Raw genomic sequence first — 71,840 nt, forward strand, 5'->3', positions numbered from 1 at the left:
TGTTCTTGATGCTTTCTGTTGTGCGTTTTCTAGATCAACTGGATGACTCTTCCGGCAGCTATGTTATCAAGGATGACACCAAGCCCCACATTCGATTGTGAGTTTGAACAGACTTAGAACCTGGGCGTCCAACCAAAGTGTGGATATTTTTACCCTCCTTGTGTTCCCCCATAGCTCCTTCCTCACAGGGGCATTAGCTCCACTCTGGGGGAGAAGTGGTAGATTTCTCTGGGTGTATGTGGGATGCTTTTCCAATATTCCTTCTATCTGGACATCCCATAGATGGTCCCATGGGGACAAATTCCCAGGACCCTGGGGTAATAGGTAAAGTGAGAGAGATAGAAAGACAGGGAGATTAATGTCTCCTTTGAGAGAAAGAGAGAGAGAGAGATGTTAGGCTCCTTTGAAAGAGGGAGAGTGTGATGCTAGGATTCTTAGGGAGAGAGAGAAAGGGTGAGATGTTAGAATCCTTGGAGAGAGAGAGAGAGATATGCTAGGCTTCTTTGAGAGAGAGAGGGGGGAGAGAGATGCTAGTCTACTTTGAGAGAGAGAGGGGTGGGATGGTAGGCTCCTTTGAGAGAGATAGTGAGAGAGAGAGAGATTCTAGTCTCCTTTGAGAAAAGATAGATATCCGAGACAGAGAGATGATACGCTCCTTTGAGAGAGAGAGAGAGAAGGAGAGAGATTCTAGGCTCCTTTAAGAGAAAGAGAGATATACAGAGACAGAGAGATGCTATGCTTCGAGAGAGAGAGGGATGCTATTCTCTTTTGAAAAGAGAGAGTTACATGCTAGTCTCCTTTCACAGAGAGAGAAACAGAGAGAGATGGACAGAGAGAGAGATGATAGGCTCTTTTGAGAGAGAGAGAGAGAGGGATAATAGGCCACTCTGAGAGAGAGAGGGGGGGCTTGAGAAATTCTAGGCTCCTTAGAGAGAAAGAGAGATATACAGAGACAGAAAGATGCTGGGCTCCTTTGAGTGTGATGCTAGGCTCATTACAGAGAGAGACAGAGGGACAGTGAAGAGAGAGTATCTAGACTAATTTGAGAGAGAGAGAGAGATGCTAGGCTAATTAGAGGGAGAGAGACAGAGATGCTATGCAACTCTTAGAGAGAGATTCTAGAATACTGTGAGAAAGAGAGAGAGATGCTAGGCACCTTTGAGAGAAAGAGATAGATGCTAGGATCATTTGAGAAAGAGAGAGAGATTCTAGACTCATTTGAGAGAGAGAGAGGGTGATACATGCTAGACTCATTAGAGAGAGACAGACAGAGAGAGACTGAGAGATGATAGGCCCCTTTTTGAGAAGGAAAGAGAGAAAGACAGGGAGTTGCTAGGCTTCTTTGGGAGAGACAGAGAGAGAGATGCTTGGCTTCTTTGAGAGAGAGAGGGAGAGATATTCTAGGCTACTTTGAGAGAAAGAGAGATATACAGTAACAGAGATATGCTAGGCTCCTTCGAGAGAGAGAGACATGCTCGGCTCCTTTGAATGAGAGAGATAAAGATATACATGCAAGGCTCTGTTGAGAGACACAGAGAGAGAGAGTGAGGGATCCTAGGCTCCTTTGAGAGAAAGAGAGAAAAAAGACGGAGATGCTAGTCTGCTTTGAGAAAAAGAGAGGTAGTTAGAGAGATGGTAAGCTCTTTTGAAAGAGAGAGAGTGTGATGCTAGGCTTCTTAGTGAGAGAGAGAAAGAGAGAGATGCTAGAATCCTTTGAGAGATAGACAGAGATGCTAGTCTCCTTTGAAAGAGAGCGAGTGTGATGGTAGGTTTCTTAGCGAGAGGGAGAAAGATAGAGATCCTAGAATCCCTTTAGAGAGAGAGAGATAGGCATGCCTGTACACTTTGAGAGGGAGGGAGGGAGAGGGAGAGATGATTTGCTCCTTGGAGAGAGAGAGAGTGAGATGGTTGACACTGTTGAGAGCGAGAGAGAGAGAGGGAGAGAAATGCTAAGCTGCTTCGAGACAAAGAGAGAGGGAGAGATAGAGATATGCTAGGCTACTGTGAGAGAGAGGGAGTGAGAGATATGCTAGGATCCTTAGAGAGAGAAAGAGGAATAGATATGCTAGGCTTCTTTGAGAGAGAGAGAGAGAGAGACCGAGAGAGACAGAGAGAGAGAGATGCTAGGCTCCTTTTAGAGAAAGAAAGATATACAGAGACAGAGAGACTCCAGGCTACTTTGATAGAAAGAGTGATGCTAGACTCCTTTGAATGAGAGACAGAGAGAGATACATGCTAGGTTCCGTTGGGAGAGAGAGAGACATAAAGAGAGAGATGAAAGGCTCGTTAGAGAGAGGGAGAGAGAGTGAGGGATGCTCGGCTCTTTTGAGAGAAAGAGGGAGATAGAAAGACAGGGAGATTGTAGGCTCCTTTGAGACAGAGAGTGAGAGAGAGAGATGCAAAGCTTCTTGAGAGAGAGGGAGAGAGAGAGATGCTTGGCTCCATTGAGAGAGAGATGCTAAGCTCCTTTGAGAGACAGAGAGAGAGAGATGCTACTCTACTTTGAGAGTGAGAGACATAGGGATGCTAGACTCCTTTCAAAGAGAGAGAGTTATATATGCAAGGATACTTTGAGAGAGGCAGAGTGAGGGAGAGTGATGCTAGTCTCCTTTGAGAGAAAGAGAGAGAGGTAGAAAGAGAGATGCTAGGCAGATTTGAAAGAGAAAGTGTGTGATGCAAGGTCTCTTACGGAGACAGAGAAAGTGAGATGCTAATATCCTTTGATATATATATATGTATATATATATATATGAGCTATACTTCTTTGAGAGAGACAGAGAGAGAGGGAGAGAGATGCTATTCTACTTTAAGAGAGAGAGAGAGAGAGGGCTGGTAGGCTCCTTTGAGATAGAGATAGAGAGAGATGGTAGGCTTCTTTGAGAGAGAGAGAGTCAGAGTGAGACAGAGAGATAGAGATTCTAGGTTCCTTTGAGAGAGTGAGAGCAATACACGCTGGCTCCTTGAGAGAGAGATAAGCAGAGAGAGAGAGAGAGAGAAGATAGTCTCCTTTGAGAGAGAGAGAGGTTGAGGGATGCTAGGCTCCTTTGAGTGAAAGAGAGTGAGATAGAAAGACGGAGATTCTAGTCTATTTGAGAGAAAGAGGGAGAGATAGAAAGATGTTAGGCTCCTTTGAAAGAGGGAGAGTGTGATGCTAGGCTTCTTAGGGAGAGAGAGAATTTGAGAGATGCTAGAATCCTTAGAGGGAGAGAGAGACAGAGAGAGAGATGCTAGGCTTCTCTGAGAGAGAGAAACAGACTGAGAGAGAGAGATAGTGATTCAGGGTTCCTTTAAGAGAGAGAGACAGCAATACACGCTGGCTCTTTGAGAGAGAGATAAACAGAGAGAGACAGAGAGGATATAGGCTCCTTTGAGAGAGAGATGCTAGGATTCTTTGAGAGAATTAAGTAAAGAGAAAAAGTATGCAATTATACTGACTTTTATAATTACCTATAGAAGTGAATTTACCAGTGTTTTCTGTTTGTTTGGATTCAGATAGCTGTCTCATTTAATTTAATTTGTCAGTCTGAAGAAATTCCTGTAGCATTTATTTTCCTTGTGTAGGTGTAATTCACATGTCATACAATTCATCCCCTTAAAATACACAATAGAGTGGTTGCTGGTATATTCACATAGCTGTGCCACCATTGCTACCATCAATTTTCAGACATTTTCATTATGACACAAGGGAGAACTGTCCCTAGCCGTAGGTAATCACGAATCTACTTTCTGTCCTGTAGGCTCGGCTCTTCTGGACATTTCCTATAAGTGAGAATCATACAATGTGTGATTCTTTGTGTTTTCCTCCAGTTAGCATGAAAACTTAGGGTTTCACCCATGTTGTGTATCAGAACTTCATATTTCTCATGGCTGAATAATTCTCTCCCTTTAATGTTCCTTGTAAGACATGTCAGCTAGCAACAAGTTTCCTCAGTTTTTATTTACCTAAGGGTGTCTTTTTTCACCTTCATCTGTGAAAGGTAATTTGCTGGATATAAGATTCTTGTTTGAGTTTTTACTTCCAGCAATGAGAACATGTTGTCCCCACTGCCTTCCAACTGCTATCATGTCTGATGAGAAGTCAGCTGTTAATCTTACTGGAGTGTACATGTATATCACGTTATTTTTCTCTTTTTGCCTTCAAGATCTTTATCTTTGGCTTTCGGTATTTTGCCTATGATGTGCCCAGATGGAGAGCTCTTTGTGTTTATGCCCCTTGGAATTTATAGAGTTTCTTGGATGTATGTATTGTTTTTTGGTCACATTTTGGGAATTTTCTGCCATTAAATACTTTAAATATTTTTCTGTTCCTTTCTCCAATCCTGCTTGTATTCGCATTGCACGTGTGGCTACTCTTATTGATGCCCCACATTTCTCTGTGGCTCTTCGTTTTCCTTCATTCACTAATTTTTCTCTCTGTTCTGCAAAATCCATAATCTCCATGGATCTCGCTTTAAGTTGGCTGCTGGTTACTTCTGCCAGCTCAAATCTACATTTTCGTTATGGTTCTTAACTCCAAGATTTCCATTTGGTTCTAAAAAAATACACTTTCTACCTCTAAATAGTATTCTCTCCTTGATGAGCTTTTTTTCACTGTACCTTCCTTTAGCTCTTTACGTATGAGAGCTGTGAGGAAAGGTACCCACTTTGTCCCTGCCTGCACCTCCCAGGAGTAGAGCATTCCAAGTAGAGCTTCTGATACACAGTGCATGGGTTTGGTAGGTAAGGTTACAAATCATGACTCAGATGCCACAAACTCGCTATTGTTACCCACAAATACTCAGTTGTCCTGAATGAATATTTCTTAAAATGCTGTATACCTTTAGGATAAATTCTAGAGACTTTAACTGCTTTAAAAATAATTTTTACCTGTTACTTTGTTGATTTTCAATTTGTCTTTCTAGAAGTCCCAGTCCTCTTCCACATGATTTTAACAATATTTGTTGTGGCTAGAAGAGTTAACATAAGATCTACCGTCTACCAGATGTGGTTTTTAGTGTTTAATGTAGTATTGTTGGCAGTGCCGTACATCACATCTCCAGAGTTTATTCATCTTCCTTAACTGAGACTTTACACTCTTTGTTAAGTAACTCCGCATTACCCATGACCCTAACCCTGGCCAACACAATTCCACCATTTGGTTATATGGATTTGACTTCTTTAGATACTACATGTTAAGTGTATTCATGCAGTATTTCTCTTTCTGTGACTGGCTTGTTTCATTTAATGTTCTCAAGGGGTTCATCCATGGTGTTGCATATTGCAAAATTTCCTTTTTTCAAGGCTAAATTGGATTCCATTGTATGTATAAACCACATATTCTTTCCCCATTCATATGTCGATGGTCATCTTGGTTGTTACCACCTCTTAGCTATTCAGAATCACGTTACAGTGAACAATGGAGTGCAGGTGTCTCGTTGAGAGCCCGATTTTAGTCCTTTTGGGTCAATACCCACAAGTGTGGTTGCTGGATCATACGGTAGTTCTGCTGTTGGTGTTCTGAGGAGCTCCCGTCCTTGCAAGCTTGGAAACCCTGCTTTCAGCTGCTCTACAAAAGCAGGTAAAAGGGGATCCTGCATCACTTCCAGTCAGTGTTCTTGATGCTTTCTGTTGTGCGTTTTCTAGATCAACTGGATGACTCTTCCGGCAGCTATGTTATCAAGGATGACACCAAGCCCCACATTCGATTGTGAGTTTGAACAGACTTAGAACCTGGGCATCCAACCAAAGTGTGGATATTTTTACCCTCCTTGTGTTCCCCCATAGCTCCTTCCTCACAGGGGCATTAGCTCCACTCTGGGGGAGAAGTGGTAGATTTCTCTGGGTGTATGTGGGATGCTTTTCCAATATTCCTTCTATCTGGACATCCCATAGATGGTCCCATGGGGACAAATTCCCAGGACCCTGGGGTAATAGGTAAAGTGAGAGAGATATAAAGACAGGGAGATTATAGTCTCCTTTGAGAGAAAGAGAGAGAGAGAGATGTTACGATCCTTTGAAAGAGGGAGAGTGTGATGCTAGGCTTCTTAGGGAGAGAGAGAAAGTTTGAGATGTTAGAATCCTTGGAGAGAGAGAGAGTGAGATATGCTTCTTTGAGAGAGAGAGGGGGGAGAGAGATGCTAGTCTACTTTGAGAGAGAGAGGGGTGTGATGGTAGGCTCCTTTGAGAGAGAGAGTGAGAGAGAGAGAGATTCTAGGCTCCTTTGAGAAAAGAGAGATATACAGAGACAGAGAGATGCTATGCTCCTTTGAGAGAGAGAGAGAGAAGGAGAGAGATCCAAGTTCCTTTAAGAGAAAGAGAGATATACAGAGACAGAGAGATGCTATGCTTCGAGAGAGAGAGGGATGCTATTCTCTTTTGAAAAGAGAGAGTTACATGCTAGTCTCCTTTCACAGAGGGAAACAGAGAGAGATGGACAGAGAGAGAGATGATAGGCTCTTTTGTGAGAGAGAGAGAGAGGGATAATAGGCCACTCTGAGAGAGAGAGAGGGGGGTTGAGAAATTCTAGGCTCCTTAGAGAGAAAGAGAGATATACAGAGACAGAAAGATGCTGGGCTCCTTTGAGTGTGATGCTAGGCTCATTACAGAGAGAGACAGAGGGACAGTGAAGAGAGAGTATCTAGACTAATTTGAGAGAGAGAGAGATGCTAGGCTAATTAGAGGGAGAGAGACAGAGATGCTATGCAACTCTTAGAGAGAGATTCTAGAATAATGTGAGAGAGAGAGAGATGCTAGGCACCTTTGAGAGAAAGAGATAGATGCTAGGATCATTTGAGAAAGAGAGAGAGATTCTAGACTCATTTGAGAGAGAGAGAGGGTGATACATGCTAGACTCATTAGAGAGAGACAGACAGAGAGAGACTGAGAGATGATAGGCCCCTTTGTGAGAAGGAAAGAGAGAAAGACAGGGAGTTGCTAGGCTCCTTTGGGAGAGACAGAGACAGAGATGCTTGGCTTCTTTGAGAGAGAGAGGGAGAGATATTCTAGGCTACTTTGAGAGAAAGAGAGATATACAGTAACAGAGATATGCTAGGCTCCTTCGAGAGAGAGAGACATGCTCGGCTCCTTTGAATGAGAGAGATAAAGATATACATGCAAGGCTCTGTTGAGAGACACAGAGAGAGAGTGATGAATCCTAGGCTCCTTTGAGAGAAAGAGATTAAAAAGACGGAGATGCTAGTCTGCTTTGAGAAAAAGAGAGGTAGTTAGAGAGATGGTAAGCTCTTTTGAAAGAGAGAGAGTGTGATGCTAGGCTTCTTAGTGAGAGAGAGAAAGAGAGAGATGCTAGATTCCTTTGAGAGATAGACAGAGATGCTAGTCTCCTTTGAAAGAGAGCGAGTGTGATGGTAGGTTTCTTAGCGAGAGGGAGAAAGATAGAGATCCTAGAATCCCTTTAGAGAGAGAGAGAGATAGGCATGCCTGTACACTTTGAGAGGGAGGGAGGGAGAGGGAGAGATGATTTGCTCCTTGGAGAGAGAGAGAGTGAGATGGTTGACACTGTTGAGAGCGAGAGAGAGAGAGGGAGAGAAATGCTAAGCTGCTTCGAGACAAAGAGGGAGGGAGAGATAGAGATATGCTAGGCTACTTTGAGAGAGAGGGAGTGAGAGATATGCTAGGATCCTTAGAGAGAGAAAGAGGGATAGATATGCTAGGCTTCTTTGAGAGAGAGAGAGAGAGAGACCGGGAGAGACAGAGAGAGAGAGATGCTAGGCTCCTTTTAGAGAAAGAAAGATATACAGAGACAGAGAGACTCCAGGCTACTTTGATAGAAACAGTGATGCTAGACTCCTTTGAATGAGAGACAGAGAAAGATACATGCTTGGTTCCGTTGGGAGAGAGAGAGACATAAAGAGAGAGATGAAAGGCTCGTTAGAGAGAGGGAGAGAGAGTGAGGGATGCTCGGCTCTTTTGAGAGAAAGAGGGAGATAGAAAGACAGGGAGATTGTAGGCTCCTTTGAGACAGAGAGTGAGAGAGAGAGATGCAAAGCTTCTTGAGAGAGAGGGAGAGAGAGAGATGCTTGGCTCCATTGAGAGAGAGAGATGCTAAGCTCCTTTGAGAGACAGAGAGAGAGAGATGCTACTCTACTTTGAGAGTGAGAGACATAGGGATGCTAGACTCCTTTCAAAGAGAGAGAGTTATATATGCAAGGATTCTTTGAGAGAGGCAGAGTGAGGGAGAGTGATGCTAGTCTCCTTTGAGAGAAAGAGAGAGAGGTAGAAAGAGAGTTGCTAGGCAAATTTGAAAGAGAAAGTGTGTGATGCAAGGTCTCTTACGGAGACAGAGAAAGTGAGATGCTAATATCCTTTGATATATATATATGTATATATATATATATGAGCTATAATTCTTTGAGAGAGACAGAGAGAGAGGGAGAGAGATGCTATTCTACTTTAAGAGAGAGAGAGAGAGAGGGCTGGTAGGCTCCTTTGAGATAGAGATAGAGAGAGATGGTAGGCTTCTTTGAGAGAGAGAGAGTCAGAGTGAGACAGAGAGATAGAGATTCTAGGTTCCTTTGAGAGAGTGAGAGCAATACACGCTGGCTCCTTGAGAGAGAGATAAACAGAGAGAGAGAGTGAGAGAAGATAGTCTCCTTTGAGAGAGAGAGAGGTTGAGGGATGCTAGGCTCCTTTGAGTGAAAGAGAGTGAGATAGAAAGACGGAGATTCTAGTCTATTTGAGAGAAAGAGGGAGAGATAGAAAGATGTTAGGCTCCTTTGAAAGAGGGAGAGTGTGATGCTAGGCTTCTTAGGGAGAGAGAGAATTTGAGAGATGCTAGAATCCTTAGAGGGAGAGAGAGACAGAGAGAGAGATGCTAGGCTTCTCTGAGAGAGAGAGACAGAGTGAGACAGAGAGATAGAGATTCTGGGTTCCTTTGAGAGAGAGACAGCAATACACGCTGGCTCTTTGAGAGAGAGATAAACAGAGAGAGACAGAGAGGATATAGGCTCCTTTGAGAGAGAGATGCTAGGATTCTTTGAGAGAATTAAGTAAAGAGAAAAAGTATGCAATTATACTGACTTTTATAATTACCAATAGAAGTACATTTACCAGTGTTTTCTGTTTGTTTGGATTCAGATAGCTGTCTCATTTAATTTAATTTGTCAGTCTGAAGAAATTCCTGTAGCATTTATTTTCCTTGTGTAGGTGTAAATCACATGTCATACAATTCATCCCCTTAAAATACACAATAGAGTGGTTGCTGGTATATTCACATAGCTGTGCCACCATTGCTACCATCAATTTTCAGACATTTTCATTATGACACAAGGGAGAACTGTCCCTAGCCGTAGGTAATCACGAATCTACTTTCTGTCCTGTAGGCTCGGCTCTTCTGGACATTTCCTATAAGTGAGAATCATACAATGTGTGATTCTTTGTGTTTTCCTCCAGTTAGCATGAAAACTCAGGGTTTCACCCATGTTGTGTATCAGAACTTCATATTTCTCATGGCTGAATAATTCTCTCCCTTTAATGTTCCTTGTAAGACATGTCAGCTAGCAACAAGTTTCCTCAGTTTTTATTTACCTAAGGGTGTCTTTTTTCACCTTCATCTGTGAAAGGTAATTTGCTGGATATAAGATTCTTGTTTGAGTTTTTACTTCCAGCAATGAGAACATGTTGTCCCCACTGCCTTCCAACTGCTATCATGTCTGATGAGAAGTCAGCTGTTAAGCTTACTGGAGTGTACATGTATATCACGTTATTTTTCTCTTTTTGCCTTCAAGATCTTTATCTTTGGCTTTCGGTATTTTGCCTATGATGTGCCCAGATGGAGAGCTCTTTGTGTTTATGCTCCTTGGAATTTATAGAGTTTCTTGGATGTATGTATTGTTTTTTGGTCACATTTTGGGAATTTTCTGCCATTAAATACTTTAAATATATTTCTGTTCCTTTCTCCAATCCTGCTTGTATTCGCATTGCACGTGTGGCTGCACTTATTGATGCCCCACATTTCTCTGTGGCTCTTCGTTTTCCTTCATTCATTAATTTTTCTCTCTGTTCTGCAAAATCCATAATCTCCATGGATCTCGCTTTAAGTTGGCTGCTGGTTACTTCTGCCAGCTCAAATCTACATTTTGGTTATGGTACTTAACTCCAAGATTTCCATTTGGTTCTAAAAAAATACACTTTCTACCTCTCAATAGTATTCTCTCTTTGATGAGCTTTTTTTCACTGTACCTTCCTTTAGCTCTTTACGTATGAGAGCTGTGAGGAAAGGTACCCACTTTGTCCCTGCCTGCACCTCCCAGGAGTAGAGCACTCCAAGTAGAGCTTCTGATACACAGTGCATGGGTTTGGTAGGTAAGGTTACAAATCATGACTCAGATGCCACAATCTCGCTATTGTTACCCACATATACTCAGTTGTCCTGAATGAATATTTCTTAAAATGCTGTATACCTTTAGGATAACTTCTAGAGACTTTAACTGCTTTAAAAATAATTTTTACCTGTTACTTTGTTGATTTTCAATTTGTCTTTCTAGAAGTCCCAGTCCTCTTCCACATGATTTTTAACAATATTTGTTGTGGCTAGAAGAGTTAACATAAGACCTACCGTCTACCAGATGTGGTTTTTAGTGTTTAATGTAGTATTGTTGGCAGTGCCGTACATCACATCTCCAGAGTTTATTCATCTTCCTTAACTGAGACTTTAACTCCTTGTTTAGTAACTCCGCATTTCCCATGACCCTAACCCTGGCCAACACCATTCCACCATTTGGTTATATGGATTTGACTTCTTTAGATACTACATGTTAAGTGTATTCATGCAGTATTTCTCTTTCTGTGACTGGCTTGTTTCATTTAATGTTCTCAAGGGGTTCATCCATGGTGTTGCATATTGCAAAATTTCCTTTTTTCAAGGCTAAATTGGATTCCATTGTATGTATAAACCACATATTCATTCCCCATTCATATGTCGATGGGCATCTTGGTTGTTAACACCTCTTCGCTATTCAGAATCACGTTGCAGTGAACAATGGAGTGCAGGTGTCTCGTTGAGAGCCCGGTTTTAGTCCTTTTGGGTCAATACCCACAAGAGTGGTTGCTGGATCATACGGTAGTTCTGCTGTTAGTGTTCTGAGGAGCTCCCGTCCTTGCAAGCTTGGAAACCCTGCTTTCAGCTGCTCTACAAAAGCAGGTAAAAGGGGATCCTGCATCACTTCCAGTCAGTGTTCTTGATGCTTTCTGTTGTGCGTTTTCTAGATCAACTGGATGACTCTTCCGGCAGCTATGTTATCAAGGATGACACCAAGCCCCACATTCGATTGTGAGTTTGAACAGACTTAGAACCTGGGCGTCCAACCAAAGTGTGGATATTTTTACCCTCCTTGTGTTCCCCCATAGCTCCTTCCTCACAGGGGCATTAGCTCCACTCTGGGGGAGAAGTGGTAGATTTCTCTGGGTGTATGTGGGATGCTTTTCCAATATTCCTTCTATTTGGACATCCCATAGATGGTCCCATGGGGACAAATTCCCAGGACCCTGGGGTAATAGGTAAAGTGAGAGAGATATAAAGACAGGGAGATTATAGTCTCCTTTGAGAGAAAGAGAGAGAGAGAGATGTTAGGCTCCTTTGATAGAGGGAAAGTGGGATGCTAGGCTTCTTAGGGAGAGAGAGAAAGGGTGAGATGTTAGAATCCTTGGAGAGAGAGAGAGAGATATGCTAGGCTTCTTTGAGAGAGAGAGGGGGGAGAGAGATGCTAGTCTACTTTGAGAGAGAGAGGGGTGGGATGGTAGGCTCCTTTGAGTGAGAGAGTGAGAGAGAGAGAGATTCTAGTCTCCTTTGAGAAAAGAGAGATATCCGAGACAGAGAGATGATACGCTCCTTTGAGAGAGAGAGAGAGAAGGAGAGAGATTCTAGGCTCCTTTAAGAGAAAGAGAGATATACAGAGACAGAGAGATGCTATGCTTCGAGAGAGAGAGGGATGCTATTCTCTTTTGAAAAGAGAGAGTTACATGCTAGTCTCCTTTCACAGAGAGAGAAACAGAGAGAGATGGACAGAGAGAGAGATGATAGGCTCTTTTGTGAGAGAGAGAGAGAGGGATAATAGGCCACTCTGAGAGAGAGAGAGGGTCTTGAGAAATTCTAGGCTCCTTAGAGAGAAAGAGAGATATACAGAGACAGAAAGATGCTGGGCTCCTTTGAGTGTGATGCTAGGCTCATTACAGAGAGAGACAGAGGGACAGTGAAGAGAGAGTATCTAGACTAATTTGAGAGAGAGAGGGAGATGCTAGGCTAATTAGAGGGAGAGAGACAGAGATGCTATGCAACTCTTAGAGAGAGATTCTAGAATAATGTGAGAAAGAGAGAGAGATGCTCGGCACCTTTGAGGGAAAGAGATAGATGCTAGGATCATTTGAGAAAGAGAGAGAGATTCTAGACTCATTTGAGAGAGAGAGAGGGTGATACATGCTAGACTCATTAGAGAGAGACAGACAGAGAGAGACTGAGAGATGATAGGCCCCTTTTTGAGAAGGAAAGAGAGAAAGACAGGGAGTTGCTAGGCTCCTTTGGGAGAGACAGAGAGAGAGATGCTTGGCTTCTTTGAGAGAGAGAGGGAGAGATATTCTAGGCTACTTTGAGAGAAAGAGAGATATACAGTAACAGAGATATGCTAGGCTCCTTCGAGAGAGAGAGACATGCTCGGCTCCTTTGAATGAGAGAGATAAAGATATACATGCAAGGCTCTGTTGAGAGACACAGAGAGAGAGTGAGGGATCCTAGGCTCCTTTGAGAGAAAGAGAGAAAAAAGACGGAGATGCTAGTCTGCTTTGAGAAAAAGAGAGGTAGTTAGAGAGATGGTAAGCTCTTTTGAAAGAGAGAGAGTGTGATGCTAGGCTTCTTAGTGAGAGAGAGAAAGAGAGAGATGCTAGAATCCTTTGAGAGATAGACAGAGATGCTAGTCTCCTTTGAAAGAGAGCGAGTGTGATGGTAGGTTTCTTAGCGAGAGGGAGAAAGATAGAGATCCTAGAATCCCTTTAGAGAGAGAGAGATAGGCATGCCTGTACAGTTTGAGAGGGAGGGAGGGAGAGGGAGAGATGATTTGCTCCTTGGAGAGAGAGAGAGTGAGATGGTTGACACTGTTGAGAGCGAGAGAGAGAGAGAGGGAGAGAAATGCTAAGCTGCTTCGAGACAAAGAGAGAGGGAGAGATAGAGATATGCTAGGCTACTGTGAGAGAGAGGGAGTGAGAGATATGCTAGGATCCTTAGAGAGAGAAAGAGGGATAGATATGCTAGGCTTCTTTGAGAGAGAGAGAGAGAGACCGGGAGAGACAGAGAGAGAGAGATGCTAGGCTCCTTTTAGAGAAATAAAGATATACAGAGACAGAGAGACTCCAGGCTACTTTGATAGAAAGAGTGATGCTAGACTCCTTTGAATGAGAGACAGAGAGAGATACATGCTAGGTTCCGTTGGGAGAGAGAGAGACATAAAGAGAGAGATGAAAGGCTCGTTAGAGAGAGGGAGAGAGAGTGAGGGATGCTCGGCTCTTTTGAGAGAAAGAGGGAGATAGAAAGACAGGGAGATTGTAGGCTCCTTTGAGACAGAGAGTGAGAGAGAGATGCAAAGCTTCTTGAGAGAGAGGGAGAGAGAGAGATGCTTGGCTCCATTGAGAGAGAGATGCTACGCTCCTTTGAGAGACAGAGAGAGAGAGATGCTACTCTACTTTGAGAGTGAGAGACATAGGGATGCTAGACTCCTTCCAAAGAGAGAGAGTTATATATGCAAGGATTCTTTGAGAGAGGCAGAGTGAGGGAGAGTGATGCTAGTTTCCTTTGAGAGAAAGAGAGAGAGGTAGAAAGAGAGATGCTAGGCAGATTTGAAAGAGAAAGTGTGTGATGCAAGGTCTCTTACGGAGACAGAGAAAGTGAGATGCTAATATCCTTTGATATATATATATGTATATATATATACATGAGCTATACTTCTTTGAGAGAGACAGAGAGAGAGGGAGAGAGATGCTATTCTACTTTAAGAGAGAGAGAGAGAGAGGGCTGGTAGGCTCCTTTGAGATAGAGATAGAGAGAGATGGTAGGCTTCTTTGAGAGAGAGAGAGTCAGAGTGAGACAGAGAGATAGAGATTCTAGGTTCCTTTGAGAGAGTGAGAGCAATACACGCTGGCTCCTTGAGAGAGAGATAAACAGAGAGAGAGAGAGAGAAGATAGTCTCCTTTGAGAGAGAGAGAGGTTGAGGGATGCTAGGCTCCTCTGAGTGAAAGAGATTGAGATAGAAAGACGGAGATTCTAGTCTATTTGAGAGAAAGAGGGAGAGATAGAGAGATGTTAGGCTCATTTGAAAGAGGGAGAGAGTGGTGCTGGCTTCTTAGGGAGAGATAGAATTTGAGCGATGCTAGAATCCTTAGAGAGAGAGAGAGAGAGATGCTAGGCTTCTCTGAGAGAGTGACAGAGTGAGACAGAGAGATAGAGATTCTGGGTTCCTTTGAGAGAGAGAGAGAAATACACGCTGGCTCTTTGAGAGAGAGATAAACAGAGAGAGACAGAGAGGATATAGGCTCCTTTGAGAGAGAGATGCTAGGATTCTTTGAGAGAATTAAGTAAAGAGAAAAAGTATGCAATTATACTGACTTTTATAATTACCTATAGAAGTGAATTTACCAGTGTTTTCTGTTTGTTTGGATTCAGATAGCTGTCTCATTTAATTTAATTTGTCAGTCTGAAGAAATTCCTGTAGCATTTATTTTCCTTGTGTAGGTGTAATTCACATGTCATACAATTCATCCCCTTAAAATACACAATAGAGTGGTTGCTGGTATATTCACATAGCTGTGCCACCATTGCTACCATCAATTTTCAGACATTTTCATTATGACACAAGGGAGAACTGTCCCTAGCCGTAGGTAATCACGAATCTACTTTCTGTCCTGTAGGCTCGGCTCTTCTGGACATTTCCTATAAGTGAGAATCATACAATGTGTGATTCTTTGTGTTTTCCTCCAGTTAGCATGAAAACTTAGGGTTTCACCCATGTTGTGTATCAGAACTTCATATTTCTCATGGCTGAATAATTCTCTCCCTTTAATGTTCCTTGTAAGACATGTCAGCTAGCAACAAGTTTCCTCAGTTTTTATTTACCTAAGGGTGTCTTTTTTCACCTTCATCTGTGAAAGGTAATTTGCTGGATATAAGATTCTTGTTTGAGTTTTTACTTCCAGCAATGAGAACATGTTGTCCCCACTGCCTTCCAACTGCTATCATGTCTGATGAGAAGTCAGCTGTTAATCTTACTGGAGTGTACATGTATATCACGTTATTTTTCTCTTTTTGCCTTCAAGATCTTTATCTTTGGCTTTCGGTATTTTGCCTATGATGTGCCCAGATGGAGAGCTCTTTGTGTTTATGCCCCTTGGAATTTATAGAGTTTCTTGGATGTATGTATTGTTTTTTGGTCACATTTTGGGAATTTTATGCCATTAAATACTTTAAATATTTTTCTGTTCCTTTCTCCAATCCTGCTTGTATTCGCATTGCACGTGTGGCTACTCTTATTGATGCCCCACATTTCTCTGTGGCTCTTCGTTTTCCTTCATTCACTAATTTTTCTCTCTGTTCTGCAAAATCCATAATCTCCATGGATCTCGCTTTAAGTTGGCTGCTGGTTACTTCTGCCAGCTCAAATCTACATTTTCGTTATGGTTCTTAACTCCAAGATTTCCATTTGGTTCTAAAAAAATACACTTTCTACCTCTAAATAGTATTCTCTCTTTGATGAGCTTTTTTTCACTGTACCTTCCTTTAGCTCTTTACGTATGAGAGGTGTGAGGAAAGGTACCGACTTTGTCCCTGCCTGCACCTCCCAGGAGTAGAGCATTCCAAGTAGAGCTTCTGATACACAGTGCATGGGTTTGGTAGGTAAGGTTACAAATCATGACTCAGATGCCACAAACTCGCTATTGTTACCCACAAATACTCAGTTGTCCTGAATGAATATTTCTTAAAATGCTGTATACCTTTAGGATAAATTCTAGAGACTTTAACTGCTTTAAAAATAATTTTTACCTGTTACTTTGTTGATTTTCAATTTGTCTTTCTAGAAGTCCCAGTCCTCTTCCACATGATTTTAACAATATTTGTTGTGGCTAGAAGAGTTAACATAAGATCTACCGTCTACCAGATGTGGTTTTTAGTGTTTAATGTAGTATTGTTGGCAGTGCCGTACATCACATCTCCAGAGTTTATTCATCTTCCTTAACTGAGACTTTACACTCTTTGTTAAGTAACTCCGCATTACCCATGACCCTAACCCTGGCCAACACAATTCCACCATTTGGTTATATGGATTTGACTTCTTTAGATACTACATGTTAAGTGTATTCATGCAGTATTTCTCTTTCTGTGACTGGCTTGTTTCATTTAATGTTCTCAAGGGGTTCATCCATGGTGTTGCATATTGCAAAATTTCCTTTTTTCAAGGCTAAATTGGATTCCATTGTATGTATAAACCACATATTCTTTCCCCATTCATATGTCGATGGTCATCTTGGTTGTTACCACCTCTTAGCTATTCAGAATCACGTTACAGTGAACAATGGAGTGCAGGTGTCTCGTTGAGAGCCCGATTTTAGTCCTTTTGGGTCAATACCCACAAGTGTGGTTGCTGGATCATACGGTAGTTCTGCTGTTGGTGTTCTGAGGAGCTCCCGTCCTTGCAAGCTTGGAAACCCTGCTTTCAGCTGCTCTACAAAAGCAGGTAAAAGGGGATCCTGCATCACTTCCAGTCAGTGTTCTTGATGCTTTCTGTTGTGCGTTTTCTAGATCAACTGGATGACTCTTCCGGCAGCTATGTTATCAAGGATGACACCAAGCCCCACATTCGATTGTGAGTTTGAACAGACTTAGAACCTGGGCATCCAACCAAAGTGTGGATATTTTTACCCTCCTTGTGTTCCCCCATAGCTCCTTCCTCACAGGGGCATTAGCTCCACTCTGGGGGAGAAGTGGTAGATTTCTCTGGGTGTATGTGGGATGCTTTTCCAATATTCCTTCTATCTGGACATCCCATAGATGGTCCCATGGGGACAAATTCCCAGGACCCTGGGGTAATAGGTAAAGTGAGAGAGATATAAAGACAGGGAGATTATAGTCTCCTTTGAGAGAAAGAGAGAGAGAGAGATGTTACGATCCTTTGAAAGAGGGAGAGTGTGATGCTAGGCTTCTTAGGGAGAGAGAGAAAGTTTGAGATGTTAGAATCCTTGGAGAGAGAGAGAGTGAGATATGCTTCTTTGAGAGAGAGAGGGGGGAGAGAGATGCTAGTCTACTTTGAGAGAGAGAGGGGTGTGATGGTAGGCTCCTTTGAGAGAGAGAGTGAGAGAGAGAGAGATTCTAGGCTCCTTTGAGAAAAGAGAGATATACAGAGACAGAGAGATGCTATGCTCCTTTGAGAGAGAGAGAGAGAAGGAGAGAGATCCAAGTTCCTTTAAGAGAAAGAGAGATATACAGAGACAGAGAGATGCTATGCTTCGAGAGAGAGAGGGATGCTATTCTCTTTTGAAAAGAGAGAGTTACATGCTAGTCTCCTTTCACAGAGGGAAACAGAGAGAGATGGACAGAGAGAGAGATGATAGGCTCTTTTGTGAGAGAGAGAGAGAGGGATAATAGGCCACTCTGAGAGAGAGAGAGGGGGGTTGAGAAATTCTAGGCTCCTTAGAGAGAAAGAGAGATATACAGAGACAGAAAGATGCTGGGCTCCTTTGAGTGTGATGCTAGGCTCATTACAGAGAGAGACAGAGGGACAGTGAAGAGAGAGTATCTAGACTAATTTGAGAGAGAGAGAGATGCTAGGCTAATTAGAGGGAGAGAGACAGAGATGCTATGCAACTCTTAGAGAGAGATTCTAGAATAATGTGAGAGAGAGAGAGATGCTAGGCACCTTTGAGAGAAAGAGATAGATGCTAGGATCATTTGAGAAAGAGAGAGAGATTCTAGACTCATTTGAGAGAGAGAGGGTGATACATGCTAGACTCATTAGAGAGAGACAGACAGAGAGAGACTGAGAGATGATAGGCCCCTTTGTGAGAAGGAAAGAGAGAAAGACAGGGAGTTGCTAGGCTCCTTTGGGAGAGACAGAGACAGAGATGCTTGGCTTCTTTGAGAGAGAGAGGGAGAGATATTCTAGGCTACTTTGAGAGAAAGAGAGATATACAGTAACAGAGATATGCTAGGCTCCTTCGAGAGAGAGAGACATGCTCGGCTCCTTTGAATGAGAGAGATAAAGATATACATGCAAGGCTCTGTTGAGAGAGACAGAGAGAGAGTGATGAATCCTAGGCTCCTTTGAGAGAAAGAGATTAAAAAGACGGAGATGCTAGTCTGCTTTGAGAAAAAGAGAGGTAGTTAGAGAGATGGTAAGCTCTTTTGAAAGAGAGAGAGTGTGATGCTAGGCTTCTTAGTGAGAGAGAGAAAGAGACAGATGCTAGATTCCTTTGAGAGATAGACAGAGATGCTAGTCTCCTTTGAAAGAGAGCGAGTGTGATGGTAGGTTTCTTAGCGAGAGGGAGAAAGATAGAGATCCTAGAATCCCTTTAGAGAGAGAGAGAGATAGGCATGCCTGTACACTTTGAGAGGGAGGGAGGGAGAGGGAGAGATGATTTGCTCCTTGGAGAGAGAGAGAGTGAGATGGTTGACACTGTTGAGAGCGAGAGAGAGAGAGGGAGAGAAATGCTAAGCTGCTTCGAGACAAAGAGAGAGGGAGAGATAGAGATATGCTAGGCTACTTTGAGAGAGAGGGAGTGAGAGATATGCTAGGATCCTTAGAGAGAGAAAGAGGGATAGATATGCTAGGCTTCTTTGAGAGAGAGAGAGAGAGAGACCGAGAGAGACAGAGAGAGAGAGATGCTAGGCTCCTTTTAGAGAAAGAAAGATATACAGAGACAGAGAGACTCCAGGCTACTTTGATAGAAACAGTGATGCTAGACTCCTTTGAATGAGAGACAGAGAAAGATACATGCTTGGTTCCGTTGGGAGAGAGAGAGACATAAAGAGAGAGATGAAAGGCTCGTTAGAGAGAGGGAGAGAGAGTGAGGGATGCTCGGCTCTTTTGAGAGAAAGAGGGAGATAGAAAGACAGGGAGATTGTAGGCTCCTTTGAGACAGAGAGTGAGAGAGAGAGATGCAAAGCTTCTTGAGAGAGAGGGAGAGAGAGAGATGCTTGGCTCCATTGAGAGAGAGAGATGCTAAGCTCCTTTGAGAGACAGAGAGAGAGAGATGCTACTCTACTTTGAGAGTGAGAGACATAGGGATGCTAGACTCCTTTCAAAGAGAGAGAGTTATATATGCAAGGATTCTTTGAGAGAGGCAGAGTGAGGGAGAGTGATGCTAGTCTCCTTTGAGAGAAAGAGAGAGAGGTAGAAAGAGAGTTGCTAGGCAGATTTGAAAGAGAAAGTGTGTGATGCAAGGTCTCTTACGGAGACAGAGAAAGTGAGATGCTAATATCCTTTGATATATATATATGTATATATATATATATATGAGCTATAATTCTTTGAGAGAGACAGAGAGAGAGGGAGAGAGATGCTATTCTACTTTAAGAGAGAGAGAGAGAGAGGGCTGGTAGGCTCCTTTGAGATAGAGATAGAGAGAGATGGTAGGCTTCTTTGAGAGAGAGAGAGTCAGAGTGAGACAGAGAGATAGAGATTCTAGGTTCCTTTGAGAGAGTGAGAGCAATACACGCTGGCTCCTTGAGAGAGAGATAAACAGAGAGAGAGAGTGAGAGAAGATAGTCTCCTTTGAGAGAGAGAGAGGTTGAGGGATGCTAGGCTCCTTTGAGTGAAAGAGAGTGAGATAGAAAGACGGAGATTCTAGTCTATTTGAGAGAAAGAGGGAGAGATAGAAAGATGTTAGGCTCCTTTGAAAGAGGGAGAGTGTGATGCTAGGCTTCTTAGGGAGAGAGAGAATTTGAGAGATGCTAGAATCCTTAGAGGGAGAGAGAGACAGAGAGAGAGATGCTAGGCTTCTCTGAGAGAGAGAGACAGAGTGAGACAGAGAGATAGAGATTCTGGGTTCCTTTGAGAGAGAGACAGCAATACACGCTGGCTCTTTGAGAGAGAGATAAACAGAGAGAGACAGAGAGGATATAGGCTCCTTTGAGAGAGAGATGCTAGGATTCTTTGAGAGAATTAAGTAAAGAGAAAAAGTATGCAATTATACTGACTTTTATAATTACCAATAGAAGTACATTTACCAGTGTTTTCTGTTTGTTTGGATTCAGATAGCTGTCTCATTTAATTTAATTTTTCAGTCTGAAGAAATTCCTGTAGCATTTATTTTCCTTGTGTAGGTGTAAATCACATGTCATACAATTCATCCCCTTAAAATACACAATAGAGTGGTTGCTGGTATATTCACATAGCTGTGCCACCATTGCTACCATCAATTTTCAGACATTTTCATTATGACACAAGGGAGAACTGTCCCTAGCCGTAGGTAATCACGAATCTACTTTCTGTCCTGTAGGCTCGGCTCTTCTGGACATTTCCTATAAGTGAGAATCATACAATGTGTGATTCTTTGTGTTTTCCTCCAGTTAGCATGAAAACTCAGGGTTTCACCCATGTTGTGTATCAGAACTTCATATTTCTCATGGCTGAATAATTCTCTCCCTTTAATGTTCCTTGTAAGACATGTCAGCTAGCAACAAGTTTCCTCAGTTTTTATTTACCTAAGGGTGTCTTTTTTCACCTTCATCTGTGAAAGGTAATTTGCTGGATATAAGATTCTTGTTTGAGTTTTTACTTCCAGCAATGAGAACATGTTGTCCCCACTGCCTTCCAACTGCTATCATGTCTGATGAGAAGTCAGCTGTTAAGCTTACTGGAGTGTACATGTATATCACGTTATTTTTCTCTTTTTGCCTTCAAGATCTTTATCTTTGGCTTTCGGTATTTTGCCTATGATGTGCCCAGATGGAGAGCTCTTTGTGTTTATGCTCCTTGGAATTTATAGAGTTTCTTGGATGTATGTATTGTTTTTTGGTCACATTTTGGGAATTTTCTGCCATTAAATACTTTAAATATATTTCTGTTCCTTTCTCCAATCCTGCTTGTATTCGCATTGCACGTGTGGCTGCACTTATTGATGCCCCACATTTCTCTGTGGCTCTTCGTTTTCCTTCATTCATTAATTTTTCTCTCTGTTCTGCAAAATCCATAATCTCCATGGATCTCGCTTTAAGTTGGCTGCTGGTTACTTCTGCCAGCTCAAATCTACATTTTGGTTATGGTACTTAACTCCAAGATTTCCATTTGGTTCTAAAAAAATACACTTTCTACCTCTCAATAGTATTCTCTCTTTGATGAGCTTTTTTTCACTGTACCTTCCTTTAGCTCTTTACGTATGAGAGCTGTGAGGAAAGGTACCCACTTTGTCCCTGCCTGCACCTCCCAGGAGTAGAGCACTCCAAGTAGAGCTTCTGATACACAGTGCATGGGTTTGGTAGGTAAGGTTACAAATCATGACTCAGATGCCACAATCTCGATATTGTTACCCACATATACTCAGTTGTCCTGAATGAATATTTCTTAAAATGCTGTATACCTTTAGGATAACTTCTAGAGACTTTAACTGCTTTAAAAATAATTTTTACCTGTTACTTTGTTGATTTTCAATTTGTCTTTCTAGAAGTCCCAGTCCTCTTCCACATGATTTTTAACAATATTTGTTGTGGCTAGAAGAGTTAACATAAGACCTACCGTCTACCAGATGTGGTTTTTAGTGTTTAATGTAGTATTGTTGGCAGTGCCGTACATCACATCTCCAGAGTTTATTCATCTTCCTTAACTGAGACTTTAACTCCTTGTTTAGTAACTCCGCATTTCCCATGACCCTAACCCTGGCCAACACCATTCCACCATTTGGTTATATGGATTTGACTTCTTTAGATACTACATGTTAAGTGTATTCATGCAGTATTTCTCTTTCTGTGACTGGCTTGTTTCATTTAATGTTCTCAAGGGGTTCATCCATGGTGTTGCATATTGCAAAATTTCCTTTTTTCAAGGCTAAATTGGATTCCATTGTATGTATAAACCACATATTCATTCCCCATTCATATGTCGATGGGCATCTTGGTTGTTACCACCTCTTCGCTATTCAGAATCACGTTGCAGTGAACAATGGAGTGCAGGTGTCTCGTTGAGAGCCCGGTTTTAGTCCTTTTGGGTCAATACCCACAAGAGTGGTTGCTGGATCATACGGTAGTTCTGCTGTTAGTGTTCTGAGGAGCTCCCGTCCTTGCAAGCTTGGAAACCCTGCTTTCAGCTGCTCTACAAAAGCAGGTAAAAGGGGATCCTGCATCACTTCCAGTCAGTGTTCTTGATGCTTTCTGTTGTGCGTTTTCTAGATCAACTGGATGACTCTTCCGGCAGCTATGTTATCAAGGATGACACCAAGCCCCACATTCGATTGTGAGTTTGAACAGACTTAGAACCTGGGCGTCCAACCAAAGTGTGGATATTTTTACCCTCCTTGTGTTCCCCCATAGCTCCTTCCTCACAGGGGCATTAGCTCCACTCTGGGGGAGAAGTGGTAGATTTCTCTGGGTGTATGTGGGATGCTTTTCCAATATTCCTTCTATCTGGACATCCCATAGATGGTCCCATGGGGACAAATTCCCAGGACCCTGGGGTAATAGGTAAAGTGAGAGAGATATAAAGACAGGGAGATTATAGTCTCCTTTGAGAGAAAGAGAGAGAGAGAGATGTTAGGCTCCTTTGATAGAGGGAAAGTGGGATGCTAGGCTTCTTAGGGAGAGAGAGAGAAAGGGTGAGATGTTAGAATCCTTGGAGAGAGAGAGAGAGATATGCTAGGCTTCTTTGAGAGAGAGAGGGGGGAGAGAGATGCTAGTCTACTTTGAGAGAGAGAGGGGTGGGATGGTAGGCTCCTTTGAGAGAGAGAGTGAGAGAGAGAGAGATTCTAGTCTCCTTTGAGAAAAGAGAGATATCCGAGACAGAGAGATGATACGCTCCTTTGAGAGAGAGAGAGAGAAGGAGAGAGATTCTAGGCTCCTTTAAGAGAAAGAGAGATATACAGAGACAGAGAGATGCTATGCTTCGAGAGAGAGAGGGATGCTATTCTCTTTTGAAAAGAGAGAGTTACATGCTAGTCTCCTTTCACAGAGAGAGAAACAGAGAGAGATGGACAGAGAGAGAGATGATAGGCTCTTTTGTGAGAGAGAGAGAGAGGGATAATAGGCCACTCTGAGAGAGAGAGAGGGTTTTGAGAAATTCTAGGCTCCTTAGAGAGAAAGAGAGATATACAGAGACAGAAAGATGCTGGGCTCCTTTGAGTGTGATGCTAGGCTCATTACAGAGAGAGACAGAGGGACAGTGAAGAGAGAGTATCTAGACTAATTTGAGAGAGAGAGGGAGATGCTAGGCTAATTAGAGGGAGAGAGACAGAGATGCTATGCAACTCTTAGAGAGAGATTCTAGAATACTGTGAGAAAGAGAGAGAGATGCTCGGCACCTTTGAGGGAAAGAGATAGATGCTAGGATCATTTGAGAAAGAGAGAGAGATTCTAGACTCATTTGAGAGAGAGAGAGGGTGATACATGCTAGACTCATTAGAGAGAGACAGACAGAGAGAGACTGAGAGATGATAGGCCCCTTTGTGAGAAGGAAAGAGAGAAAGACAGGGAGTTGCTAGGCTCCTTTGGGAGAGACAGAGACAGAGATGCTTGGCTTCTTTGAGAGAGAGAGGGAGAGATATTCTAGGCTACTTTGAGAGAAAGAGAGATATACAGTAACAGAGATATGCTAGGCTCCTTCGAGAGAGAGAGACATGCTCGGCTCCTTTGAATGAGAGAGATAAAGATATACATGCAAGGCTCTGTTGAGAGACACAGAGAGAGAGTGAGGGATCCTAGGCTCCTTTGAGAGAAAGAGAGAAAAAAGACGGAGATGCTAGTCTGCTTTGAGAAAAAGAGAGGTAGTTAGAGAGATGGTAAGCTCTTTTGAAAGAGAGAGAGTGTGATGCTAGGCTTCTTAGTGAGAGAGAGAAAGAGAGAGATGCTAGAATCCTTTGAGAGATAGACAGAGATGCTAGTCTCCTTTGAAAGAGAGCGAGTGTGATGGTAGGTTTCTTAGCGAGAGGGAGAAAGATAGAGATCCTAGAATCCCTTTAGAGAGAGAGATATAGGCATGCCTGTACACTTTGAGAGGGAGGGAGGGAGAGGGAGAGATGATTTGCTCCTTGGAGAGAGAGAGAGTGAGATGGTTGACACTGTTGAGAGCGAGAGAGAGAGAGGGAGAGAAATGCTAAGCTGCTTCGAGACAAAGAGAGAGGGAGAGATAGAGATATGCTAGGCTACTGTGAGAGAGAGGGAGTGAGAGATATGCTAGGATCCTTAGAGAGAGAAAGAGGGATAGATATGCTAGGCTTCTTTGAGAGAGAGAGAGAGAGAGACCGGGAGAGACAGAGAGAGAGAGATGCTAGGCTCCTTTTAGAGAAATAAAGATATACAGAGACAGAGAGACTCCAGGCTACTTTGATAGAAAGAGTGATGCTAGACTCCTTTGAATGAGAGACAGAGAGAGATACATGCTAGGTTCCGTTGGGAGAGAGAGAGACATAAAGAGAGAGATGAAAGGCTCGTTAGAGAGAGGGAGAGAGAGTGAGGGATGCTCGGCTCTTTTGAGAGAAAGAGGGAGATAGAAAGACAGGGAGATTGTAGGCTCCTTTGAGACAGAGAGTGAGAGAGAGATTCAAAGCTTCTTGAGAGAGAGGGAGAGAGAGAGATGCTTGGCTCCATTGAGAGAGAGATGCTAAGCTCCTTTGAGAGACAGAGAGAGAGAGATGCTACTCTACTTTGAGAGTGAGAGACATAGGGATGCTAGACTCCTTCCAAAGAGAGAGAGTTATATATGCAAGGATTCTTTGAGAGAGGCAGAGTGAGGGAGAGTGATGCTAGTCTCCTTTGAGAGAAAGAGAGAGAGGTAGAAAGAGAGATGCTAGGCAGATTTGAAAGAGAAAGTGTGTGATGCAAGGTCTCTTACGGAGACAGAGAAAGTGAGATGCTAATATCCTTTGATATATATATATGTATATATATATACATGAGCTATACTTCTTTGAGAGAGACAGAGAGAGAGGGAGAGAGATGCTATTCTACTTTAAGAGAGAGAGAGAGAGAGGGCTGGTAGGCTCCTTTGAGATAGAGATAGAGAGAGATGGTAGGCTTCTTTGAGAGAGAGAGAGTCAGAGTGAGACAGAGAGATAGAGATTCTAGGTTCCTTTGAGAGAGTGAGAGCAATACACGCTGGCTCCTTGAGAGAGAGATAAACAGAGAGAGAGAGAGAGAGAAGATAGTCTCCTTTGAGAGAGAGAGAGGTTGAGGGATGCTAGGCTCCTTTGAGTGAAAGAGAGTGAGATAGAAAGACGGAGATTCTTGTCTATTTGAGAGAAAGAGGGAGAGATAGAGAGATGTTAGGCTCATTTGAAAGAGGGAGAGAGTGGTGCTGGCTTCTTAGGGAGAGATAGAATTTGAGCGATGCTAGAATCCTTAGAGAGAGAGAGAGAGATGCTAGGCTTCTCTGAGAGAGTGACAGAGTGAGACAGAGAGATAGAGATTCTGGGTTCCTTTGAGAGAGAGAGAGAAATACACGCTGGCTCTTTGAGAGAGAGATAAACAGAGAGAGACAGAGAGGATATAGGCTCCTTTGAGAGAGAGATGCTAGGATTCTTTGAGAGAATTAAGTAAAGTGAAAAAGTATGCAATTATACTGACTTTTATAATTACCTATAGAAGTGAATTTACCAGTGTTTTCTGTTTGTTTGGATTCAGATAGCTGTCTCATTTAATTTAATTTGTCAGTCTGAAGAAATTCCTGTAGCATTTATTTTCCTTGTGTAGGTGTAATTCACATGTCATACAATTCATCCCCTTAAAATACACAATAGAGTGGTTGCTGGTATATTCACATAGCTGTGCCACCATTGCTACCATCAATTTTCAGACATTTTCATTATGACACAAGGGAGAACTGTCCCTAGCCGTAGGTAATCACGAATCTACTTTCTGTCCTGTAGGCTCGGCTCTTCTGGACATTTCCTATAAGTGAGAATCATACAATGTGTGATTCTTTGTGTTTTCCTCCAGTTAGCATGAAAACTTAGGGTTTCACCCATGTTGTGTATCAGAACTTCATATTTCTCATGGCTGAATAATTCTCTCCCTTTAATGTTCCTTGTAAGACATGTCAGCTAGCAACAAGTTTCCTCAGTTTTTATTTACCTAAGGGTGTCTTTTTTCACCTTCATCTGTGAAAGGTAATTTGCTGGATATAAGATTCTTGTTTGAGTTTTTACTTCCAGCAATGAGAACATGTTGTCCCCACTGCCTTCCAACTGCTATCATGTCTGATGAGAAGTCAGCTGTTAATCTTACTGGAGTGTACATGTATATCACGTTATTTTTCTCTTTTTGCCTTCAAGATCTTTATCTTTGGCTTTCGGTATTTTGCCTATGATGTGCCCAGATGGAGAGCTCTTTGTGTTTATGCCCCTTGGAAGTTATAGAGTTTCTTGGATGTATATATTGTTTTTTGGTCACATTTTGGGAATTTTCTGCCATTAAATACTTTAAATATTTTTCTGTTCCTTTCTCCAATCCTGCTTGTATTCGCATTGCACGTGTGGCTACTCTTATTGATGCCCCACATTTCTCTGTGGCTCTTCGTTTTCCTTCATTCACTAATTTTTCTCTCTGTTCTGCAAAATCCATAATCTCCATGGATCTCGCTTTAAGTTGGCTGCTGGTTACTTCTGCCAGCTCAAATCTACATTTTCGTTATGGTTCTTAACTCCAAGATTTCCATTTGGTTCTAAAAAAATACACTTTCTACCTCTAAATAGTATTCTCTCTTTGATGAGCTTTTTTTCACTGTACCTTCCTTTAGCTCTTTACGTATGAGAGCTGTGAGGAAAGGTACCCACTTTGTCCCTGCCTGCACCTCCCAGGAGTAGAGCATTCCAAGTAGAGCTTCTGATACACAGTGCATGGGTTTGGTAGGTAAGGTTACAAATCATGACTCAGATGCCACAAACTCGCTATTGTTACCCACAAATACTCAGTTGTCCTGAATGAATATTTCTTAAAATGCTGTATACCTTTAGGATAAATTCTAGAGACTTTAACTGCTTTAAAAATAATTTTTACCTGTTACTTTGTTGATTTTCAATTTGTCTTTCTAGAAGTCCCAGTCCTCTTCCACATGATTTTAACAATATTTGTTGTGGCTAGAAGAGTTAACATAAGATCTACCGTCTACCAGATGTGGTTTTTAGTGTTTAATGTAGTATTGTTGGCAGTGCCGTACATCACATCTCCAGAGTTTATTCATCTTCCTTAACTGAGACTTTACACTCTTTGTTAAGTAACTCCGCATTACCCATGACCCTAACCCTGGCCAACACAATTCCACCATTTGGTTATATGGATTTGACTTCTTTAGATACTACATGTTAAGTGTATTCATGCAGTATTTCTCTTTCTGTGACTGGCTTGTTTCATTTAATGTTCTCAAGGGGTTCATCCATGGTGTTGCATATTGCAAAATTTCCTTTTTTCAAGGCTAAATTGGATTCCATTGTATGTATAAACCACATATTCTTTCCCCATTCATATGTCGATGGTCATCTTGGTTGTTACCACCTCTTAGCTATTCAGAATCACGTTACAGTGAACAATGGAGTGCAGGTGTCTCGTTGAGAGCCCGATTTTAGTCCTTTTGGGTCAATACCCACAAGTGTGGTTGCTGGATCATACGGTAGTTCTGCTGTTGGTGTTCTGAGGAGCTCCCGTCCTTGCAAGCTTGGAAACCCTGCTTTCAGCTGCTCTACAAAAGCAGGTAAAAGGGGATCCTGCATCACTTCCAGTCAGTGTTCTTGATGCTTTCTGTTGTGCGTTTTCTAGATCAACTGGATGACTCTTCCGGCAGCTATGTTATCAAGGATGACACCAAGCCCCACATTCGATTGTGAGTTTGAACAGACTTAGAACCTGGGCATCCAACCAAAGTGTGGATATTTTTACCCTCCTTGTGTTCCCCCATAGCTCCTTCCTCACAGGGGCATTAGCTCCACTCTGGGGGAGAAGTGGTAGATTTCTCTGGGTGTATGTGGGATGCTTTTCCAATATTCCTTCTATCTGGACATCCCATAGATGGTCCCATGGGGACAAATTCCCAGGACCCTGGGGTAATAGGTAAAGTGAGAGAGATATAAAGACAGGGAGATTATAGTCTCCTTTGAGAGAAAGAGAGAGAGAGAGATGTTAGGCTCCTTTGATAGATGGAAAGTGGGATGCTAGGCTTCTTAGGGAGAGAGAGAGAAAGGGTGAGATGTTAGAATCCTTGGAGAGAGAGAGAGAGATATGCTAGGCTTCTTTGAGAGAGAGAGGGGGGAGAGAGATGCTAGTCTACTTTGAGAGAGAGAGGGGTGGGATGGTAGGCTCCTTTGAGAGAGAGAGTGAGAGAGAGAGAGATTCTAGTCTCCTTTGAGAAAAGAGAGATATCCGAGACAGAGAGATGATAAGCTCCTTTGAGAGAGAGAGAGAGAGAAGGAGAGAGATTCTAGGCTCCTTTAAGAGAAAGAGAGATATACAGAGACAGAGAGATGCTATGCTTCGAGAGAGAGAGGGATGCTATTCTCTTTTGAAAAGAGAGAGTTACATGCTAGTCTCCTTTCACAGAGAGAGAAACAGAGAGAGATGGACAGAGAGAGAGATGATAGGCTCTTTTGTGAGAGAGAGAGAGAGAGAGGGATAATAGGCCACTCTGAGAGAGAGAGAGGGTCTTGAGAAATTCTAGGCTCCTTAGAGAGAAAGAGAGATATACAGAGACAGAAAGATGCTGGGCTCCTTTGAGTGTGATGCTAGGCTCATTACAGAGAGAGACAGAGGGACAGTGAAGAGAGAGTATCTAGACTAATTTGAGAGAGAGAGGGAGATGCTAGGCTAATTAGAGGGAGAGAGACAGAGATGCTATGCAACTCTTAGAGAGAGATTCTAGAATAATGTGAGAAAGAGAGAGAGATGCTCGGCACCTTTGAGGGAAAGAGATAGATGCTAGGATCATTTGAGAAAGAGAGAGAGATTCTAGACTCATTTGAGAGAGAGAGAGGGTGATACATGCTAGACTCATTAGAGAGAGACAGACAGAGAGAGACTGAGAGATGATAGGCCCCTTTTTGAGAAGGAAAGAGAGAAAGACAGGGAGTTGCTAGGCTCCTTTGGGAGAGACAGAGACAGAGATGCTTGGCTTCTTTGAGAGAGAGAGGGAGAGATATTCTAGGCTACTTTGAGAGAAAGAGAGATATACAGTAACAGAGATATGCTAGGCTCCTTCGAGAGAGAGAGACATGCTCGGCTCCTTTGAATGAGAGAGATAAAGATATACATGCAAGGCTCTGTTGAGAGACACAGAGAGAGAGTTAGGGATCCTAGGCTCCTTTGAGAGAAAGAGAGAAAAAAGACGGAGATGCTAGTCTGCTTTGAGAAAAAGAGAGGTAGTTAGAGAGATGGTAAGCTCTTTTGAAAGAGAGAGAGTGTGATGCTAGGCTTCTTAGTGAGAGAGAGAAAGAGAGAGATGCTAGAATCCTTTGAGAGATAGACAGAGATGCTAGTCTCCTTTGAAAGAGAGCGAGTGTGATGGTAGGTTTCTTAGCGAGAGGGAGAAAGATAGAGATCCTAGAATCCCTTTAGAGAGAGAGAGATAGGCATGCCTGTACACTTTGAGAGGGAGGGAGGGAGAGGGAGAGATGATTTGCTCCTTGGAGAGAGAGAGAGTGAGATGGTTGACACTGTTGAGAGCGAGAGAGAGAGAGGGAGAGAAATGCTAAGCTGCTTCGAGACAAAGAGAGAGGGAGAGATAGAGATATGCTAGGCTACTGTGAGAGAGAGGGAGTGAGAGATATGCTAGGATCCTTAGAGAGAGAAAGAGGGATAGATATGCTAGGCTTCTTTGAGAGAGAGAGAGAGAGACCGGGAGAGACAGAGAGAGAGAGATGCTAGGCTCCTTTTAGAGAAATAAAGATATACAGAGACAGAGAGACTCCAGGCTACTTTGATAGAAAGAGTGATGCTAGACTCCTTTGAATGAGAGACAGAGAGAGATACATGCTAGGTTCCATTGGGAGAGAGAGAGACATAAAGAGAGAGATGAAAGGCTCGTTAGAGAGAGGGAGAGAGAGTGAGGGATGCTCGGCTCTTTTGAGAGAAAGAGGGAGATAGAAAGACAGGGAGATTGTAGGCTCCTTTGAGACAGAGAGTGAGAGAGAGATGCAAAGCTTCTTGAGAGAGAGGGAGAGAGAGAGATGCTTGGCTCCATTGAGAGAGAGATGCTAAGCTCCTTTGAGAGACAGAGAGAGAGAGATGCTACTCTACTTTGAGAGTGAGAGACATAGGGATGCTAGACTCCTTCCAAAGAGAGAGAGTTATATATGCAAGGATTCTTTGAGAGAGGCAGAGTGAGGGAGAGTGATGCTAGTCTCCTTTGAGAGAAAGAGAGAGAGGTAGAAAGAGAGATGCTAGGCAGATTTGAAAGAGAAAGTGTGTGATGCAAGGTCTCTTACGGAGACAGAGAAAGTGAGATGCTAATATCCTTTGATATATATATATGTATATATATATACATGAGCTATACTTCTTTGAGAGAGACAGAGAGAGAGGGAGAGAGATGCTATTCTACTTTAAGAGAGAGAGAGAGAGAGGGCTGGTAGGCTCAATTGAGATAGAGATAGAGAGAGATGGTAGGCTTCTTTGAGAGAGAGAGAGTCAGAGTGAGACAGAGAGATAGAGATTCTAGGTTCCTTTGAGAGAGTGAGAGCAATACACGCTGGCTCCTTGAGAGAGAGATAAACAGAGAGAGAGAGAGAGAGAAGATAGTCTCCTTTGAGAGAGAGAGAGGTTGAGGGATGCTAGGCTCCTTTGAGTGAAAGAGAGTGAGATAGAAAGACGGAGATTCTAGTCTATTTGAGAGAAAGAGGGAGAGATAGAGAGATGTTAGGCTCATTTGAAAGAGGGAGAGAGTGGTGCTGGCTTCTTAGGGAGAGATAGAATTTGAGCGATGCTAGAATCCTTAGAGAGAGAGAGAGAGATGCTAGGCTTCTCTGAGAGAGTGACAGAGTGAGACAGAGAGATAGAGATTCTGGGTTCCTTTGAGAGAGAGAGAGAAATACACGCTGGCTCTTTGAGAGAGAGATAAACAGAGAGAGACAGAGAGGATATAGGCTCCTTTGAGAGAGAGATGCTAGGATTCTTTGAGAGAATTAAGTAAAGTGAAAAAGTATGCAATTATACTGACTTTTATAATTACCTATAGAAGTGAATTTACCAGTGTTTTCTGTTTGTTTGGATTCAGATAGCTGTCTCATTTAATTTAATTTGTCAGTCTGAAGAAATTCCTGTAGCATTTATTTTCCTTGTGTAGGTGTAATTCACATGTCATACAATTCATCCCCTTAAAATACACAATAGAGTGGTTGCTGGTATATTCACATAGCTGTGCCACCATTGCTACCATCAATTTTCAGACATTTTCATTATGACACAAGGGAGAACTGTCCCTAGCCGTAGGTAATCACGAATCTACTTTCTGTCCTGTAGGCTCGGCTCTTCTGGACATTTCCTATAAGTGAGAATCATACAATGTGTGATTCTTTGTGTTTTCCTCCAGTTAGCATGAAAACTTAGGGTTTCACCCATGTTGTGTATCAGAACTTCATATTTCTCATGGCTGAATAATTCTCTCCCTTTAATGTTCCTTGTAAGACATGTCAGCTAGCAACAAGTTTCCTCAGTTTTTATTTACCTAAGGGTGTCTTTTTTCACCTTCATCTGTGAAAGGTAATTTGCTGGATATAAGATTCTTGTTTGAGTTTTTACTTCCAGCAATGAGAACATGTTGTCCCCACTGCCTTCCAACTGCTACCATGTCTGATGAGAAGTCAGCTGTTAATCTTACTGGAGTGTACATGTATATCACGTTATTTTTCTCTTTTTGCCTTCAAGATCTTTATCTTTGGCTTTCGGTATTTTGCCTATGATGTGCCCAGATGGAGAGCTCTTTGTGTTTATGCCCCTTGGAATTTATAGAGTTTCTTGGATGTATGTATTGTTTTTTGGTCACATTTTGGGAATTTTCTGCCATTAAATACTTTAAATATTTTTCTGTTCCTTTCTCCAATCCTGCTTGTATTCGCATTGCACGTGTGGCTACTCTTATTGATGCCCCACATTTCTCTGTGGCTCTTCGTTTTCCTTCATTCACTAATTTTTCTCTCTGTTCTGCAAAATCCATAATCTCCATGGATCTCGCTTTAAGTTGGCTGCTGGTTACTTCTGCCAGCTCAAATCTACATTTTCGTTATGGTTCTTAACTCCAAGATTTCCATTTGGTTCTAAAAAAATACACTTTCTACCTCTAAATAGTATTCTCTCCTTGATGAGCTTTTTTTCACTGTACCTTCCTTTAGCTCTTTACGTATGAGAGCTGTGAGGAAAGGTACCCACTTTGTCCCTGCCTGCACCTCCCAGGAGTAGAGCATTCCAAGTAGAGCTTCTGATACACAGTGCATGGGTTTGGTAGGTAAGGTTACAAATCATGACTCAGATGCCACAAACTCGCTATTGTTACCCACAAATACTCAGTTGTCCTGAATGAATATTTCTTAAAATGCTGTATACCTTTAGGATAAATTCTAGAGACTTTAACTGCTTTAAAAATAATTTTTACCTGTTACTTTGTTGATTTTCAATTTGTCTTTCTAGAAGTCCCAGTCCTCTTCCACATGATTTTAACAATATTTGTTGTGGCTAGAAGAGTTAACATAAGATCTACCGTCTACCAGATGTGGTTTTTAGTGTTTAATGTAGTATTGTTGGCAGTGCCGTACATCACATCTCCAGAGTTTATTCATCTTCCTTAACTGAGACTTTACACTCTTTGTTAAGTAACTCCGCATTACCCATGACCCTAACCCTGGCCAACACAATTCCACCATTTGGTTATATGGATTTGACTTCTTTAGATACTACATGTTAAGTGTATTCATGCAGTATTTCTCTTTCTGTGACTGGCTTGTTTCATTTAATGTTCTCAAGGGGTTCATCCATGGTGTTGCATATTGCAAAATTTCCTTTTTTCAAGGCTAAATTGGATTCCATTGTATGTATAAACCACATATTCTTTCCCCATTCATATGTCGATGGTCATCTTGGTTGTTACCACCTCTTAGCTATTCAGAATCACGTTACAGTGAACAATGGAGTGCAGGTGTCTCGTTGAGAGCCCGATTTTAGTCCTTTTGGGTCAATACCCACAAGTGTGGTTGCTGGATCATACGGTAGTTCTGCTGTTGGTGTTCTGAGGAGCTCCCGTCCTTGCAAGCTTGGAAACCCTGCTTTCAGCTGCTCTACAAAAGCAGGTAAAAGGGGATCCTGCATCACTTCCAGTCAGTGTTCTTGATGCTTTCTGTTGTGCGTTTTCTAGATCAACTGGATGACTCTTCCGGCAGCTATGTTATCAAGGATGACACCAAGCCCCACATTCGATTGTGAGTTTGAACAGACTTAGAACCTGGGCATCCAACCAAAGTGTGGATATTTTTACCCTCCTTGTGTTCCCCCATAGCTCCTTCCTCACAGGGGCATTAGCTCCACTCTGGGGGAGAAGTGGTAGATTTCTCTGGGTGTATGTGGGATGCTTTTCCAATATTCCTTCTATCTGGACATCCCATAGATGGTCCCATGGGGACAAATTCCCAGGACCCTGGGGTAATAGGTAAAGTGAGAGAGATATAAAGACAGGGAGATTATAGTCTCCTTTGAGAGAAAGAGAGAGAGAGAGATGTTACGATCCTTTGAAAGAGGGAGAGTGTGATGCTAGGCTTCTTAGGGAGAGAGAGAAAGTTTGAGATGTTAGAATCCTTGGAGAGAGAGAGAGTGAGATATGCTTCTTTGAGAGAGAGAGGGGGGAGAGAGATGCTAGTCTACTTTGAGAGAGAGAGGGGTGGGATGGTAGGCTCCTTTGAGAGAGAGAGTGAGAGAGAGAGAGATTCTAGGCTCCTTTGAGAAAAGAGAGATATACAGAGACAGAGAGATGCTATGCTCCTTTGAGAGAGAGAGAGAGAAGGAGAGAGATCCAAGTTCCTTTAAGAGAAAGAGAGATATACAGAGACAGAGAGATGCTATGCTTCGAGAGAGAGAGGGATGCTATTCTCTTTTGAAAAGAGAGAGTTACATGCTAGTCTCCTTTCACAGAGGGAAACAGAGAGAGATGGACAGAGAGAGAGATGATAGGCTCTTTTGTGAGAGAGAGAGAGAGGGATAATAGGCCACTCTGAGAGAGAGAGAGGGGGGTTGAGAAATTCTAGGCTCCTTAGAGAGAAAGAGAGATATACAGAGACAGAAAGATGCTGGGCTCCTTTGAGTGTGATGCTAGGCTCATTACAGAGAGAGACAGAGGGACAGTGAAGAGAGAGTATCTAGACTAATTTGAGAGAGAGAGAGATGCTAGGCTAATTAGAGGGAGAGAGACAGAGATGCTATGCAACTCTTAGAGAGAGATTCTAGAATAATGTGAGAGAGAGAGAGATGCTAGGCACCTTTGAGAGAAAGAGATAGATGCTAGGATCATTTGAGAAAGAGAGAGAGATTCTAGACTCATTTGAGAGAGAGAGAGGGTGATACATGCTAGACTCATTAGAGAGAGACAGACAGAGAGAGACTGAGAGATGATAGGCCCCTTTGTGAGAAGGAAAGAGAGAAAGACAGGGAGTTGCTAGGCTCCTTTGGGAGAGACAGAGACAGAGATGCTTGGCTTCTTTGAGAGAGAGAGGGAGAGATATTCTAGGCTACTTTGAGAGAAAGAGAGATATACAGTAACAGAGATATGCTAGGCTCCTTCGAGAGAGAGAGACATGCTCGGCTCCTTTGAATGAGAGAGATAAAGATATACATGCAAGGCTCTGTTGAGAGACACAGAGAGAGAGTGATGAATCCTAGGCTCCTTTGAGAGAAAGAGATTAAAAAGACGGAGATGCTAGTCTGCTTTGAGAAAAAGAGAGGTAGTTAGAGAGATGGTAAGCTCTTTTGAAAGAGAGAGAGTGTGATGCTAGGCTTCTTAGTGAGAGAGAGAAAGAGAGAGATGCTAGATTCCTTTGAGAGATAGACAGAGATGCTAGTCTCCTTTGAAAGAGAGCGAGTGTGATGGTAGGTTTCTTAGCGAGAGGGAGAAAGATAGAGATCCTAGAATCCCTTTAGAGAGAGAGAGAGATAGGCATGCCTGTACACTTTGAGAGGGAGGGAGGGAGAGGGAGAGATGATTTGCTCCTTGGAGAGAGAGAGAGTGAGATGGTTGACACTGTTGAGAGCGAGAGAGAGAGAGGGAGAGAAATGCTAAGCTGCTTCGAGACAAAGAGAGAGGGAGAGATAGAGATATGCTAGGCTACTTTGAGAGAGAGGGAGTGAGAGATATGCTAGGATCCTTAGAGAGAGAAAGAGGGATAGATATGCTAGGCTTCTTTGAGAGAGAGAGAGAGAGAGACCGGGAGAGACAGAGAGAGAGAGATGCTAGGCTCCTTTTAGAGAAAGAAAGATATACAGAGACAGAGAGACTCCAGGCTACTTTGATAGAAACAGTGATGCTAGACTCCTTTGAATGAGAGACAGAGAAAGATACATGCTTGGTTCCGTTGGGAGAGAGAGAGACATAAAGAGAGAGATGAAAGGCTCGTTAGAGAGAGGGAGAGAGAGTGAGGGATGCTCGGCTCTTTTGAGAGAAAGAGGGAGATAGAAAGACAGGGAGATTGTAGGCTCCTTTGAGACAGAGAGTGAGAGAGAGAGATGCAAAGCTTCTTGAGAGAGAGGGAGAGAGAGAGATGCTTGGCTCCATTGAAAGAGAGAGATGCTAAGCTCCTTTGAGAGACAGAGAGAGAGAGATGCTACTCTACTTTGAGAGTGAGAGACATAGGGATGCTAGACTCCTTTCAAAGAGAGAGAGTTATATATGCAAGGATTCTTTGAGAGAGGCAGAGTGAGGGAGAGTGATGCTAGTCTCCTTTGAGAGAAAGAGAGAGAGGTAGAAAGAGAGATGCTAGGCAGATTTGAAAGAGAAAGTGTGTGATGCAAGGTCTCTTACGGAGACAGAGAAAGTGAGATGCTAATATCCTTTGATATATATATATGTATATATATATATATGAGCTATAATTCTTTGAGAGAGACAGAGAGAGAGGGAGAGAGATGCTATTCTACTTTAAGAGAGAGAGAGAGAGGGCTGGTAGGCTCCTTTGAGATAGAGATAGAGAGAGATGGTAGGCTTCTTTGAGAGAGAGAGAGTCAGAGTGAGACAGAGAGATAGAGATTCTAGGTTCCTTTGAGAGAGTGAGAGCAATACACGCTGGCTCCTTGAGAGAGAGATAAACAGAGAGAGAGAGTGAGAGAAGATAGTCTCCTTTGAGAGAGAGAGAGGTTGAGGGATGCTAGGCTCCTTTGAGTGAAAGAGAGTGAGATAGAAAGACGGAGATTCTAGTCTATTTGAGAGAAAGAGGGAGAGATAGAAAGATGTTAGGCTCCTTTGAAAGAGGGAGAGTGTGATGCTAGGCTTCTTAGGGAGAGAGAGAATTTGAGAGATGCTAGAATCCTTAGAGGGAGAGAGAGACAGAGAGAGAGATGCTAGGCTTCTCTGAGAGAGAGAGACAGAGTGAGACAGAGAGATAGAGATTCTGGGTTCCTTTGAGAGAGAGACAGCAATACACGCTGGCTCTTTGAGAGAGAGATAAACAGAGAGAGACAGAGAGGATATAGGCTCCTTTGAGAGAGAGATGCTAGGATTCTTTGAGAGAATTAAGTAAAGAGAAAAAGTATGCAATTATACTGACTTTTATAATTACCAATAGAAGTACATTTACCAGTGTTTTCTGTTTGTTTGGATTCAGATAGCTGTCTCATTTAATTTAATTTTTCAGTCTGAAGAAATTCCTGTAGCATTTATTTTCCTTGTGTAGGTGTAAATCACATGTCATACAATTCATCCCCTTAAAATACACAATAGAGTGGTTGCTGGTATATTCACATAGCTGTGCCACCATTGCTACCATCAATTTTCAGACATTTTCATTATGACACAAGGGAGAACTGTCCCTAGCCGTAGGTAATCACGAATCTACTTTCTGTCCTGTAGGCTCGGCTCTTCTGGACATTTCCTATAAGTGAGAATCATACAATGTGTGATTCTTTGTGTTTTCCTCCAGTTAGCATGAAAACTCAGGGTTTCACCCATGTTGTGTATCAGAACTTCATATTTCTCATGGCTGAATAATTCTCTCCCTTTAATGTTCCTTGTAAGACATGTCAGCTAGCAACAAGTTTCCTCAGTTTTTATTTACCTAAGGGTGTCTTTTTTCACCTTCATCTGTGAAAGGTAATTTGCTGGATATAAGATTCTTGTTTGAGTTTTTACTTCCAGCAATGAGAACATGTTGTCCCCACTGCCTTCCAACTGCTATCATGTCTGATGAGAAGTCAGCTGTTAAGCTTACTGGAGTGTACATGTATATCACGTTATTTTTCTCTTTTTGCCTTCAAGATCTTTATCTTTGGCTTTCGGTATTTTGCCTATGATGTGCCCAGATGGAGAGCTCTTTGTGTTTATGCTCCTTGGAATTTATAGAGTTTCTTGGATGTATGTATTGTTTTTTGGTCACATTTTGGGAATTTTCTGCCATTAAATACTTTAAATATTTTTCTGTTCCTTTCTCCAATCCTGCTTGTATTCGCATTGCACGTGTGGCTGCACTTATTGATGCCCCACATTTCTCTGTGGCTCTTCGTTTTCCTTCATTCATTAATTTTTCTCTCTGTTCTGCAAAATCCATAATCTCCATGGATCTCGCTTTAAGTTGGCTGCTGGTTACTTCTGCCAGCTCAAATCTACATTTTGGTTATGGTACTTAACTCCAAGATTTCCATTTGTTTCTAAAAAAATACACTTTCTACCTCTCAATAGTATTCTCTCTTTGATGAGCTTTTTTTCACTGTACCTTCCTTTAGCTCTTTACGTATGAGAGCTGTGAGGAAAGGTACCCACTTTGTCCCTGCCTGCACCTCTCAGGAGTAGAGCACTCCAAGTAGAGCTTCTGATACACAGTGCATGGGTTTGGTAGGTAAGGTTACAAATCATGACTCAGATGCCACAAACTCGCTATTGTTACCCACATATACTCAGTTGTCCTGAATGAATATTTCTTAAAATGCTGTATACCTTTAGGATAACTTCTAGAGACTTTAACTGCTTTAAAAATAATTTTTACCTGTTACTTTGTTGATTTTCAATTTGTCTTTCTAGAAGTCCCAGTCCTCTTCCACATGATTTTTAACAATATTTGTTGTGGCTAGAAGAGTTAACATAAGACCTACCGTCTACCAGATGTGGTTCTTAGTGTTTAATGTAGTATTGTTGGCAGTGCCGTACATCACATCTCCAGAGTTTATTCATCTTCCTTAACTGAGACTTTAACTCCTTGTTTAGTAACTCCGCATTTCCCATGACCCTAACCCTGGCCAACACCATTCCACCATTTGGTTATATGGATTTGACTTCTTTAGATACTACATGTTAAGTGTATTCATGCAGTATTTCTCTTTCTGTGACTGGCTTGTTTCATTTAATGTTCTCAAGGGGTTCATCCATGGTGTTGCATATTGCAAAATTTCCTTTTTTCAAGGCTAAATTGGATTCCATTGTATGTATAAACCACATATTCATTCCCCATTCATATGTCGATGGGCATCTTGGTTGTTACCACCTCTTCGCTATTCATAATCACGTTGCAGTGAACAATGGAGTGCAGGTGTCTCGTTGAGAGCCCGGTTTTAGTCCTTTTGGGTCAATACCCACAAGAGTGGTTGCTGGATCATACGGTAGTTCTGCTGTTAGTGTTCTGAGGAGCTCCCGTCCTTGCAAGCTTGGAAACCCTGCTTTCAGCTGCTCTACAAAAGCAGGTAAAAGGGGATCCTGCATCACTTCCAGTCAGTGTTCTTGATGCTTTCTGTTGTGCGTTTTCTAGATCAACTGGATGACTCTTCCGGCAGCTATGTTATCAAGGATGACACCAAGCCCCACATTCGATTGTGAGTTTGAACAGACTTAGAACCTGGGCGTCCAACCAAAGTGTGGATATTTTTACCCTCCTTGTGTTCCCCCATAGCTCCTTCCTCACAGGGGCATTAGCTCCACTCTGGGGGAGAAGTGGTAGATTTCTCTGGGTGTATGTGGGATGCTTTTCCAATATTCCTTCTATCTGGACATCCCATAGATGGTCCCATGGGGACAAATTCCCAGGACCCTGGGGTAATAGGTAAAGTGAGAGAGATATAAAGACAGGGAGATTATAGTCTCCTTTGAGAGAAAGAGAGAGAGAGAGATGTTAGGCTCCTTTGATAGAGGGAAAGTGGGATGCTAGGCTTCTTAGGGAGAGAGGGAAAGGGTGAGATGTTAGAATCCTTGGAGAGAGAGAGAGAGATATGCTAGGCTTCTTTGAGAGAGAGAGGGGGGAGGGAGATGCTAGTCTAATTTGAGAGAGAGAGGGGTGGGATGGTAGGCTCCTTTGAGAGAGAGAGTGAGAGAGAGAGAGATTCTAGTCTCCTTTGAGAAAAGAGAGATATCCGAGACAGAGAGATGATACGCTCCTTTGAGAGAGAGAGAGAGAAGGAGAGAGATTCTAGGCTCCTTTAAGAGAAAGAGAGATATACAGAGACAGAGAGATGCTATGCTTCGAGAGAGAGAGGGATGCTATTCTCTTTTGAAAAGAGAGAGTTACATGCTAGTCTCCTTTCACAGAGAGAGAAACAGAGAGAGATGGACAGAGAGAGAGATGATAGGCTCTTTTGTGAGAGAGAGAGAGAGGGATAATAGGCCACTCTGAGAGAGAGAGGGGGTCTTGAGAAATTCTAGGCTCCTTAGAGAGAAAGAGAGATATACAGAGACAGAAAGATGCTGGGCTCCTTTGAGTGTGATGCTAGGCTCATTACAGAGAGAGACAGAGGGACAGTGAAGAGAGAGTATCTAGACTAATTTGAGAGAGAGAGGGAGATGCTAGGCTAATTAGAGGGAGAGAGACAGAGATGCTATGCAACTCTTAGAGAGAGATTCTAGAATACTGTGAGAAAGAGAGAGAGATGCTCGGCACCTTTGAGTTAAAGAGATAGATGCTAGGATCATTTGAGAAAGAGAGAGAGATTCTAGACTCATTTGAGAGAGAGAGAGGGTGATACATGCTAGACTCATTAGAGAGAGACAGACAGAGAGAGACTGAGAGATGATAGGCCCCTTTTTGAGAAGGAAAGAGAGAAAGACAGGGAGTTGCTAGGCTCCTTTGGGAGAGACAGAGAGAGAGATGCTTGGCTTCTTTGAGAGAGAGAGGGAGAGATATTCTAGGCTACTTTGAGAGAAAGAGAGATATACAGTAACAGAGATATGCTAGGCTCCTTCGAGAGAGAGAGACATGCTCGGCTCCTTTGAATGAGAGAGATAAAGATATACATGCAAGGCTCTGTTGAGAGACACAGAGAGAGAGTGAGGGATCCTAGGCTCCTTTGAGAGAAAGAGAGAAAAAAGACGGAGATGCTAGTCTGCTTTGAGAAAAAGAGAGGTAGTTAGAGAGATGGTAAGCTCTTTTGAAAGAGAGAGAGTGTGATGCTAGGCTTCTTAGTGAGAGAGAGCAAGAGAGAGATGCTAGAATCCTTTGAGAGATAGACAGAGATGCTAGTCTCCTTTGAAAGAGAGCGAGTGTGATGGTAGGTTTCTTAGCGAGAGGGAGAAAGATAGAGATCCTAGAATCCCTTTAGAGAGAGAGAGATAGGCATGCCTGTACAGTTTGAGAGGGAGGGAGGGAGAGGGAGAGATGATTTGCTCCTTGGAGAGAGAGAGAGTGAGATGGTTGACACTGTTGAGAGCGAGAGAGAGAGAGGGAGAGAAATGCTAAGCTGCTTCGAGACAAAGAGAGAGGGAGAGATAGAGATATGCTAGGCTACTGTGAGAGAGAGGGAGTGAGAGATATGCTAGGATCCTTAGAGAGAGAAAGAGGGATAGATATGCAAGGCTTCTTTGAGAGAGAGAGAGAGAGACCGGGAGAGACAGAGAGAGAGAGATGCTAGGCTCCTTTTAGAGAAATAAAGATATACAGAGACAGAGAGACTCCAGGCTACTTTGATAGAAAGAGTGATGCTAGACTCCTTTGAATGAGAGACAGAGAGAGATACATGCTAGGTTCCGTTGGGAGAGAGAGAGACATAAAGAGAGAGATGAAAGGCTCGTTAGAGAGAGGGAGAGAGAGCGAGGGATGCTCGGCTCTTTTGAGAGAAAGAGGGAGATAGAAAGACAGGGAGATTGTAGGCTCCTTTGAGACAGAGAGTGAGAGAGAGATGCAAAGCTTCTTGAGAGAGAGGGAGAGAGAGAGATGCTTGGCTCCATTGAGAGAGAGATGCTAAGCTCCTTTGAGAGACAGAGAGAGAGAGATGCTACTCTAGTTTGAGAGTGAGAGACATAGGGATGCTAGACTCCTTCCAAAGAGAGAGAGTTATATATGCAAGGATTCTTTGAGAGAGGCAGAGTGAGGGAGAGTGATGCTAGTCTCCTTTGAGAGAAAGAGAGAGAGGTAGAAAGAGAGATGCTAGGCAGATTTGAAAGAGAAAGTGTGTGATGCAAGGTCTCTTACGGAGACAGAGAAAGTGAGATGCTAATATCCTTTGATATATATATATGTATATATATATACATGAGCTATACTTCTTTGAGAGAGACAGAGAGGGAGGGAGAGAGATGCTATTCTACTTTAATAGAGAGAGACAGAGAGGGCTGGTAGGCTCCTTTGAGATAGAGATAGAGAGAGATGGTAGGCTTCTTTGAGAGAGAGAGAGTCAGAGTGAGACAGAGAGATAGAGATTCTAGGTTCCTTTGAGAGAGTGAGAGCAATACACGCTGGCTCCTTGAGAGAGAGATAAACAGAGAGAGAGAGAGAGAGAAGATAGTCTCCTTTGAGAGAGAGAGAGGTTGAGGGATGCTAGGCTCCTTTGAGTGAAAGAGAGTGAGATAGAAAGACGGAGATTCTAGTCTATTTGAGAGAAAGAGGGAGAGATAGAGAGATGTTAGGCTCATTTGAAAGAGGGAGAGAGTGGTGCTGGCTTCTTAGGGAGAGATAGAATTTGAGCGATGCTAGAATCCTTAGAGAGAGAGAGAGAGATGCTAGGCTTCTCAGAGAGAGTGACAGAGTGAGACAGAGAGATAGAGATTCTGGGTTCCTTTGAGAGAGAGAGAGAAATACACGCTGGCTCTTTGAGAGAGAGATAAACAGAGAGAGACAGAGAGGATATAGGCTCCTTTGAGAGAGAGATGCTAGGATTCTTTGAGAGAATTAAGTAAAGAGAAAAAGTATGCAATTATACTGACTTTTATAATTACCTATAGAAGTGAATTTACCAGTGTTTTCTGTTTGTTTGGATTCAGATAGCTGTCTCATTTAATTTAATTTTTCAGTCTGAAGAAATTCCTGTAGCATTTTTTTCCTTGTGTAGGTGTAATTCACATGTCATACAATTCATCCCCTTAAAATACACAATAGAGTGGTTTCTGGTATACTCACATAGCTGTGCCACCATTGCTACCATCAATTTTCAGATATTTTCATTATGACAGAAGGAGAACTGTCCCTAGCCGTAGGTAATCACGAATCTACATTCTGTCCTGTAGGCTCGGCTCTTCTGGACATTTCCTATAAGTGAGAATCATACAATGTGTGATTCTTTGTGTTTTCCTCCAGTTAGCATGAAAACTTAGGGTTTCACCCATGTTGTGTATCAGAACTTCATATTTCTCATGGCTGAATAATTCTCTCCCTTTAATGTTCCTTGTAAGACATGTCAGCTAGCAACAAGTTTCCTCAGTTTTTCTTTACCTAAGGGTGTCTTTTTTCACCTTCATCTGTGAAAGGTAATTTGCTGGATATAAGATTCTTGTTTGAGTTTTTACTTCCAGCAATGAGAACATGTTGTCCCCACTGCCTTCCAACTGCTATCATGTCTGATGAGAAGTCAGCTGTTAATCTTACTGGAGTGTACATGTATATCACGTTATTTTTCTCTTTTTGCCTTCAAGATCTTTATCTTTGGCTTTCGGTATTTTGCCTATGATGTGCCCAGATGGAGAGCTCTTTGTGTTTATGCTCCTTGGAATTTATAGAGTTTCTTGGATGTATGTATTGTTTTTTGGTCACATTTTGGGAATTTTCTGCCATTAAATACTTTAAATATTTTTCTGTTCCTTTCTCCAATCCTGCTTGTATTCGCATTGCACGTGTGGCTGCACTTATTGATGCCCCACATTTCTCTGTGGCTCTTCGTTTTCCTTCATTCATTAATTTTTCTCTCTGTTCTGCAAAATCCATAATCTCCATGGATCTCGCTTTAAGTTGGCTGCTGGTTACTTCTGCCAGCTCAAATCTACATTTTGGTTATGGTTCTTAACTCCAAGATTTCCATTTGGTTCTAAAAAAATACACTTTCTACCTCTCAATAGTATTCTCTCTTTGATGAGCTTTTTTTCACTGTACCTTCCTTTAGCTCTTTACGTATGAGAGCTGTGAGGAAAGGTACCCACTTTGTCCCTGCCTGCACCTCCCAGGAGTAGAGCACTCCAAGTAGAGCTTCTGATACACAGTGCATGGGTTTGGTAGGTAAGGTTACAAATCATGACTCAGATGCCACCAACTCGCTATTGTTAAACACAAATACTCAGTTGTCCTGAATGAATATTTCTTAAAATGCTGTATACCTTTAGGATAACTTCTAGAGACTTTAACTGCTTTAAAAATAATTTTTACCTGTTACTTTGTTGATTTTCAATTTGTCTTTCTAGAAGTCCCAGTCCTCTTCCACATGATTTTTAACAATATTTGTTGTGGCTAGAAGAGTTAACGTAAGACCTACCGTCTACCAGATGTGGTTTTTAGTGTTTAATGTAGTATTGTTGGCAGTGCCGTACATCACATCTCCAGAGTTTATTCATCTTCCTTAACTGAGACTTTACACTCCTTGTTTAGTAACTCCGCGTTTCCCATGACCCTAACCCTGGCCAACACCATTCCACCATTTGGTTATATGGATTTGACTTCTTTAGATACTACATGTTAAGTGTATTCATGCAGTATTTCTCTTTCTGTGACTGGCTTGTTTCATTTAATGTTCTCAAGGGGTTCATCCATGGTGTTGCATATTGCAAAATTTCCTTTTTTCAAGGCTAAATTGGATTCCATTGTATGTATAAACCACATATTCTTTCCCCATTCATATGTCGATGGGCATCTTGGTTGTTACCACCTCTTAGCTATTCAGAATCACGTTGCAGTGAACAATGGAGTGCAGGTGTCTCGTTGAGAGCCCGATTTTAGTCCTTTTGGGTCAAGACCCACAAGTGTGGCTGCTGGATCATACGGTAGTTCTGCTGTTAGTGTTCTGAGGAGCTCCCGTCCTTGCAAGCTTGGAAACCCTGCTTTCAGCTGCTCTACAAAAGCAGGTAGAAGGGGATCCTGCATCACTTCCACTCAGTGTTCTTGATGCTTTCTGTTGTGCGTTTTCTAGATCAACTGGATGACTCTTCTGGCAGCTATGTTATCAAGGATGACACCAAGCCCCACATTCGATTGTGAGTTTGAACAGACTTAGAACCTGGGCGTCCAACCAAAGTGTGGATATTTTTACCCTCCTTGTGTTCCCCCATAGCTCCTTCCTCACAGGGGCATTAGCTCCACTCTGGGGGAGAAGTGGTAGATTTCTCTGGGTGTATGTGGGATGCATTTCCAATATTCCTTCTATCTGGACATCCCATAGATGGTCCCATGGGGACAAATTCCCAGGACCCTGGGGTAATAGGTAAAGTGAGAGAGATAGAAAGACAGGGAGATTATAGTCTCCTTTGAGAGAGAGAGAGAGATGTTAGGCTCCTTTAAAAGAGGGAAAGTGGGATGCTAGGCTTCTTAGGGAGAGAGAGAAAGGGTGAGATGTTAGAATCCTTGGAGAGAGAGAGAGAGATATGCTAGGCTTCTTTGAGAGAGAGAGGGGGGAGAGAGATGCTAGTCTACTTTGAGAGAGAGAGGGGTGGGATGGTAGGCTCCTTTGAGAGAGAGAGTGAGAGAGAGAGATTCTAGGCTCCTTTGAGAAAAGAGAGATATACAGAGACAGATAGATGATAGGCTCCTTTGAGAGAGAAGGAGAGAGATTCTAGGCTCCTTTAAGAGAAAGAGAGATATACAGAGAGAGAGGGATGCTATTCTCTTTTGAAAAGAGAGAGTTACATGCTAGTCTCCTTTCACAGAGAGAGAAACAGAGAGAGATGGACAGAGAGAGAGATGATAGGCTCTTTTGTGAGAGAGAGAGAGAGAGGGATAATAGGCCACTCTGAGAGAGAGAGAGGGGGGTTGAGAAATTCTAGGCTCCTTAGAGAGAAAGAGAGATATACAGAGACAGAAAGATGCTGGGCTCCTTTGAGTGTGATGCTAGGCTCATTACAGAGAGAGACAGAGGGACAGTGAAGAGAGAGTATCTTGACTAATTTGAGAGAGAGAGAGATGCTAGGCTAATTAGAGGGAGAGAGACAGAGATGCTATGCAACTCTTAGAGAGAGATTCTAGAATACTGTGAGAAAGAGAGAGAGATGCTAGGCACCTTTGAGAGAAAGAGACAGATGCTAGGATCATTTGAGAAAGAGAGAGAGATTCTAGACTCATTTGAGAGAGAGAGAGGGTGATACATGCTAGACTCATTAGAGAGAGACAGACATAGAGAGACTGAGAGATGATAGGCCCCTTTGTGAGAAGGAAAGAGAGAAAGACAGGGAGTTGCTAGGCTCCTTTGGGAGAGATATTCTAGGCTACTTTGAGAGAAAGAGAGATATACAGTAACAGAGATATGCTAGGCTCCTTCGAGAGAGAGAGACATGCTCGGCTCCTTTGAATGAGAGAGATAAAGATATACATGCAAGGCTCTGTTGAGAGACACAGAGAGAGAGTGAGGGATCCTAGGCTCCTTTGAGAGAAAGAGAGAAAAAAGACGGAGATGCTAGTCTGCTTTGAGAAAAAGAGAGGTAGTTAGAGAGATGGTAAGCTCTTTTGAAAGAGAGAGAGTGTGATGCTAGGCTTCTTAGTGAGAGAGAGAAAGAGAGAGATGCTAGAATCCTTTGAGAGATAGACAGAGATGCTAGTCTCCTTTGAAAGAGAGCGAGTGTGATGGTAGGTTTCTTAGCGAGAGGGAGAAAGATAGAGATCCTAGAATCCCTTTAGAGAGAGAGAGATAGGCATGCCAGTACACTTTGAGAGGGAGGGAGGGAGAGGGAGAGATGATTTGCTCCTTGGAGAGAGAGAGAGTGAGATGGTTGACACTGTTGAGAGCGAGAGAGAGAGAGGGAGAGAAATGCTAAGCTGCTTCGAGACAAAGAGAGAGGGAGAGATAGAGATATGCTAGGTTACTTTGAGAGAGAGGGAGTGAGAGATATGCTAGGATCCTTAGAGAGAGAAAGAGGGATAGATATGCTAGGCTTCTTTGAGAGAGAGAGAGAGAGACCGGGAAAGACAGAGAGAGAGAGATGCTAGGCTATTTTAGAGAAAGAAAGATATACAGAGACAGAGAGACTCCAGGCTACTTTGATAGAAAGAGTGATGCTAGACTCCTTTGAATGAGAGACAGAGAGAAATACATGCTAGGTTCCGTTGGGAGAGAGAGAGACATAAAGAGAGAGATGAAAGGCTCGTTAGAGAGAGGGAGAGAGAGTGAGGGATGCTCGGCTCTTTTGAGAGAAAGAGGGAGATAGAAAGACAGGGAGATTGTAGGCTCCTTTGAGACAGAGAGTGAGAGAGAGAGATGCAAAGCTTCTTGAGAGAGAGGGAGAGAGAGAGATGCTACTCTACTTTGAGAGTGAGAGACATAGGGATGCTAGACTCCTTTCAAAGAGAGAGAGTTATATATGCAAGGATTCTTTGAGAGAGGCAGAGTGAGGGAGAGTGATGCTAGTCTCCTTTGAGAGAAAGAGAGAGAGGTAGAAAGAGAGATGCTAGGCAGATTTGAAAGAGAAAGTGTGTGATGCAAGGTCTCTTACGGAGACAGAGAAAGTGAGATGCTAATATCCTTTGATATATATATATATATATGTATATATATAAATAAGTTATACTTCTTTGATAGAGACAGAGTGAGAGGGAGAGAGATGCTATTCTACTTTAATAGAGAGAGACAGAGAGGGCTGGTAGGCTCCTTTGAGATAGAGATAGAGAGAGATGGTAGGCTTCTTTGAGAGAGAGAGAGTCAGAGTGAGACAGAGAGATAGAGATTCTAGGTTCCTTTGAGAGAGTGAGAGCAATACACGCTGGCTCCTTGAGAGAGAGATAAACAGAGAGAGAGAGAGAGAGAAGATAGTCTCCTTTGAGAGAGAGAGAGGTTGAGGGATGCTAGGCTCCTTTGAGTGAAAGAGAGTGAGATAGAAAGACGGAGATTCTAGTCTATTTGAGAGAAAGAGGGAGAGATAGAGAGATGTTAGGCTCATTTGAAAGAGGGAGAGAGTGGTGCTGGCTTCTTAGGGAGAGATAGAATTTGAGCGATGCTAGAATCCTTAGAGAGAGAGAGAGAGATGCTAGGCTTCTCTGAGAGAGTGACAGAGTGAGACAGAGAGATAGAGATTCTGGGTTCCTTTGAGAGAGAGAGAGAAATACACGCTGGCTCTTTGAGAGAGAGATAAACAGAGAGAGACAGAGAGGATATAGTCTCCTTTGAGAGAGAGATGCTAGGATTCTTTGAGAGAATTAAGTAAAGAGAAAAAGTATGCAATTATACTGACTTTTATAATTACCTATAGAAGTGAATTTACCAGTGTTTTCTGTTTGTTTGGATTCAGATAGCTGTCTCATTTAATTTAATTTTTCAGTCTGAAGAAATTCCTGTAGCATTTTTTTCCTTGTGTAGGTGTAATTCACATGTCATACAATTCATCCCCTTAAAATACACAATAGAGTGGTTTCTGGTATACTCACATAGCTGTGCCACCATTGCTACCATCAATTTTCAGATATTTTCATTATGACAGAAGGAGAACTGTCCCTAGCCGTAGGTAATCACGAATCTACATTCTGTCCTGTAGGCTCGGCTCTTCTGGACATTTCCTATAAGTGAGAATCATACAATGTGTGATTCTTTGTGTTTTCCTCCAGTTAGCATGAAAACTTAGGGTTTCACCCATGTTGTGTATCAGAACTTCATATTTCTCATGGCTGAATAATTCTCTCCCTTTAATGTTCCTTGTAAGACATGTCAGCTAGCAACAAGTTTCCTCAGTTTTTCTTTACCTAAGGGTGTCTTTTTTCACCTTCATCTGTGAAAGGTAATTTGCTGGATATAAGATTCTTGTTTGAGTTTTTACTTCCAGCAATGAGAACATGTTGTCCCCACTGCCTTCCAACTGCTATCATGTCTGATGAGAAGTCAGCTGTTAATCTTACTGGAGTGTACATGTATATCACGTTATTTTTCTCTTTTTGCCTTCAAGATCTTTATCTTTGGCTTTCGGTATTTTGCCTATGATGTGCCCAGATGGAGAGCTCTTTGTGTTTATGCTCCTTGGAATTTAAAGAGTTTCTTGGATGTATGTATTGTTTTTTGGTCACATTTTGGGAATTTTCTGCCATTAAATACTTTAAATATTTTTCTGTTCCTTTCTCCAATCCTGCTTGTATTCGCATTGCACGTGTGGCTGCACTTATTGATGCCCCACATTTCTCTGTGGCTCTTCGTTTTCCTTCATTCATTAATTTTTCTCTCTGTTCTGCAAAATCCATAATCTCCATGGATCTCGCTTTAACTTGGCTGCTGGTTACTTCTGCCAGCTCAAATCTACATTTTGGTTATGGTTCTTAACTCCAAGATTTCCATTTGGTTCTAAAAATATACACTTTCTACCTCTCAATAGTATTCTCTCTTTGATGAGCTTTTTTTCACTGTACCTTCCTTTAGCTCTTTACGTATGAGAGCTGTGAGGAAAGGTACCCACTTTGTCCCTGCCTGCACCTCCCAGGAGTAGAGCACTCCAAGTAGAGCTTCTGATACACAGTGCATGGGTTTGGTAGGTAAGGTTACAAATCATGACTCAGATGCCACCAACTCGCTATTGTTACCCACAAATACTCAGTTGTCCTGAATGAATATTTCTTAAAATGCTGTATACCTTTAGGATAACTTCTAGAGACTTTAACTGCTTTAAAAATAATTTTTACCTGTTACTTTGTTGATTTTCAATTTGTCTTTCTAGAAGTCCCAGTCCTCTTCCACATGATTTTTAACAATATTTGTTGTGGCTAGAAGAGTTAACATAAGACCTACCGTCTACCAGATGTGGTTTTTAGTGTTTAATGTAGTATTGTTGGCAGTGCCGTACATCACATCTCCAGAGTTTATTCATCTTCCTTAACTGAGACTTTACACTCCTTGTTTAGTAACTCCGCGTTTCCCATGACCCTAACCCTGGCCAACACCATTCCACCATTTGGTTATATGGATTTGACTTCTTTAGATACTACATGTTAAGTGTATTCATGCAGTATTTCTCTTTCTGTGACTGGCTTGTTTCATTTAATGTTCTCAAGGGGTTCATCCATGGTGTTGCATATTGCAAAATTTCCTTTTTTCAAGGCTAAATTGGATTCCATTGTATGTATAAACCACATATTCTTTCCCCATTCATATGTCGATGGGCATCTTGGTTGTTACCACCTCTTAGCTATTCAGAATCACGTTGCAGTGAACAATGGAGTGCAGGTGTCTCGTTGAGAGCCCGATTTTAGTCCTTTTGGGTCAAGACCCACAAGTGTGGCTGCTGGATCATACGGTAGTTCTGCTGTTAGTGTTCTGAGGAGCTCCCGTCCTTGCAAGCTTGGAAACCCTGCTTTCAGCTGCTCTACAAAAGCAGGTAGAAGGGGATCCTGCATCACTTCCACTCAGTGTTCTTGATGCTTTCTGTTGTGCGTTTTCTAGATCAACTGGATGACTCTTCTGGCAGCTATGTTATCAAGGATGACACCAAGCCCCACATTCGATTGTGAGTTTGAACAGACTTAGAACCTGGGCGTCCAACCAAAGTGTGGATATTTTTACCCTCCTTGTGTTCCCCCATAGCTCCTTCCTCACAGGGGCATTAGCTCCACTCTGGGGGAGAAGTGGTAGATTTCTCTGGGTGTATGTGGGATGCTTTTCCAATATTCCTTCTATCTGGACATCCCATAGATGGTCCCATGGGGACAAATTCCCAGGACCCTGGGGTAATAGGTAAAGTGAGAGAGATAGAAAGACAGGGAGATTATAGTCTCCTTTGAGAGAGAGAGAGAGATGTTAGGCTCCTTTAAAAGAGGGAAAGTGGGATGCTAGGCTTCTTAGGGAGAGAGAGAAAGGGTGAGATGTTAGAATCCTTGGAGAGAGAGAGAGAGATATGCTAGGCTTCTTTGAGAGAGAGAGGGGGGAGAGAGATGCTAGTCTACTTTGAGAGAGAGAGGGGTGGGATGGTAGGCTCCTTTGAGAGAGAGAGTGAGAGAGAGAGATTCTAGGCTCCTTTGAGAAAAGAGAGATATACAGAGACAGATAGATGATAGGCTCCTTTGAGAGAGAAGGAGAGAGATTCTAGGCTCCTTTAAGAGAAAGAGAGATATACAGAGAGAGAGGGATGCTATTCTCTTTTGAAAAGAGAGAGTTACATGCTAGTCTCCTTTCACAGAGAGAGAAACAGAGAGAGATGGACAGAGAGAGAGATGATAGGCTCTTTTGTGAGAGAGAGAGAGAGAGGGATAATAGGCCACTCTGAGAGAGAGAGAGGGGGGTTGAGAAATTCTAGGCTCCTTAGAGAGAAAGAGAGATATACAGAGACAGAAAGATGCTGGGCTCCTTTGAGTGTGATGCTAGGCTCATTACAGAGAGAGACAGAGGGACAGTGAAGAGAGAGTATCTTGACTAATTTGAGAGAGAGAGAGATGCTAGGCTAATTAGAGGGAGAGAGACAGAGATGCTATGCAACTCTTAGAGAGAGATTCTAGAATACTGTGAGAAAGAGAGAGAGATGCTAGGCACCTTTGAGAGAAAGAGACAGATGCTAGGATCATTTGAGAAAGAGAGAGAGATTCTAGACTCATTTGAGAGAGAGAGAGGGTGATACATGCTAGACTCATTAGAGAGAGACAGACATAGAGAGACTGAGAGATGATAGGCCCCTTTGTGAGAAGGAAAGAGAGAAAGACAGGGAGTTGCTAGGCTCCTTTGGGAGAGACAGAGAGAGAGATGCTTGGCTTCTTTGAGAGAGAGAGGGAGAGATATTCTAGGCTACTTTGAGAGAAAGAGAGATATACAGTAACAGAGATATGCTAGGCTCCTTCGAGAGAGAGAGACATGCTCGGCTCCTTTGAATGAGAGAGATAAAGATATACATGCAAGGCTCTGTTGAGAGACACAGAGAGAGAGTGAGGGATCCTAGGCTCCTTTGAGAGAAAGAGAGAAAAAAGACGGAGATGCTAGTCTGCTTTGAGAAAAAGAGAGGTAGTTAGAGAGATGGTAAGCTCTTTTGAAAGAGAGAGAGTGTGATGCTAGGCTTCTTAGTGAGAGAGAGCAAGAGAGAGATGCTAGAATCCTTTGAGAGATAGACAGAGATGCTAGTCTCCTTTGAAAGAGAGCGAGTGTGATGGTAGGTTTCTTAGCGAGAGGGAGAAAGATAGAGATCCTAGAATCCCTTTAGAGAGAGAGAGATAGGCATGCCAGTACACTTTGAGAGGGAGGGAGGGAGAGGGAGAGATGATTTGCTCCTTGGAGAGAGAGAGAGTGAGATGGTTGACACTGTTGAGAGCGAGAGAGAGAGAGGGAGAGAAATGCTAAGCTGCTTCGAGACAAAGAGAGAGGGAGAGATAGAGATATGCTAGGCTACTTTGAGAGAGAGGGAGTGAGAGATATGCTTGGATCCTTAGAGAGAGAAAGAGGGATAGATATGCTAGGCTTCTTTGAGAGAGAGAGAGAGAGACCGGGAAAGACAGAGAGAGAGAGATGCTAGGCTATTTTAGAGAAAGAAAGATATACAGAGACAGAGAGACTCCAGGCTACTTTGATAGAAAGAGTGATGCTAGACTCCTTTGAATGAGAGACAGAGAGAAATACATGCTAGGTTCCGTTGGGAGAGAGAGAGACATAAAGAGAGAGATGAAAGGCTCGTTAGAGAGAGGGAGAGAGAGTGAGGGATGCTCGGCTCTTTTGAGAGAAAGAGGGAGATAGAAAGACAGGGAGATTGTAGGCTCCTTTGAGACAGAGAGTGAGAGAGAGAGATGCAAAGCTTCTTGAGAGAGAGGGAGAGAGAGAGATGCTACTCTACTTTGAGAGTGAGAGACATAGGGATGCTAGACTCCTTTCAAAGAGAGAGAGTTATATATGCAAGGATTCTTTGAGAGAGGCAGAGTGAGGGAGAGTGATGCTAGTCTCCTTTGAGAGAAAGAGAGAGAGGTAGAAAGAGAGATGCTAGGCAGATTTGAAAGAGAAAGTGTGTGATGCAAGGTCTCTTACGGAGACAGAGAAAGTGAGATGCTAATATCCTTTGATATATATATATATATATGTATATATATAAATAAGTTATACTTCTTTGATAGAGACAGAGTGAGAGAAAGAGAGAGACGCTATTCTACTTTAATAGAGAGAGACAGAGAGGGATGGTAGGCTCCTTTGAGATAGAGATAGAGAGAGATGGTAGGCTTCTTTGAGAGAGAGAGTCAGAGTGAGACAGAGAGATAGAGATTCTAGGTTCCTTTGAGAGAGTGAGAGCAATACACGCTGGCTCCTTGAGAGAGAGATAAACAGAGAGAGAGAGAGAGAGAAGATAGTCTCCTTTGAGAGAGAGAGAGAAGTTGAGGGATGCTAGGCTCCTTTGAGTGAAAGAGAGTGAGATAGAAAGACGGAGATTCTAGTCTATTTGAGAGAAAGAGGGAGAGATAGAAAGATGTTAGGCTCCTTTGAAAGAGGGAGAGTGTGATGCTAGGCTTCTCTGAGAGAGAGAGACAGAGTGAGAGAGAGAGATAGTGATTCAGGGTTCTTTTGAGAGAGAGACAGCAATACACGCTGGCTCTTTGAGAGAGAGATAAATAGAGAGAGACAGAGAGGATATAGGCTCCTTTGAGAGAGAGATGCTAGGATTCTTTGAGAGAATTAAGTAAAGAGAAAAAGTATGCAATTATACTGACTTTTATAATTACCAATAGAAGTACATTTACCAGTGTTTTCTGTTTGTTTGGATTCAGATAGCTGTCTCAATTAATTTAATTTTTCAGTCTGAAGAAATTCCTGTAGCATTTATTTTCCTTGTGTAGGTGTAATTCACATGTCATACAATTCATCCCCTTAAAATACACAATAGAGTGGTTGCTGGTATATTCACATAGCTGTGCCACCATTGCTACCATCAATTTTCAGACATTTTCATTATGACACAAGGGAGAACTGTCCCTAGCCGTAGGTAATCACGAATCTACTTTCTGTCCTGTAGGCTCGGCTCTTCTGGACATTTCCTATAAGTGAGAATCATACAATGTGTGATTCTTTGTGTTTTCCTCCAGTTAGCATGAAAACTTAGGGTTTCACCCATGTTGTGTATCAGAACTTCATATTTCTCATGGCTGAATAATTCTCTCCCTTTAATGTTCCTTGTAAGACATGTCAGCTAGCAACAAGTTTCCTCAGTTTTTATTTACCTAAGGGTGTCTTTTTTCACCTTCATCTGTGAAAGGTAATTTGCTGGATATAAGATTCTTGTTTGAGTTTTTACTTCCAGCAATGAGAACATGTTGTCCCCACTGCCTTCCAACTGCTATCATGTCTGATGAGAAGTCAGCTGTTAATCTTACTGGAGTGTACATGTATATCACGTTATTTTTCTCTTTTTGCCTTCAAGATCTTTATCTATGGCTTTCGGTATTTTGCCTATGATGTGCCCAGATGGAGAGCTCTTTGTGTTTATGCTCCTTGGAATTTAAAGAGTTTCTTGGATGTATGTATTGATTTTGGTCACATTTTGGGAATTTTCTGCCATTAAATACTTTAAATATTTTTCTGTTCCTTTCTCCAATCCTGCTTGTATTCGCATTGCACGTGTGGCTGCACTTATTGATGCCCCACATTTCTCTGTGGCTCTTCGTTTTCCTTCATTCATTAATTTTTCTCTCTGTTCTGCAAAATCCATAATCTCCATGGATCTCGCTTTAAGTTGGCTGCTGGTTACTTCTGCCAGCTCAAATCTACATTTTGGTTATGGTTCTTAACTCCAAGATATCCATTTTTTTCTAAAAAAATACAATTTCTACCTTTCAATACTATTCTCTCTTTGATGAGCTTCTTTCACTGTACCTTCCTTTATGTCTTTACGTATGAGAGCTGTGAGGAAAGGTACCCACTTTGTCCCTGCCTGCACCTCCCAGGAGTAGAGCACTCCAAGTAGAGCTTCTGATACACAGTGCATGGGTTTGGTAGGTAAGGTTACAAATCATGACTCAGATGCCACCAACTCGCTATTGTTACCCACAAATACTCAGTTGTCCTGAATGAATATTTCTTAAAATGCTGTATAACTTTAGGATAACTTCTAGAGACTTTAACTGCTTTAAAAATAATTTTTACCTGTTACTTTGTTGATTTTCAATTTGTCTTTCTAGAAGTCCCAGTCCTCTTCCACATGATTTTTAACAATATTTGTTGTGGCTAGAAGAGTTAACATAAGACCTACCGTCTACCAGATGTGGTTTTTAGTGTTTAATGTAGTATTGTTGGCAGTGCCGTACATCACATCTCCAGAGTTTATTCATCTTCCTTAACTGAGACTTTACACTCCTTGTTTAGTATCTCCGCGTTTCCCATGACCCTAACCCTGGCCAACACCATTCCACCATTTGGTTATATGGATTTGACTTCTTTAGATACTACATGTTAAGTGTATTCATGCAGTATTTCTCTTTCTGTGACTGGCTTGTTTCATTTAATGTTCTCAAGGGGTTCATCCATGGTGTTGCATATTGCAAAATTTCCTTTTTTCAAGGCTAAATTGGATTCCATTGTATGTATAAACCACATATTCTTTCCCCATTCATATGTCGATGGGCATCTTGGTTGTTACCACCTCTTAGCTATTCAGAATCACGTTGCAGTGAACAATGGAGTGCAGGTGTCTCGTTGAGAGCCCGATTTTAGTCCTTTTGGGTCAAGACCCACAAGTGTGGTTGCTGGATCATACGGTAGTTCTGCTGTTAGTGTTCTGAGGAGCTCCCGTCCTTGCAAGCTTGGAAACCCTGCTTTCAGCTGCTCTACAAAAGCAGGTAAAAGGGGATCCTGCATCACTTCCAGTCAGTGTTCTTGATGCTTTCTGTTGTGCGTTTTCTAGATCAACTGGATGACTCTTCTGGCAGCTATGTTATCAAGGATGACACCAAGCCCCACATTCGATTGTGAGTTTGAACAGACTTAGAACCTGGGCGTCCAACCAAAGTGTGGATATTTTTACCCTCCTTGTGTTCCCCCATAGCTCCTTCCTCCCAAGGGCATTAGCTCCACTCTGGGGGAGAAGTGGTAGATTTCTCTGGGTGTATGTGGGATGCTTTTCCAATATTCCTTCTATCTGGACATCCCATAGATGGTCCCATGGGGACAAATTCCCAGGACCCTGGGGTAATAGGTAAAGTGAGAGAGATAGAAAGACAGGGAGATTATAGTCTCCTTTGAGAGAGAGAGAGAGATATGTTAGGCTCCTTTGAAAGAGGGAAAGTGGGATGCTAGGCTTCTTAGGGAGAGAGAGAAAGGGTGAGATGTTAGAATCCTTGGAGAGAGAGAGAGAGATATGCTAGGCTTCTTTGAGAGAGAGAGGGGGGAGAGAGATGCTAGTCTACTTTGAGAGAGAGAGGGGTGGGATGGTAGGCTCCTTTGAGAGAGAGAGTGAGAGAGAGAGATTCTAGGCTCCTTTGAGAAAAGAGAGATATACAGAGACAGATAGATGATAGGCTCCTTTGAGAGAGAAGGAGAGAGATTCTAGGCTCCTTTTAGAGAAAGAGAGATGTACAGAGAGAGAGGGATGCTATTCTCTTTTGAAAAGAGAGAGTTACATGCTAGTCTCCTTTCACAGAGAGAGAAACCGAGAGAGATGGACAGAGAGAGAGATGATAGGCTCTTTTGTGAGAGAGAGAGAGGGATAATAGGCCACTCTGAGAGAGAGAGAGGGGGGTTGAGAAATTCTAGGCTCCTTAGAGAGAAAGAGAGATATACAGAGACAGAAAGATGCTGGGCTCCTTTGAGTGTGATGCTAGGCTCATTACAGAGAGAGACAGAGGGACAGTGAAGAGAGAGTACCTAGACTAATTTGAGAGAGAGAGAGAGATGCTAGGCTAATTAGAGGGAGAGAGACAGAGATGCTATGCAACTCTTAGAGAGAGATTCTAGAATACTGTGAGAAAGAGAGAGAGATGCTAGGCACCTTTGAGAGAAAGAGATAGATGCTAGGATCATTTGAGAAAGAGAGAGAGATTCTAGACTCATTTGAGAGAGAGAGAGGGTGATACATGCTAGACTCATTAGAGAGAGATAGACAGAGAGAGACTGAGAGATGATAGGCCCCTTTGTGAGAAGGAAAGAGAGAAAGACAGGGAGTTGCTAGGCTCCTTTGGGAGAGACAGAGAGAGAGATGCTTGGCTTCTTTGAGAGAGAGAGGGAGAGATATTCTAGGCTACTTTGAGAGAAAGAGAGATATACAGTAACAGAGATATGCTAGGCTCCTTCGAGAGAGAGAGACATGCTCGGCTCCTTTGAATGAGAGAGATAAAGATATACATGCAAGGCTCTGTTGAGAGACACAGAGAGAGAGTGAGGGATCCTAGGCTCCTTTGAGAGAAAGAGAGAAAAAAGACGGAGATGCTAGTCTGCTTTGAGAAAAAGAGAGGTAGTTAGAGAGATGGTAAGCTCTTTTGAAAGAGAGAGAGTGTGATGCTAGGCTTCTTAGTGAGAGAGAGAAAGAGAGAGATGCTAGAATCCTTTGAGAGATAGACAGAGATGCTAGTCTCCTTTGAAAGAGAGCGAGTGTGATGGTAGGTTTCTTAGCGAGAGGGAGAAAGATAGAGATCCTAGAATCCCTTTAGAGAGAGAGAGATAGGCATGCCAGTACACTTTGAGAGGGAGGGAGGGAGAGGGAGAGATGATTTGCTCCTTGGAGAGAGAGAGAGTGAGATGGTTGACACTGTTGAGAGCGAGAGAGAGAGAGGGAGAGAAATGCTAAGCTGCTTCGAGACAAAGAGAGAGGGAGAGATAGAGATATGCTAGGCTACTTTGAGAGAGAGGGAGTGAGAGATATGCTAGGATCCTTAGAGAGAGAAAGAGGGATAGATATGCTAGGCTTCTTTGAGAGAGAGAGAGAGAGACCGGGAGAGACAGAGAGAGAGAGATGCTAGGCTCCTTTTAGAGAAAGAAAGATATACAGAGACAGAGAGACTCCAGGCTACTTTGATAGAAAGAGTGATGCTAGACTCCTTTGAATGAGAGACAGAGAGAGATACATGCTAGGTTCCGTTGGGAGAGAGAGAGACATAAAGAGAGAGATGAAAGGCTCGTTAGAGAGAGGGAGAGAGAGTGAGGGATGCTCGGCTCTTTTGAGAGAAAGAGGGAGATAGAAAGACAGGGAGATTGTAGGCTCCTTTGAGACAGAGAGTGAGAGAGAGAGATGCAAAGCTTCTTGAGAGAGAGGGAGAGAGAGAGATGCTTGGCTCCATTGAGAGAGAGAGATGCTAAGCTCCTTTGAGAGACAGAGGGAGAGAGATGCTACTCTACTTTGAGAGTGAGAGACATAGGGATGCTAGACTCCTTTCAAAGAGAGAGAGTTATATATGCAAGGATTCTTTGAGAGGCAGAGTGAGGGAGAGTGATGCTAGTCTCCTTTGAGAGAAAGAGAGAGAGGTAGAAAGAGAGATGCTAGGCAGATTTGAAAGAGAAAGTGTGTGATGCAAGGTCTCTTACGGAGACAGAGAAAGTGAGATGCTAATATCCTTTGATATATATATATATGTATATATATATATAAGCTATACTTCTTTGAGAGAGACAGAGAGAGAGGGAGAGAAATGCTATTCTACTTTAATAGAGAGAGAGAGAGAGGGCTGGTAGGCTCCTTTGAGATAGAGATAGAGAGAGATGGTAGGCTTCTTTGAGAGAGAGAGAGTCAGAGTGAGACAGAGAGATAGAGATTCTAGGTTCCTTTGAGAGAGTGAGAGCAATACACGCTGGATCCTTGAGAGAGAGATAAACAGAGAGAGAGAGAGAGAGAAGATAGTCTCCTTTGAGAGAGAGAGAGGTTGAGGGATGCTAGGCTCCTTTGAGTGAAAGAGAGTGAGATAGAAAGACGGAGATTCTAGTCTATTTGAGAGAAAGAGGGAGAGATAGAAAGATGTTAGGCTCCTTTGAAAGAGGGAGAGTGTGATGCTAGGCTTCTTAGGGAGAGAGAGAATTTGAGAGATGCTAGAATCCTTAGAGGGAGAGAGAGACAGAGAGAGAGATGCTAGGCTTCTCTGAGAGAGAGAGACAGAGTGAGAGAGAGTGATAGTGATTCAGGGTTCCTTTAAGAGAGAGAGACAGCAATACACGCTGGCTCTTTGAGAGAGAGATAAACAGAGAGAGACAGAGAGGATATAGGCTCCTTTGAGAGAGAGATGCTAGGATTCTTTGAGAGAATTAAGTAAAGAGAAAAAGTATGCAATTATACTGACTTTTATAATTACCAATAGAAGTACATTTACCAGTGTTTTCTGTTTGTTTGGATTCAGATAGCTGTCTCAATTAATTTAATTTTTCAGTCTGAAGAAATTCCTGTAGCATTTATTTTCCTTGTGTAGGTGTAATTCACATGTCATACAATTCATCCCCTTAAAATACACAATAGAGTGGTTGCTGGTATATTCACATAGCTGTGCCACCATTGCTACCATCAATTTTCAGACATTTTCATTATGACACAAGGGAGAACTGTCCCTAGCCGTAGGTAATCACGAATCTACTTTCTGTCCTGTAGGCTCGGCTCTTCTGGACATTTCCTATAAGTGAGAATCATACAATGTGTGATTCTTTTTGTTTTCCTCCAGTTAGCATGAAAACTTAGGGTTTCACCCATGTTGTGTATCAGAACTTCATATTTCTCATGGCTGAATAATTCTCTCCCTTTAATGTTCCTTGTAAGACATGTCAGCTAGCAACAAGTTTCCTCAGTTTTTATTTACCTAAGGGTGTCTTTTTTCACCTTCATCTGTGAAAGGTAATTTGCTGGATATAAGATTCTTGTTTGAGTTTTTACTTCCAGCAATGAGAACATGTTGTCCCCACTGCCTTCCAACTGCTATCATGTCTGATGAGAAGTCAGCTGTTAACCTTACTGGAGTGTACATGTATATCACGTTATTTTTCTCTTTTTGCCTTCAAGATCTTTATCTTTGGCTTTCGGTATTTTGCCTATGATGTGCCCAGATGGAGAGCTCTTTGTGTTTATGCTCCTTGGAATTTATAGAGTTTCTTGGATGTATGTATTGTTTTTTGGTCACATTTTGGGAATTTTCTGCCATTAAATACTTTAAATATTTTTCTGTTCCTTTCTCCAATCCTGCTTGTATTCGCATTGCACGTGTGGCTGCACTTATTGATGCCCCACATTTCTCTGTGGCTCTTCGTTTTCCTTCATTCATTAATTTTTCTCTCTGTTCAGCAAAATCCATAATCTCCATGGATCTCGCTTTAAGTTGGCTGCTGGTTACTTCTGCCAGCTAAATCTACATTTTGGTTATGGTTCTTAACTCCAAGATTTCCATTTGGTTCTAAAAAAATACACTTTCTACCTCTCAATAGTATTCTCTCTTTGATGAGCTTTTTTCACTGTACCTTCCTTTAGCTCTTTACGTATGAGAGCTGTGAGGAAAGGTACCCACTTTGTCACTGCCTGCACCTCCCAGGAGTAGAGCACTCCAAGTAGAGCTTCTGATACACAGTGCATGGGTTTGGTAGGTAAGGTTACAAATCATGACTCAGATGCCACCAACTCGCTATTGTTACCCACAAATACTCAGTTGTCCTGAATGAATATTTCTTAAAATGCTGTATACCTTTAGGATAACTTCTAGAGACTTTAACTGCTTTAAAAATAATTTTTACCTGTTACTTTGTTGATTTTCAATTTGTCTTTCTAGAAGTCCCAGTCCTCTTCCACATGATTTTTAACAATATTTGTTGTGGCTAGAAGAGTTAACATAAGACCTACCGTCTACCAGATGTGGTTTTTAGTGTTTAATGTAGTATTGTTGGCAGTGCCGTACATCACATCTCCAGAGTTTATTCATCTTCCTTAACTGAGACTTTACACTCCTTGTTTAGTAACTCCGCGTTTCCCATGACCCTAACCCTGGCCAACACCATTCCACCATTTGGTTATATGGATTTGACTTCTTTAGATACTACATGTTAAGTGTATTCATGCAGTATTTCTCTTTCTGTGACTGGCTTGTTTCATTTAATGTTCTCAAGGGGTTCATCCATGGTGTTGCATATTGCAAAATTTCCTTTTTTCAAGGCTAAATTGGATTCCATTGTATGTATAAACCACATATTCTTTCCCCATTCATATGTCGATGGGCATCTTGGTTGTTACCACCTCTTAGCTATTCAGAATCACGTTGCAGTGAACAATGGAGTGCAGGTGTCTCGTTGAGAGCCCGATTTTAGTCCTTTTGGGTCAAGACCCACAAGTGTGGCTGCTGGATCATACGGTAGTTCTGCTGTTAGTGTTCTGAGGAGCTCCCGTCCTTGCAAGCTTGGAAACCCTGCTTTCAGCTGCTCTACAAAAGCAGGTAGAAGGGGATCCTGCATCACTTCCACTCAGTGTTCTTGATGCTTTCTGTTGTGCGTTTTCTAGATCAACTGGATGACTCTTCTGGCAGCTATGTTATCAAGGATGACACCAAGCCCCACATTCGATTGTGAGTTTGAACAGACTTAGAACCTGGGCGTCCAACCAAAGTGTGGATATTTTTACCCTCCTTGTGTTCCCCCATAGCTCCTTCCTCACAGGGGCATTAGCTCCACTCTGGGGGAGAAGTGGTAGATTTCTCTGGGTGTATGTGGGATGCTTTTCCAATATTCCTTCTATCTGGACATCCCATAGATGGTCCCATGGGGACAAATTCCCAGGACCCTGGGGTAATAGGTAAAGTGAGAGAGATAGAAAGACAGGGAGATTATAGTCTCCTTTGAGAGAGAGAGAGAGATGTTAGGCTCCTTTAAAAGAGGGAAAGTGGGATGCTAGGCTTCTTAGGGAGAGAGAGAAAGGGTGAGATGTTAGAATCCTTGGAGAGAGAGAGAGAGATATGCTAGGCTTCTTTGAGAGAGAGAGGGGGGAGAGAGATGCTAGTCTACTTTGAGAGAGAGAGGGGTGGGATGGTAGGCTCCTTTGAGAGAGAGAGTGAGAGAGAGAGATTCTAGGCTCCTTTGAGAAAAGAGAGATATACAGAGACAGATAGATGATAGGCTCCTTTGAGAGAGAAGGAGAGAGATTCTAGGCTCCTTTAAGAGAAAGAGAGATATACAGAGAGAGAGGGATGCTATTCTCTTTTGAAAAGAGAGAGTTACATGCTAGTCTCCTTTCACAGAGAGAGAAACAGAGAGAGATGGACAGAGAGAGAGATGATAGGCTCTTCTGTGAGAGAGAGAGAGAGAGGGATAATAGGCCACTCTGAGAGAGAGAGAGGGGGGTTGAGAAATTCTAGGCTCCTTAGAGAGAAAGAGAGATATACAGAGACAGAAAGATGCTGGGCTCCTTTGAGTGTGATGCTAGGCTCATTACAGAGAGAGACAGAGGGACAGTGAAGAGAGAGTATCCTGACTAATTTGAGAGAGAGAGAGATGCTAGGCTAATTAGAGGGAGATAGACAGAGATGCTATGCAACTCTTAGAGAGAGATTCTAGAATACTGTGAGAAAGAGAGAGAGATGCTAGGCACCTTTGAGAGAAAGAGACAGATGCTAGGATCATTTGAGAAAGAGAGAGAGATTCTAGACTCATTTGAGAGAGAGAGAGGGTGATACATGCTAGACTCATTAGAGAGAGACAGACATAGAGAGACTGAGAGATGATAGGCCCCTTTGTGAGAAGGAAAGAGAGAAAGACAGGGAGTTGCTAGGCTCCTTTGGGAGAGACAGAGAGAGAGATGCTTGGCTTCTTTGAGAGAGAGAGGGAGAGATATTCTAGGCTACTTTGAGAGAAAGAGAGATATACAGTAACAGAGATATGCTAGGCTCCTTCGAGAGAGAGAGACATGCTCGGCTCCTTTGAATGAGAGAGATAAAGATATACATGCAAGGCTCTGTTGAGAGACACAGAGAGAGAGTGAGGGATCCTAGGCTCCTTTGAGAGAAAGAGAGAAAAAAGACGGAGATGCTAGTCTGCTTTGAGAAAAAGAGAGGTAGTTAGAGAGATGGTAAGCTCTTTTGAAAGAGAGAGAGTGTGATGCTAGGCTTCTTAGTGAGAGAGAGCAAGAGAGAGATGCTAGAATCCTTTGAGAGATAGACAGAGATGCTAGTCTCCTTTGAAAGAGAGCGAGTGTGATGGTAGGTTTCTTAGCGAGAGGGAGAAAGATAGAGATCCTAGAATCCCTTTAGAGAGAGAGAGATAGGCATGCCAGTACACTTTGAGAGGGAGGGAGGGAGAGGGAGAGATGATTTGCTCCTTGGAGAGAGAGAGAGTGAGATGGTTGACACTGTTGAGAGCGAGAGAGAGAGAGGGAGAGAAATGCTAAGCTGCTTCGAGACAAAGAGAGAGGGAGAGATAGAGATATGCTAGGCTACTTTGAGAGAGAGGGAGTGAGAGATATGCTTGGATCCTTAGAGAGAGAAAGAGGGATAGATATGCTAGGCTTCTTTGAGAGAGAGAGAGAGAGACCGGGAAAGACAGAGAGAGAGAGATGCTAGGCTATTTTAGAGAAAGAAAGATATACAGAGACAGAGAGACTCCAGGCTACTTTGATAGAAAGAGTGATGCTAGACTCCTTTGAATGAGAGACAGAGAGAAATACATGCTAGGTTCCGTTGGGAGAGAGAGAGACATAAAGAGAGAGATGAAAGGCTCGTTAGAGAGAGGGAGAGAGAGTGAGGGATGCTCGGCTCTTTTGAGAGAAAGAGGGAGATAGAAAGACAGGGAGATTGTAGGCTCCTTTGAGACAGAGAGTGAGAGAGAGAGATGCAAAGCTTCTTGAGAGAGAGGGAGAGAGAGAGATGCTACTCTACTTTGAGAGTGAGAGACATAGGGATGCTAGACTCCTTTCAAAGAGAGAGAGTTATATATGCAAGGATTCTTTGAGAGAGGCAGAGTGAGGGAGAGTGATGCTAGTCTCCTTTGAGAGAAAGAGAGAGAGGTAGAAAGAGAGATGCTAGGCAGATTTGAAAGAGAAAGTGTGTGATGCAAGGTCTCTTACGGAGACAGAGAAAGTGAGATGCTAATATCCTTTGATATATATATATATATATGTATATATATAAATAAGTTATACTTCTTTGATAGAGACAGAGTGAGAGGGAGAGAGATGCTATTCTACTTTAATAGAGAGAGACAGAGAGGGATGGTAGGCTCCTTTGAGATAGAGATAGAGAGAGATGGTAGGCTTCTTTGAGAGAGAGAGTCAGAGTGAGACAGAGAGATAGAGATTCTAGGTTCCTTTGAGAGAGTGAGAGCAATACACGCTGGCTCCTTGAGAGAGAGATAAACAGAGAGAGAGAGAGAGAGAAGATAGTCTCCTTTGAGAGAGAGAGAGAAGTTGAGGGATGCTAGGCTCCTTTGAGTGAAAGAGAGTGAGATAGAAAGACGGAGATTCTAGTCTATTTGAGAGAAAGAGGGAGAGATAGAAAGATGTTAGGCTCCTTTGAAAGAGGGAGAGTGTGATGCTAGGCTTCTCTGAGAGAGAGAGACAGAGTGAGAGAGAGAGATAGTGATTCAGGGTTCTTTTGAGAGAGAGACAGCAATACACGCTGGCTCTTTGAGAGAGAGATAAATAGAGAGAGACAGAGAGGATATAGGCTCCTTTGAGAGAGAGATGCTAGGATTCTTTGAGAGAATTAAGTAAAGAGAAAAAGTATGCAATTATACTGACTTTTATAATTACCAATAGAAGTACATTTACCAGTGTTTTCTGTTTGTTTGGATTCAGATAGCTGTCTCAATTAATTTAATTTTTCAGTCTGAAGAAATTCCTGTAGCATTTATTTTCCTTGTGTAGGTGTAATTCACATGTCATACAATTCATCCCCTTAAAATTCACAATAGAGTGGTTGCTGGTATATTCACATAGCTGTGCCACCATTGCTACCATCAATTTTCAGACATTTTCATTATGACACAAGGGAGAACTGTCCCTAGCCGTAGGTAATCACGAATCTACTTTCTGTCCTGTAGGCTCGGCTCTTCTGGACATTTCCTATAAGTGAGAATCATACAATGTGTGATTCTTTGTGTTTTCCTCCAGTTAGCATGAAAACTTAGGGTTTCACCCATGTTGTGTATCAGAACTTCATATTTCTCATGGCTGAATAATTCTCTCCCTTTAATGTTCCTTGTAAGACATGTCAGCTAGCAACAAGTTTCCTCAGTTTTTATTTACCTAAGGGTGTCTTTTTTCACCTTCATCTGTGAAAGGTAATTTGCTGGATATAAGATTCTTGTTTGAGTTTTTACTTCCAGCAATGAGAACATGTTGTCCCCACTGCCTTCCAACTGCTATCATGTCTGATGAGAAGTCAGCTGTTAATCTTACTGGAGTGTACATGTATATCACGTTATTTTTCTCTTTTTGCCTTCAAGATCTTTATCTTTGGCTTTCGGTATTTTGCCTATGATGTGCCCAGATGTAGAGCTCTTTGTGTTTATGCTCCTTGGAATTTAAAGAGTTTCTTGGATGTATGTATTGATTTTGGTCACATTTTGGGAATTTTCTGCCATTAAATACTTTAAATATTTTTCTGTTCCTTTCTCCAATCCTGCTTGTATTCGCATTGCACGTGTGGCTGCACTTATTGATGCCCCACATTTCTCTGTGGCTCTTCGTTTTCCTTCATTCATTAATTTTTCTCTCTGTTCTGCAAAATCCATAATCTCCATGGATCTCGCTTTAAGTTGGCTGCTGGTTACTTCTGCCAGCTCAAATCTACATTTTGGTTATGGTTCTTAACTCCAAGATATCCATTTTTTTCTAAAAAAATACAATTTCTACCTTTCAATACTATTCTCTCTTTGATGAGCTTCTTTCACTGTACCTTCCTTTATGTCTTTACGTATGAGAGCTGTGAGGAAAGGTACCCACTTTGTCCCTGCCTGCACCTCCCAGGAGTAGAGCACTCCAAGTAGAGCTTCTGATACACAGTGCATGGGTTTGGTAGGTAAGGTTACAAATCATGACTCAGATGCCACCAACTCGCTATTGTTACCCACAAATACTCAGTTGTCCTGAATGAATATTTCTTAAAATGCTGTATAACTTTAGGATAACTTCTAGAGACTTTAACTGCTTTAAAAATAATTTTTACCTGTTACTTTGTTGATTTTCAATTTGTCTTTCTAGAAGTCCCAGTCCTCTTCCACATGATTTTTAACAATATTTGTTGTGGCTAGAAGAGTTAACATAAGACCTACCGTCTACCAGATGTGGTTTTTAGTGTTTAATGTAGTATTGTTGGCAGTGCCGTACATCACATCTCCAGAGTTTATTCATCTTCCTTAACTGAGACTTTACACTCCTTGTTTAGTATCTCCGCGTTTCCCATGACCCTAACCCTGGCCAACACCATTCCACCATTTGGTTATATGGATTTGACTTCTTTAGATACTACATGTTAAGTGTATTCATGCAGTATTTCTCTTTCTGTGACTGGCTTGTTTCATTTAATGTTCTCAAGGGGTTCATCCATGGTGTTGCATATTGCAAAATTTCCTTTTTTCAAGGCTAAATTGGATTCCATTGTATGTATAAACCACATATTCTTTCCCCATTCATATGTCGATGGGCATCTTGGTTGTTACCACCTCTTAGCTATTCAGAATCACGTTGCAGTGAACAATGGAGTGCAGGTGTCTCGTTGAGAGCCCGATTTTAGTCCTTTTGGGTCAAGACCCACAAGTGTGGTTGCTGGATCATACGGTAGTTCTGCTGTTAGTGTTCTGAGGAGCTCCCGTCCTTGCAAGCTTGGAAACCCTGCTTTCAGCTGCTCTACAAAAGCAGGTAAAAGGGGATCCTGCATCACTTCCAGTCAGTGTTCTTGATGCTTTCTGTTGTGCGTTTTCTAGATCAACTGGATGACTCTTCTGGCAGCTATGTTATCAAGGATGACACCAAGCCCCACATTCGATTGTGAGTTTGAACAGACTTAGAACCTGGGCGTCCAACCAAAGTGTGGATATTTTTACCCTCCTTGTGTTCCCCCATAGCTCCTTCCTCCCAAGGGCATTAGCTCCACTCTGGGGGAGAAGTGGTAGATTTCTCTGGGTGTATGTGGGATGCTTTTCCAATATTCCTTCTATCTGGACATCCCATAGATGGTCCCATGGGGACAAATTCCCAGGACCCTGGGGTAATAGGTAAAGTGAGAGAGATAGAAAGACAGGGAGATTATAGTCTCCTTTGAGAGAGAGAGAGAGATATGTTAGGCTCCTTTGAAAGAGGGAAAGTGGGATGCTAGGCTTCTTAGGGAGAGAGAGAAAGGGTGAGATGTTAGAATCCTTGGAGAGAGAGAGAGAGATATGCTAGGCTTCTTTGAGAGAGAGAGGGGGGAGAGAGATGCTAGTCTACTTTGAGAGAGAGAGGGGTGGGATGGTAGGCTCCTTTGAGAGAGAGAGTGAGAGAGAGAGATTCTAGGCTCCTTTGAGAAAAGAGAGATATACAGAGACAGATAGATGATAGGCTCCTTTGAGAGAGAAGGAGAGAGATTCTAGGCTCCTTTTAGAGAAAGAGAGATGTACAGAGAGAGAGGGATGCTATTCTCTTTTGAAAAGAGAGAGTTACATGCTAGTCTCCTTTCACAGAGAGAGAAACCGAGAGAGATGGACAGAGAGAGAGATGATAGGCTCTTTTGTGAGAGAGAGAGAGGGATAATAGGCCACTCTGAGAGAGAGAGAGGGGGGTTGAGAAATTCTAGGCTCCTTAGAGAGAAAGAGAGATATACAGAGACAGAAAGATGCTGGGCTCCTTTGAGTGTGATGCTAGGCTCATTACAGAGAGAGACAGAGGGACAGTGAAGAGAGAGTACCTAGACTAATTTGAGAGAGAGAGAGAGATGCTAGGCTAATTAGAGGGAGAGAGACAGAGATGCTATGCAACTCTTAGAGAGAGATTCTAGAATACTGTGAGAAAGAGAGAGAGATGCTAGGCACCTTTGAGAGAAAGAGATAGATGCTAGGATCATTTGAGAAAGAGAGAGAGATTCTAGACTCATTTGAGAGAGAGAGAGGGTGATACATGCTAGACTCATTAGAGAGAGATAGACAGAGAGAGACTGAGAGATGATAGGCCCCTTTGTGAGAAGGAAAGAGAGAAAGACAGGGAGTTGCTAGGCTCCTTTGGGAGAGACAGAGAGAGAGATGCTTGGCTTCTTTGAGAGAGAGAGGGAGAGATATTCTAGGCTACTTTGAGAGAAAGAGAGATATACAGTAACAGAGATATGCTAGGCTCCTTCGAGAGAGAGAGACATGCTCGGCTCCTTTGAATGAGAGAGATAAAGATATACATGCAAGGCTCTGTTGAGAGACACAGAGAGAGAGTGAGGGATCCTAGGCTCCTTTGAGAGAAAGAGAGAAAAAAGACGGAGATGCTAGTCTGCTTTGAGAAAAAGAGAGGTAGTTAGAGAGATGGTAAGCTCTTTTGAAAGAGAGAGAGTGTGATGCTAGGCTTCTTAGTGAGAGAGAGCAAGAGAGAGATGCTAGAATCCTTTGAGAGATAGACAGAGATGCTAGTCTCCTTTGAAAGAGAGCGAGTGTGATGGTAGGTTTCTTAGCGAGAGGGAGAAAGATAGAGATCCTAGAATCCCTTTAGAGAGAGAGAGATAGGCATGCCAGTACACTTTGAGAGGGAGGGAGGGAGAGGGAGAGATGATTTGCTCCTTGGAGAGAGAGAGAGTGAGATGGTTGACACTGTTGAGAGCGAGAGAGAGAGAGGGAGAGAAATGCTAAGCTGCTTCGAGACAAAGAGAGAGGGAGAGATAGAGATATGCTAGGCTACTTTGAGAGAGAGGGAGTGAGAGATATGCTAGGATCCTTAGAGAGAGAAAGAGGGATAGATATGCTAGGCTTCTTTGAGAGAGAGAGAGAGAGACCGGGAGAGACAGAGAGAGAGAGATGCTAGGCTCCTTTTAGAGAAAGAAAGATATACAGAGACAGAGAGACTCCAGGCTACTTTGATAGAAAGAGTGATGCTAGACTCCTTTGAATGAGAGACAGAGAGAGATACATGCTAGGTTCCGTTGGGAGAGAGAGAGACATAAAGAGAGAGATGAAAGGCTCGTTAGAGAGAGGGAGAGAGAGTGAGGGATGCTCGGCTCTTTTGAGAGAAAGAGGGAGATAGAAAGACAGGGAGATTGTAGGCTCCTTTGAGACAGAGAGTGAGAGAGAGAGATGCAAAGCTTCTTGAGAGAGAGGGAGAGAGAGAGATGCTTGGCTCCATTGAGAGAGAGAGATGCTAAGCTCCTTTGAGAGACAGAGGGAGAGAGATGCTACTCTACTTTGAGAGTGAGAGACATAGGGATGCTAGACTCCTTTCAAAGAGAGAGAGTTATATATGCAAGGATTCTTTGAGAGGCAGAGTGAGGGAGAGTGATGCTAGTCTCCTTTGAGAGAAAGAGAGAGAGGTAGAAAGAGAGATGCTAGGCAGATTTGAAAGAGAAAGTGTGTGATGCAAGGTCTCTTACGGAGACAGAGAAAGTGAGATGCTAATATCCTTTGATATATATATATATGTATATATATATATAAGCTATACTTCTTTGAGAGAGACAGAGAGAGAGGGAGAGAAATGCTATTCTACTTTAATAGAGAGAGAGAGAGAGGGCTGGTAGGCTCCTTTGAGATAGAGATAGAGAGAGATGGTAGGCTTCTTTGAGAGAGAGAGAGTCAGAGTGAGACAGAGAGATAGAGATTCTAGGTTCCTTTGAGAGAGTGAGAGCAATACACGCTGGATCCTTGAGAGAGAGATAAACAGAGAGAGAGAGAGAGAGAAGATAGTCTCCTTTGAGAGAGAGAGAGGTTGAGGGATGCTAGGCTCCTTTGAGTGAAAGAGAGTGAGATAGAAAGACGGAGATTCTAGTCTATTTGAGAGAAAGAGGGAGAGATAGAAAGATGTTAGGCTCCTTTGAAAGAGGGAGAGTGTGATGCTAGGCTTCTTAGGGAGAGAGAGAATTTGAGAGATGCTAGAATCCTTAGAGGGAGAGAGAGACAGAGAGAGAGATGCTAGGCTTCTCTGAGAGAGAGAGACAGAGTGAGAGAGAGTGATAGTGATTCAGGGTTCCTTTAAGAGAGAGAGACAGCAATACACGCTGGCTCTTTGAGAGAGAGATAAACAGAGAGAGACAGAGAGGATATAGGCTCCTTTGAGAGAGAGATGCTAGGATTCTTTGAGAGAATTAAGTAAAGAGAAAAAGTATGCAATTATACTGACTTTTATAATTACCAATAGAAGTACATTTACCAGTGTTTTCTGTTTGTTTGGATTCAGATAGCTGTCTCAATTAATTTAATTTTTCAGTCTGAAGAAATTCCTGTAGCATTTATTTTCCTTGTGTAGGTGTAATTCACATGTCATACAATTCATCCCCTTAAAATACACAATAGAGTGGTTGCTGGTATATTCACATAGCTGTGCCACCATTGCTACCATCAATTTTCAGACATTTTCATTATGACACAAGGGAGAACTGTCCCTAGCCGTAGGTAATCACGAATCTACTTTCTGTCCTGTAGGCTCGGCTCTTCTGGACATTTCCTATAAGTGAGAATCATACAATGTGTGATTCTTTGTGTTTTCCTCCAGTTAGCATGAAAACTTAGGGTTTCACCCATGTTGTGTATCAGAACTTCATATTTCTCATGGCTGAATAATTCTCTCCCTTTAATGTTCCTTGTAAGACATGTCAGCTAGCAACAAGTTTCCTCAGTTTTTATTTACCTAAGGGTGTCTTTTTTCACCTTCATCTGTGAAAGGTAATTTGCTGGATATAAGATTCTTGTTTGAGTTTTTACTTCCAGCAATGAGAACATGTTGTCCCCACTGCCTTCCAACTGCTATCATGTCTGATGAGAAGTCAGCTGTTAACCTTACTGGAGTGTACATGTATATCACGTTATTTTTCTCTTTTTGCCTTCAAGATCTTTATCTTTGGCTTTCGGTATTTTGCCTATGATGTGCCCAGATGGAGAGCTCTTTGTGTTTATGCTCCTTGGAATTTATAGAGTTTCTTGGATGTATGTATTGTTTTTTGGTCACATTTTGGGAATTTTCTGCCATTAAATACTTTAAATATTTTTCTGTTCCTTTCTCCAATCCTGCTTGTATTCGCATTGCACGTGTGGCTGCACTTATTGATGCCCCACATTTCTCTGTGGCTCTTCGTTTTCCTTCATTCATTAATTTTTCTCTCTGTTCAGCAAAATCCATAATCTCCATGGATCTCGCTTTAAGTTGGCTGCTGGTTACTTCTGCCAGCTAAATCTACATTTTGGTTATGGTTCTTAACTCCAAGATTTCCATTTGGTTCTAAAAAAATACACTTTCTACCTCTCAATAGTATTCTCTCTTTGATGAGCTTTTTTCACTGTACCTTCCTTTAGCTCTTTACGTATGAGAGCTGTGAGGAAAGGTACCCACTTTGTCACTGCCTGCACCTCCCAGGAGTAGAGCACTCCAAGTAGAGCTTCTGATACACAGTGCATGGGTTTGGTAGGTAAGGTTACAAATCATGACTCAGATGCCACCAACTCGCTATTGTTACCCACAAATACTCAGTTGTCCTGAATGAATATTTCTTAAAATGCTGTATACCTTTAGGATAACTTCTAGAGACTTTAACTGCTTTAAAAATAATTTTTACCTGTTACTTTGTTGATTTTCAATTTGTCTTTCTAGAAGTCCCAGTCCTCTTCCACATGATTTTTAACAATATTTGTTGTGGCTAGAAGAGTTAACATAAGACCTACCGTCTACCAGATGTGGTTTTTAGTGTTTAATGTAGTATTGTTGGCAGTGCCGTACATCACATCTCCAGAGTTTATTCATCTTCCTTAACTGAGACTTTACACTCCTTGTTTAGTATCTCCGCGTTTCCCATGACCCTAACCCTGGCCAACACCATTCCACCATTTGGTTATATGGATTTGACTTCTTTAGATACTACATGTTAAGTGTATTCATGCAGTATTTCTCTTTCTGTGACTGGCTTGTTTCATTTAATGTTCTCAAGGGGTTCATCCATGGTGTTGCATATTGCAAAATTTCCTTTTTTCAAGGCTAAATTGGATTCCATTGTATGTATAAACCACATATTCTTTCCCCATTCATATGTCGATGGGCATCTTGGTTGTTACCACCTCTTAGCTATTCAGAATCACGTTGCAGTGAACAATGGAGTGCAGGTGTCTCGTTGAGAGCCCGATTTTAGTCCTTTTGGGTCAAGACCCACAAGTGTGGTTGCTGGATCATACGGTA

The sequence above is a fragment of the Manis pentadactyla genome, chromosome 15, assembly GCF_030020395.1.
Source record: "Manis pentadactyla isolate mManPen7 chromosome 15, mManPen7.hap1, whole genome shotgun sequence".
Classification (NCBI taxonomy): Eukaryota; Metazoa; Chordata; class Mammalia; order Pholidota; family Manidae; genus Manis; species Manis pentadactyla.